At 42.8% G+C, this 72,089-nt stretch overlaps 1 protein-coding gene and 2 long non-coding RNA genes across 16 annotated transcripts in view; 2 read left to right on the plus strand and 1 right to left on the minus strand.

Annotated features, from left to right (window-relative positions):
- Window positions 1-3,508: 3,508 nt before the first annotated feature.
- Window positions 3,509-39,186, minus strand: LOC310674408. Its single transcript, XR_014509567.1, has 8 exons — window positions 38,813-39,186; window positions 37,900-37,948; window positions 31,545-31,639; window positions 25,009-26,452; window positions 17,287-17,372; window positions 14,027-14,132; window positions 4,535-4,599; window positions 3,509-3,687 (listed from the first exon to the last, which is right to left on the minus strand). It is a non-coding gene; the product is annotated as an uncharacterized lncRNA (long non-coding RNA).
- Window positions 39,187-56,363: 17,177 nt separating this feature from the next.
- LOC310674520 lies at window positions 56,364-61,037 on the plus strand. Of its 3 annotated transcripts, none has more exons than XR_014509627.1 (6): window positions 56,364-56,499; window positions 57,618-57,673; window positions 58,590-58,649; window positions 59,213-59,236; window positions 59,444-60,610; window positions 60,921-61,037. It is a non-coding gene; the product is annotated as an uncharacterized lncRNA (long non-coding RNA). The 3 variants fall into 3 exon arrangements; XR_014509628.1 differs by having other exon boundaries at window positions 56,472-56,495; XR_014509629.1 differs by lacking the exon at window positions 56,364-56,499 and adding an exon at window positions 56,925-56,948.
- A 3,719-nt stretch (window positions 61,038-64,756) lies between these two features.
- The window catches only part of SYNCRIP (synaptotagmin binding cytoplasmic RNA interacting protein), a 19,927-nt gene continuing 12,594 nt past the window's right edge, over window positions 64,757-72,089 (plus strand). For 4 of the 12 annotated variants that reach the window (XM_083432376.1, XM_083432377.1, XM_083432379.1 and 1 more), the window contains exons 1-7: window positions 64,776-65,149; window positions 66,615-66,774; window positions 67,467-67,585; window positions 67,722-67,829; window positions 69,637-69,750; window positions 69,838-70,014; window positions 72,060-72,089. The exon at window positions 72,060-72,089 is cut by the window's right edge and continues 106 nt beyond it. In XM_083432376.1, the coding sequence (XP_083288502.1) occupies window positions 66,627-66,774; window positions 67,467-67,585; window positions 67,722-67,829; window positions 69,637-69,750; window positions 69,838-70,014; window positions 72,060-72,089 (696 nt within the window). In that variant the 5' untranslated portion in view covers window positions 64,776-65,149; window positions 66,615-66,626. Of the gene's footprint in view, window positions 65,150-66,039; window positions 66,188-66,614; window positions 66,775-67,466; window positions 67,586-67,721; window positions 67,830-69,636; window positions 69,751-69,837; window positions 70,015-72,059 lie in introns of those variants that run through there. The other 8 variants (XM_083432383.1, XM_083432374.1, XM_083432382.1 and 5 more) reach the window with 6 other exon arrangements.

The following is a 72,089-nucleotide window of genomic DNA, read 5'->3' on the forward strand; positions in this document are numbered from 1 at the left end:
TGAGAGGTTCAAGGTATCCAAGTCCTGAAAGGGATGCCTAGCTACATTTGGGGGTGCAGTTTTTCTAGTTGCAATGTGAACTGTTGACTGGGGACAGTAGTGCATCATTTTGTTACTACCTATCTTGTGTATCATTTGAAAAAGGAAGGAAGGAAGGAAGGAAGGAAGGAAGGAAGGAAGGAAGGAATGTTTATTTGGTTGTCTTGATTACTGTGAATCAGCTGAGCACTTGGCAGCTAAGGGGTGGCCAAGACTTAACAAAATAACATTAATGTTCCTTGATGGCTGTGGAAATGTCTTTTCCTGGCCTCTGGAAGGTGACATCTATCAGAATTTGGAAGAGAAAGCAGAACAAATTAGATTTATGCCATGCTTATATATTAGGGGAGCGGTTTTTAGCTATGATAACCAAATGGAACCTTTGTGCTTAGAGACAGTATAGCTTTGACTGCCAGTTGAAGGGAGACAAAACCATACTGGAGGAGCCAGAAGATTTTGAGCACCTTGGAGGCATCTGGTTGGCACCAATGAAGACAGGATGCTAGACTAGATGGTACTTTAGTCTGGGACAGCAGAGATGCTTTCACCTGCTTTTTTTATGCAGTGTTTTTTTGACGCAAACCTTTTCTTAAAAAAACAAAGCATAGCCTGCATATCCACAGTAACAGCAAAAAATAATAATTTAAACCTATATATAAAACCATCAAGATACCATCTGCAACAAAGACAATTAAATAAATGTCATACGAAGCAAGCTGCGGACCAGTGAAAAGGTGGAGTAAGGTGAACAGTTTCAATAATGAAAGTAAAGTTTCCTTAATCTGAGATATCTTATTTATTTGCCAGGGATGGCAAATGATAAAGTTGCTTCCTATGATTTTTTTTGTGTTATGTCTCTTACTGAGAAGTAAGTAGTCTCTCTAAACTTGACTAATATATAGAATCATAGAATTGTAGAGTTGTAAGGGACCCTGAGGATCATCAATTCTAGTTCAATCCTCTGCAATTCAGGAATAAGCAGCTGTCCCACACAGGGAATCAAACCTGCAACCTTGGCCTTATCAGTAACACGCTGTAATCAGATGAGCTATCCTGGCTGTCCTAAGTAAAAGCTACTAAACCGAGTGTTCTCCATCAGCCCGAAGCTAGCATGGGTAATGGTCAGAGATGATGGGAGTTGGTAGTCCATAACACCTAGATGGCAGCACATGCTTTAATGGGTATAGTTTTGTATTTTGTGGGGCTGTGCTGCTGATCTATCTTTGGTATGCTGAAGGAAAGGACACGAATAATGTAATATGCAAGGCTGTAGCTTGACATACTGGCCACCGGGCAGAGCACTGTGGGAGATTAAACATGGCAAAGCAGCCACTTGGCTCACATCCCATTACACCAGTGCCAACACTGCTGAGTAGGCCCACCAGGGCGACGAGGTGACTGGCAGCTAGCATCTGTGCTGCGGGGGGGGGGGGAGGGATGTGGCAGCAAGCGCACATGCCCATTGTGGGGAGCAATGATGTCCTAGTGGGCTGACTCTGGGCCTGCTAAGATATCACATATCCTACTATAACCAGATGACTTGCTTTATATTTTGTTAACCTCACAAGGTCAGCCACTATGGAATCATTATCCAATCCTCTCTGAATGCTGTTCTTTGATTGTATTAGAGAAGTTCCTGAAATCCGTACTCTGAGGAGCAGCAGCTGCCTTTCATCTCCCCATGGTTGGTTTGAAGGGCCCATCAGCAAAATGCCCTCTGGTGTGCCCTGCTTCTCTACTTTGATTTCCCACAATGCCCCAGAGCAATGCTGTAGGGCATTATGGGAAATGTAAATGAATGCCCACCATTACTGCCATGAGGTAAACACACAGATGGACGTCCAGGGTGCTGGTTGGCCCTGTGGTCTTGGCAGCTTCCTTAGGTGGCCCAAAGGGCTGCTACATAAGGGGTATTGTGGGAAATTTAAACGGCCACCCTTCACTGCCACCATGAGGTAGCTGGGGACCAAGGGTGCTGAAGCACTGGCATCTCCCATAGATGACCAAAGTCTTGCTCAGTTCAGCACTACGCTGACAAGTCCCAATTATATATCCAGGTTGTAGGCTGATTAGTTGATTTCCTAAGCAAATCAGTCTCTTAAGCTTAAGCCAAGAAAGAGTATTCTCTATAAGATTGAATATCAATATATGTATCAAGACTTTGAGTTTAGACCACTGAAGAAGCCCAGAAAAATATCTTGGGAGTGTGCTACCTGCAAGCCCCAGTTAAAGGGCCCCATTGGGGGCGAACAGCGGCCTTTTGATTACTTGGACTGCCAGGGTGAAACAGGTGCAAAACGCTGGCACCCTGTCTCTGTCTACAACTCCACTAGCATCTCTCGGTATTATGAATATCACCGAACTTACTTTTTGTTGGTATCTTCATGAACTTATCTAAAAGACTGAGTTAAGCATTTGAAAAATCTATTGAAACCAGACATTATAAGTTCATTTTAGGCTGGGTAGTTCGCAAGTCTTTGTGGCTTTGTTTAATGTTTTGTATTTTTCTCAGAAGGTTGATAAAGTATGTGTAATTATTGTTCTGTGTATATTAATCGGCAACGTGTTGCATGAGTCGCACTCCTCCACTTCTTCAGCAACTTTTAAAAAATTCTTGCATTGTTGCTTCTAACCAGCTTTTCTGTTGATCGTGCAGCTATTCCACTATAGGAGCTGAACCAGAGCATTCCACAAACACCCGTGCATTTATGACTGTCTGGAGAAAAACAGGCATTATTAAACAGTAGGGAGGACTTATATTGTCCTCTATTGGTAGACTCTGCAACAAAACCTTTAATTCAGGCTTGGGGATTCCAGGTACTGAGGGAATGTTGGCTGGCTTTTCCCACTAGGCACTTCAAGCTGAGTGGCTTAATTAGTTTAAATGCTGCTCTGTAATAATGTGGGAGACTTAATGGCTCTCGGAGACAGCTTTCATTTATTGGGCTGCCAAAAGATGGCAGTGGTGGGTGAAGAGCTGTTTACAAAACCACCACCTCGGGTGCGGGGGTGGAAATCCACCAGATAATCAACCATGAGAACAATGAATTTTGATTTCTAATTCACAAAAGCAGCTTAATGAGCATTTGTGTGTGTGTGTCCAAGCATGTGTTTTAGAAACCACAAAACTTACCTGCTAAGGTTTTTTTGTTTTTTTTAAAGCATACAATTATGCATGACTCTTTCTGGAAAACATTTTCATTGTTTTTGTGCCAGTTTGTTGTCTAGTCTAGGGCTGTTCTAAAAATCTTCCTCCTGCAGCAACAACCTAAATCAGGATCAGTACCAGGGTGCTTTTTCACTTAGGTATCAGCAAAAAAAGAAGACAAAAAATAGGCCAAAAGAAGATACAGATTTGCATCATGTCTGCAAATGCTGATTTATATGTATAGATGTATTTTTTTAAAAAATCACTATAATTTATATGGATATACAGTATATCACGCCATATAGCAAAAGGCTGGCCCCATGTTCTCGTTGTTTACGGGCAACTTCAAGGCTTCTGCAGCTTTCCCTTCTTACAATTCTTCAACTTTAAACCAGATTTGGTCAGGGCAGCTCTTCAAACAGGTCCAATCCAATTCTACAATTCTGTGATTCTGTGGTTGCATAAGGTGCAAGGCATTCCAAGGATGCAAGTCTGGGCTCCTTTGGAAGGAAGAGTGGGACAGAAATTTAATAAATCAATAAAATACTTCTGTATTATTACATTTATTTGTCACCTACTACAAAAGTGTCCCTAAGCGACTTACAAAAATAATAATACATAATACATATAGAATTAAAATTACATTTTACAAAAGATAAATTAGCTGAACATGCTCGTCTTGCAATAACATAAAAAGGACAAATCCTACCCCATCCTACTAAAGATGACCACCATCCATACAGGCTATAACCATACCCAACTCTTCAAATATATTACTGCGATCAGGGTTCGTAAGATGGAAGGAGTTAATTTCTCCCAGATGTGAACTCCTGGAGTACTTGCACTTTTAGTTAAAAAATTTATATCCCCACCTTTCAATGCAAGGAGCTTACAAATATTTCCACCAATATCAGTATCAAATAACTTAATAACAGTGGTGCAGTTGTTGTGGTTTTTTTTTAAAGAAAAAAAAATACTTCTTGCTCTTTTCCTTTTGCTAATGATATTTCAGTGATATAAATCTCACCCTTCCTATTATATTGTATAATTGCTTTAGTAGTATTATATTACATAACTTGTTTGTTCTTATTAGTTGTGCTCCAAAGAAGAAGTATATTTTGAAACATGTAGCGCTAAGGATATTTTGTATTTTTGTGCACCCTTGAGATTTCATCTCTCCTCTTTCTTTCTTTCTTTCTTTCTTTCTTTCTTTCTTTCTCAACTTCCCACCTCTGGTTTCTCTGCCAATAGTAGCAGGAGCAAAATAATTTATTAAAATAGGGACAAGTGCCTTTAGGCTTCTAATTTTACAGAAACCTTATTTATGGGATGAATTTATGTACTCACATTAACATAAACGTATGAGTCAGAATTCAGCCAAAGTTAAAGCACTTTTAAAGTTCCATTGAGTTCTGTAGAAGAAAATTAGGCAGTTGCTTAATTCTGCTGTTGACTTCGATGCAACTTTAAAAAGTTCCCCTTTGGCTAGGTCGTGACCACTCATTTCACGTTAAATATATCATCTATGTATATTATTAAACTGAAGTTTTAAATCCTGCCTTCATGCATTTTCACTGCTAAAGGATGTAAGGTCTGTAAACGTGAAGGTTGTGCACTGGATTTGTCTGAGGCCTGAGCAAAGCTAGGCATCTTCAGAGGGAACCAGGCATTGGACCAATAAGGTTCAGACAACCACAGATTGCTAAAGGTCAGGTTAGATGGAACAGGACAATCCGTGGCTGTGAGAGGGTGGGGCATCACGTAAGAAAGAGGCCCAGAAAACCCAGTGAAAAAGCCAATATCTACCTCTGATCCCGGGCTGGCTGGCCATGCTGCAAACTGTGGCAGCTGCCTTAGGTGACAGAATCCGAGGTATACCACCACATCATCCTGTCATGCTGTCCCCCACCGCTGCCACTGAAGAAGTGAGATGTGCCTGTCGTGGCTTCTGGCTTCTGGCGAGATCTTGTGAGACCCATGCTTTTCCCCAATCCACCCTAACATGTTCCACCTTGCAACTTCTACCAATGTTGAGGTTCCAAAGCTTGTCAGATGAGGACTGTAAAGGTTTCCACCATGGCTGGGTGCAAGGACCTACAAAGACCTCTCTGCCCTTGGAGAGGGAGATCTGTTTTATCCTATCACCTCTGGGACACCTACCCAGCGACCATATCATTATCAACATCATCATTAGTAGTAGTTGTAGTAGTACCCTGCCATTCTGACTGGGTTGCCCCAGTATTTTGTCTGAGAGTTATGTACCAATCTCTTCCCCATGCTGGCAATCTAGTTCTGGAAAAAAGGGAGCTGTGTTTTGGAATGACATAGCTTATGAATTGTTTTTTTAAAAAACTGTACAAAGTTTGTTTTATTTAGACCAACATGCTTATATTTCTTAGCTAATATAAGGTATACACATTCCACTCATTAAAACCAAAGCATGTGCACCATAATTTCGTTAATTGTCATGCAAATTCTAGGTGTAGCATCAGTTATTGGAAGAGCACTCATTAGTTCTGAGATGCACTGGAGCTACATTACTTCTTTAATTGCTGGAATTTTAAATGCAGAGCATCTGGTGTGTGCTGAATTGACTTGCACTAACACAACATATCTTTCGCTGAATACTTCTTATTTACTTTAAACATTTTCTCTCCTTATCGCTTCCAGCATGACTGTAGCAATCTAATTGTTGTTACTTTTCATGAACTCAGGATATGCCCATCATATGGTGGAAATCATGTATGTTTATACTAAGGCAGGAGGGCAGAACCTCAGGCCTAAGGACCAAATGTGACCTTTCAGGCCTCTGTAGTTGGCCTTCGGGAGTCTCCTCAGCCCAAATCCCTTTCCAGACTGCACCCTTTACTAGCCAATCATACAAAAGCAAGAGGCACATCAGTAGCTGCACTGAATTCTTGCCTTCAGCCACACTTGCCCCTGGTACGTCATCCCCAGAAGGTTGCTGTTGAGGGAATGCAGCCTTCATGCTGAAAAAGGCTTCCCACTCCTGTGCTATTGGTGAATGAAGACTGGGTTCTACTATTAGACCCTTGGGTTATTTGCATTAGATTGGCCAGGGTTTCCAACACTCAATTGTTTAATAATGGCATCAGCAAAGTGACTATTCCCACCTAAGCTAGGGTGCTGAAACGGAAAGCAGAAGTGGGCATTTGTGTGGATGGCCCCCTATTTATTTCTCACCAGGAATACTTTGGTTTTTGGTGACCATGAAATCCACACATGTAATGTTTTTCTAGATTGCAAGCATGACTGTAACTATTTACATATAAACTTTCAGTCTTCTGTTGCTTACACACAAAAAATTCTGCTTGCTTCAAAAATGGCATCGTTTTCCTTCCACCTGAGGATTAGCAAGAGAATGTCTCCTCCCCCAACTCCTTCACTGTACAAAGCACTGTGTTTAGTCTACTCTGATTTCTGGTGCTTGACAGACTATGAGGACTTGTGTTCACACATGACATCTTGCCAGTCACACAGGTGCAATGAGCCACTAACAAAGCTGTCTCTTTCACTGCATTCTAATCAGATCACATCCCCCTTTCACCAACCTTGTCTGGCTGGTAGAACAGCTAGCCTCGGAATGTCGGGAATTGAAATTCAATTTGCTTCTGAAATATTCGACAGAGCATCAGAGCCCTGCTGAGACTCAGAATAATGTACATTAATAGATGTATTGAGTCGGGTGGTGTTTTTTTTGGTTTTTTAAAGGGTAAGATTTCAGTTATAAAATCGGATGTCCTAATACTGTGAAGATACTGCTTCACAACAATGGGTCGGTGTATACAATGGTGGTGGCTTTGCCTTAGTGAAAACTGTTTCATGTAAGCAACAGCATCCATTTTTTTCTGATTCTGCCCCTGACCCCTTCTACTGCAGTCTGTTGCACCATCACCCATTCTGTTGCAGAGAGTTCTACAGTTCTCAGGAGTTTGGGGTGGGCAAAGTAGGGAGGGATCAGTGAAAAACAGGTGCCCCGACCTACATAAGTGGAAGTGCATTCCCCTTAGGCAGAGGTTCTCAACCTGTGGGTCCCCAGATGTTGTTGGACTACAACTCCCATCATCCCTGAGCTCTGGCCTTGCTAGCTAGGGGTGATGGGAGTTGTAGTTCAACAACATCTGGGGACCCGCAGGTTGAGAAAGGCTGCCCTAAGGCAAGCCTGGAGAACCTACTGCCCTCCAGATGTTTCTGGACTGCACATTTTGTCACTCCTTACCTACTGGCCATGTGGCTGATGAGAGTCCAACAACATATGGAAGGCCACAGGTTGCTCAGCCGTGCCCTAAGGCAGGGGCTCCCAAACTTGGTTCTCTAGCTGTTTTTGGAATACAGTTCCCTGATCACTGGTCCTGCTGGCTAGGGATGATGGGAGTTGTTGTCCAAAAACAGCTGGAGAACCAAGTTTGGGAAACCCCACCTTAAGGCAAAGGCAGTGTTGGACACAACCCCACACTTTAGCTAAGCATTTCATCACAGAGGGGGAAATTGGAGGACAAAGTTAAAATAGCTTGTATCTGTGTTTTTAAGATATGAGGTGTGGGTGCGCCCTCCCTGTTGCAGGGAGGGGGGAATGAATTGGACTGGTTGGAATCCTGCAACTTTTGGTAGGGAAACTTTCTCTTTTCCCACATGCCAGAGTCCCATTTGAGAGGGCTGAAGCCCTGAACAGGATCAGGGGTTTGGTTACGTTACAGATCCTGCTTGTCTAAGAGGAAATCTAACTATGTTTCTCCAGTCAAGCAGAACTATGTATGAGGCACCTCTCCCCAATATTAATTTTTATTCCTGCATGTGGTTTTCTTAAAGGAAGAAAAAAATGCTGCCCATTCCCAATTCAAATACCAGTAGGCAGCAATTTCCCTTTATAAAAGTGTTGGAGGTGGGGTGGGGAGGGAAAACATCAAAACCAGCTTTGCAAAAGCCAGCTGAACAATGGAGTCCGACAATGTGCAATAACAGTACAGTTATAGATAACTTCTCCAGATTGGAATTAATGACTTGGCACACAACTGAATGTAATTCCAGGAGGGGCTTGTGATTGTTCCTTATATTCGGCTGTATAATGATAGCTTTGAAACGGCTGTTCTCTGTCATTTTCTGATCTACAAAAGAAAGAAAGAAAACCACAAAACAACCCCTGGTATCTACTATGATTATTTCATCCTGAAGCTAGCCTTCTCCTTTGTAATTATTGGAGTTTGTGACTAACACAGCATCCTGGAGCATATTTGGAGGAGAGGCATAATCCAAGGCCAGCCTAACCATTAAAGCAACTTTAGCTGGGGATTTAGAGCACTAGATTTATGCCACAGCAGATTTTCCTGTGCTTCTTTGAGATACCTGCTTCTGCAGCTTAATGGCAGACAGAACAGAGGGTCTAATTATGTATTTGAACAAAACCAGAAAGGGTAAGAAAATAAGTGAGGGTATCATGGCTCAGTGACGAAGCACATGCTCTCTATGCAAAAGGTTATGAGTTCCATCCTCCGCATCTCAAGCAAGGTTGAAAGAGACCCCAGTCTGAAACCCCCAGTGTAGTTTGGTAGACCAACAGTCTGATTCAGCATAAGGAAGCTTCCTATGTTCTGAAACAGCACATCGGTTGAGATGTCCAGTGAACCTTACCCTGAAATTCACAAACTGAGGTGGAAATGTGGAGAACATGAACTTAAGATTGAAAAAATGAGAAGCTGAAATTGACAGACACCTCCATCCCTATCTTGTCAACAGGTAGCTGAGACTAAACCATACTGAGCACAATGGGACTTTCTTCCAAATAAACAGCAGAGGATTCTACTGTAAGCTAGAATCTCCAGGTTCATGCTAGGAAAAGAAAAAGGAGCAGACACAATATCATAATAAAAGTTATATCTTTTAAAACAACAACAACACCATGACGGTTTATTGCACAAAAAGTCAATTCAAAATATCTTATATGCCAACTACTTTCCACACACACATGTGCCAGTTAGTAATAATCTAATTTCATGTTGTGTCACTCAGCTGAAGGAAAAATAAACAAACAAACCTGAAGCAAATTCAGAGATTCCCTACACAAAGAACTTTGGTTTTAAGTACCAACATAATGAGCCCCCAAATTGGGATGCACGTCTTCCTACCCATGCTCCTGTGTGAGATCATGGAGCCCCAAAAACACACTTTCTTGGGGTTGTGCTCGAGCAGTGCTCATAAACACACATTTTGGGATGCCATGCAAGATAGTGGCCCCCCAAAGTGCTTTTTTGAGGAAGAGAATGACCACTGTGCTCTCAAGCAAAAAGGTAGGATGTCCCTTTTTCCCGGAACACTTGTGGGGTATGTGTTATTTTTTATTTAAAATACAAATGTAAAAGCTATTTTTATCAGTGACATATTACATAATCTTACTTCAGAAGTGACCTTTGCTTATGCAAACATATAATGTAGCTCTTTGTGTCTTGTCAATAAGGAAATTTGGTTGCTAGGTCTGAACCTCAGTGTCAACTATGCTGTTATTAGGTCTGAGTGAAAACTATATTTGTAATGTAATCTCATTATTACTTTTTTTTACTTATCAGGTTGCTGGCCGATGATAACACCCTTGTAATAGTGCATAATGTCTTTCTGGTTTCACAAATATGCTTCCTTGCAATGATCAATTTATAAAAAAAACAAAAGAAGAATGGGGGAGGGGAATACCAAAGAAGAATAAGAATTAGATAATGATTCAACCAAAGTGAAGCACTTTTAGATCTCATTGAGCCTAAGAAAAGAGCTAAATACATGCTTAATTATATCCAGTTGAAAGCTGTAGGAGTTACACACTTTTAACTTGCACTGAATCATGTCCAAGGTTATGCCTAAAGTTCAAAGACAAAGTTTAACATGGTTATGGGATACAAACTGTCTTTGGTCCTGGAAAGCACTAGAGAGACTGAGTTGCATCTCCCTGCTGACTCTCATGAGATCTCACAAGACTACAATCATCCTGTGGGATCTCACTCAATGGAGAAATGACCAAGGACTTTACAGGCCTCACCCACAAATCTTTGGAGCCATTTCCCCCCATGAGCTTCCCACCCACCTTCAGGTTAACATCTCACTGAGCTATTGGGGTTGCTGGTTGACAGGGTCAACAAGGGATTTCCCCCCTATAAACCTCAACTGGTCCTTGTTTGGTGGGCTTTTCACCTTTCCCTCAGTGAAATCTGGCTTCCTTGTGTTAGGCATTGGGTTCATTTTATTAGAACTGTGGCCAGAAATGGGAAGAAATAGGAAAGGGATCCCACATAAGGGGCCTAGGAGGGGGCTTAGCCATCACATGCCCTAAGCTCAGGTCAGGGCCCCTGCCTTGCTGGAATCTCCAACCTTGGTCACACAGCAAGACCCTAGATGCTTGGTTTACACCACAACAGGGTTCAACACTGGGCAACTCCCAGGGAAAGGGATGGGTAGTTTCAACCCAACAGAGGGCTGAGTGGAGTGAGCAACTGATCCTTGCCCTATTGCCACGCCAACCCTGCTTACCTGCTGCTAGTCAATAAAGATTTGGTCCAATTATCACCCAACACCTGGTGTTCTGTGTCAGTTATTTCACCGCTCTCAAGGGATCACAAAATGAGCCTGCCTGGGCAAATTTCCTTTTGTTTCCAGCTCTATAAAACTACAGTAGTTTATAAGATAGTTGAGTGAAACAAAGAGAATAATCTTGATTGCCTTCTCCCCAAAGGCTAGTTGTTATTGCTGATGTCATTTGTATTAAATGTGATTGTTCCTAATCATGGCTCCCTTCCGTTTCTCCCATTCTGCTTTCTCCCCTATATGTGTGTGTGTGTGTGTGTGTGTGTGTGGAAATGTTTGTAAGGTGTCCTTTTCCAATCTGCTGTGTATTGCTTAAAATTCAGTAAAGATTTGATCCCGGCATACGCTGAAAATGCTGAATATATTTTGAACTTGAAAGCATTTCACATATATTTAATTCATTGAAAGAAATAGAGTTGTAAGCAGAATATGGGCAAACTTATGTAAGCACGCAGTGTGGGGGTGGGTCTGGATAATTCATGTTCATTGCGCAGTTGTGTTAAGAGTCATCAGTTTAATGTGCATAAAGGTGGGGGAATGGATTGCACTGGCACAGTGTTTACAGCCTAGGAAATGATAGTAAAAGGGAAATGATCAAACATGTTTTTCTCATTTGAGCAATAAAGAACTGGCGAGAGGGAAATTTATTTTATTTTTTTATAGTTCAAAATGGATAAATATTTGATGATCAACAAATCTAACATAACCTGGACTCTAAATATAGCCCGGAGGAAACTTGAAGCTTGCATATCAGCAAGCTTAATGTATGCATTAAAATCCTTAACTCTAAGGTTTCAGCTGATTGAATGAGTATGGACTAGCTGAAGGTCCATCAAGTGTGACAGCTGGGAGAAGGGAAGCAAGGGGGAATCTCCATTCTTTCGTCAATTCCACTTCTCCTCGTACTCTTCCTTTCTCACCCATCCATCCATCCATCCATCACTGAAAACAGTGTGGTTTTCCCAAACCTACCTCTGTTCCACAGTGCCCCTACAATCAATACCAACCAAGGTCTTCACATCTCATCAGGGTATGCGTCGTCCTCCAACCAAGAAGATGTTTGGGGCATGGGAGGAGGAAGTGCTCTTTACTGACCATCTTCCCAAGAACTTGAGTCTTGGAGGGTGAGCGGAGATGTTTCAGGAACACATCGCCATCTCCTGCATCCTGGTTCTGGGTCACCCACTGTTGGTGGTGGTCAGGTTTGGCTCCACTAGTGTAGTTCCTCTAGTGCAGCACTTTACATTTCCCACAGGAATGGATGGCAGCTATTCAGGTGTAGGGAAGAAAGGAAAGTTGTGGATCAGCCTGCTTCCTGCCTATGGAAACCATGGAACCAAGGCTGCTTCGATTTGCATAGCCTCATCTTGTGTTCTGCTTCTTTGACATGTTACAGCAGGGTTGGGGAACCTTGGGCCTAGGAACCAAATGCAGTGCTCTAGGCTTCTGTATCTGGTCCTGAGATGAATTGTAATTTTATGGATCATTTCTAGTTTGCTATCATTAAAATTGTGTTATACTTCAGGGGAAACACGTATTTGTTTAACACGTTTATAGTTGGTAGATTAAAAAAAAACCAAGAAAGTATAGTTCATCTGTTTATTTGTTCAAAATGTTTTTAATGTTTGGCATTTTGGCATTTTACTGTGTTTTTATATGCATTGGAAGCTGCCCTGAGTGGCTGGGGCAACCCAGTCTGATGGGTGGGGTATAATTGTTGTTGTTGTTGTTAAAAGGGAAGGGAAAAGGAAAGTGGTCCCTAATCCTGAAGGGTCTCTAATCTTTAAGGAAAGAGAGAAGTGTAAGCAGCTACATCAAGAGAAGAGATGTTTTATTGCTAGAACCTTATCAGAAGTAAGAGTGGAAAGCAAATTAATCTCACCCTTGGCGTAATAAAGACTGAGGGAGCTTGTTTGAGTTTCATATCACTGTAATTTGAGATACGCCTGACAAATGTTACGCACTATCTCTTCTTAGGAAAAAAAATACATATCAGCTGTTTTGTGGTGTGTTGATTGCTAAGGCGTTGTTTTGGATGGTGATATTTACCGGTGAAATTGAATATAAGGAGCAGAGCAGATAGATGCAGGGGGCAGGGAGAAGGAGGCCTGTCAGGCTCCAACATTCCACCTGCAGAAAACTTAACAGTCCATTCTATGAAAGTCTAACCCAAATAAACACAGCCATTGTTGTTTTTGGGGAAATCCGTTTACTCTCTGAAATGTTCTCGTGACCATTTTCCAAAACAATGCGAATTTTATTGGCCAGTTCTAAAGTGACAGTTTTCTGTCTACACCAGTGCAGTAAAATTGCATTATTTCATTAGCTGGTGCCAGAACAATTTCTACAGTAATATGACTCCCGGTGACAGACAAGAACTGAGTGATTATATTTAAGTGGAAAACAGTCAATTCCTCCAACCAAGGCTATATAAATTAGGGGAAACGCCTTGCCTTGCTGCAAGAGAAATATTTCATCCTCCAGCTTTATTCCAGACTTAGATTCACTAGAAAGGAGACAAAATTGCCTGCTCAAACATCCTATATGCTCTGTGGGCAAGCATGCAGAAATCCAGTGCAGGTGGACTTCCCTGTTTATTTCAGTTTGATGTACCTCCATTATACAGTCTTCTTTGTGTAGAGGGATCATTGATTTGGATGAGGGGATTCGTGTAGGTGGACTTGCTCCAGAGACCCAGCAAAGCCCCTCTACATATATCTCTGAATCTGGGATCTGAACGTTGAATCAGAGCTAAAGGAAAATGTGAGCTAAAGGTTTTTTTGTTTTGTTTTTCCAACTGCCTTGAATGCTTGGCACAATTGACTGACACTCTCCTCGTCATCTTCACTCGATAAAGAAAATGAAATCAAAGCTAGAAATTCATTTTTAAAAAATGAATGTTTGCTGGTTCTGCATTTGAAAGCCTGGTGTCTCCATTTTGGAAAATGCAGACATGAAGAACTGCAAATGGAATCCTTGGAAGAAATTATATTTAATTATCCACCTGAACACGGAAGGTTTCTTGCGCCATTACTTTTTATAAAAATGTCATTTCAGTAGTTCATCTGGTTCAGTCTACAGAGCAAAATAAAATTAGAGGGAATTGACTCGGTGATATCTGCCTAGCTCCTGAGGGTAAACACACAAGAGGAATTGATGGGGTGGAGGCATTCCAAACAATGAAGGGCCTGGAAGGGGCAGAGAGGGAGGCGAAATATAGAAAATGTTTGCCAAGCAAACAAAGAAAGCACTTACAGTACACGGGTCCTGAAAATACACAGAATTGGGAAGCTCAGCAGGCATCATTATTGTCCTATCCTGCACGCTGCTTTCCTGCGAGACGTGTGTGCTTTCTGAGGGCCTGTGGAACATAAGAATAGATAAAGCTGTCTTCTGCCGAGTCAGTACTGTGGCTCTATTTAGCTCAGTGCTATCGGCACAGACTGGCAGCACGTTTTAGGCAGGCCCCATTCCCAGCCCTATGTGGGGATTGAATTTGGGACCTTCTAGGCAGCTGCTCTACCACCAAGCTGTGGCTCTTCCTCAGCAGCCAATACATTATGTGTTTCAGCACCTCACCATATGCCGCTCCCTGCCAACAAGCAATTTGTATCCTTTTCTCCAGTTTTTCCATTCATCAAGGCTCTTCTTATGGCGGAACCACTGTGGAAGACAAGATGGTGGAGCAGATGGGCCTTTGCTCTGATCTAGGAGGGGACTTCCTGTGTTCTTACATGGGTCATGCTGCTCCTTCAGTCTGGATCAATAACATTTATGGCTTTAAACTTTTATAAAGGTCAAAAGCTGCACTCTGAATTGGGCTCAGGTATTAACTGGGAGCCAAGTGCTCTGAGCACAGCTGAAATGTGCTCCCATGGGCCACATCCCTTTAATAATCTGGTTGCTGCACTCTAGACCAGGTAAATGGAGTGTGATAAAATGGTTTCTCTCGTGAGGAATGGAGATTGCTGTGGTTACCTGGCAACACCCTACCTCAATGCGAGGCAGGTTGGCGTGTGCATATATTTAAATGCATTGTAAAAGGTAACTAAAAGGTTGCCCCTTCATCACAAGCACTTCCAGGAGTACCTTTGACAGCTTTCTCACACATATCGGAGAAGACCTTTCCGAAATGTTATATGTATTTTGGGAGCAGCCGGAGGGGAGGCAGCAGGCAGCAAAGGGCCCATTTATAGGAGATGGCACGATTAATGAGGTTCATAAAGACCTTCGGCGAAGTGCTGAGATATTACAAGATCAAAGCCAAGCTTCATCAGTGCATGAAGCTGGCCCAGAGCTACGTGGCAGGCAGGAGTGGAGCATCTGATATTGGCAGTCAATCTGACAGGTTCAAATTATAATGGGATTTAGAGGTGGCACAGGATTGTTGTACAGGCCTTCCAACATAGTATAATTTTATGGCAACAGAGATAAGGTCAGAGGTGGATAGGCTCAAAGGAATCCAAAGGAAAAATTAATGACCGAAGACAGCTGGAAAACATGCAAAGGGAGACTCTTGTATATAGAGAGATCATTAACTTTTGCAACATGCAGCCCCAGGCAAGTAATGCCTATCAAAACCTTCTGACCCTAAACACATTTATGTGTGAATAAGTCTCACTGGGGTAGATGAAGCCCAGTTCCTGATAAGTGTGCTTAAGAGTGCAGGATGAGTTTTCAGCAATCTTTTTTGACAGCAAGAAGTAGTCACAAAGTGATTGTTTCTCCATGGTGTGAAGGACTGCTGTGAAGGAAGCACAACATAGTCACACATTTCCTTGTGGGTAATATGTTGGGGGCCACTTGCTGGCAGTGGGCAGAGCTTGAGCCAAAAATGGCTGGGGCCAGAGCCATCAGTAGGCAAGACCTGAGTAAGGACTCTTACCTTAGTTCATAGGCAGGCACAGGCAACCTCGTCCCTCCAGATGTTTTGGGACTACAACTCCCATCATCCCTGACCACTGGTCCTGTTAGCTAGGGATGATGGGAGTTGTAGTCCCAAAACTTCTGGAGGGCTGAGTTTGCCTATGCCTGTTCATAGGCTTGTGCCTTCTGGGTGTAGCCTCCACTTCTCCTCGCAGCCAGCACTATTCTCCAATCAGGCCCTGTTTTTTAGTGTGATGGATGAGAGATGATTCCCCTTGGTGGACCTTGTTATATCTCTGAAGATGTTGCTTCCCACTACTCACGTTAAATTCTTGGGTGATAATGTAGCAAAAAAAGCAGTCCTTTGGAAGATAAAGCTTAGAGATTAACCAAAAAGTGATGGTTCCAAATAGTGATGTAATTCCAGCTTGCCAGCACCTACATTGAACCTGAAGAATTCCAGGTAGAGAATTATGTAGAAATTATGCTTATGTAGAGAATTAGACATAAATTCTGGTTTAATATGCTGGCTGTTTGCCATAATAAACATTGATTGATTGAATTCCAGAAAAGTCAGGCTGTCGGATTTGTCTGTCATATTTTGCAGCTCTGCCAAAGGGTTTGTAGGCCTTCAAACTCAGAAGTGGGGGATACTTGGGTGAAATATACACAAGCATGTTGTGGGTGTGGGGAGAAGACCCTATGTCCAGTAACTAGAGCTACACACACAGTTGCCCTGGGATCAAAATTACACATGCACTGCTAGAAAAATATTTGGAACTGTTCACCTTGGTAGTGCTGATCCCCTGTTGAGGATACTGAGGGATGATCACTCCCTTCTGTTAACTACAGTGCTGTCATTGCAAAAGATCCCAACTATCTGTTGCATTTGAGGATCTCTGTACCAGGGAACATGTTTCTGGAAGTGGCTAAGAAGTTGCAGAATATATGTAATTTTCTTATAGCAGTCACATGTAGGAAAATGCTATTTTAAACAGTAGAGCATTTATAGGAAAATGTTGTTTCTGTAATGCATATTTGGGTTTTAATCATCCACTGTCATTTCATGACATCCAAAATCTGCTTGTCTAATAATAGATTTAGCCCTGGTTATGGTTCCTATGTATTTTGCACTAGTTTTGTTTTCTGAAAAGCAGTTCTCAAAAGCAGCCCCATGTAAGGGTGGGTGTGGAGCCTGAGTTCTTCCTGTTCCAAAACTGTGAAAGAGAGTTCCCTTAGACAGCTTTATTTCTGATCACACCACATTAATTTCTTGCCGTTTCCTGCTGATGACTGCACTGCATTGCTGTTGCTATTTTACAAGCATTTTTTCTACCACTGAGTATTAGCAGCAACCTCTTGGAACAATTTATAAACAACATTTTCAGCTCTTTCATTTCTAATAGCTGTCTGGGTTCAGAACATATTGTGCTGGGTTGAGGGGCCAGGGAAGCATCAACCAACCAATGCAGCCAGAAGCAACAAATATATAATATGTTTGACCAGAACACTAACATTGTTAAAAGCACTGAACATGCGGAAATATAGAAAAATATGTTGACAGCTTGACATGACATCCTGTCCTGGCGACTGCAAATGTTTTTTAGTATGAAATTTCAAAAGGAAATCTTGGCTGTTTCAAGCAGTACCTTTGTGGTGATGTGTCCAGAAAGAGCTGCATTTGTGATCTCTTATTGCATTGGTGATCTCTTACCCAGCAAAAACATGGCAGGATCTTTGGGTTTATAGGGAACAAACACCAAACACACAAGAAGACTGAAATTTTCAGATGCACAGATTTAGACATTTAAGAGTTTGCCTTCATTAAATAATGAAAAGAACAACTGTGCACAATCCACTTTGTTTATTAACTTGATACATTCAAAAAATGAGCTTTTGCTAATTGGCACTGTAACCTCTGGTTGTGTTTGGTACATGTAGGGGGGAGAGAGACTGACTGAAACATTAAGTTCATGACAGGGAAACATGACATGAACATAACATAACATTACTTTTATAAAACCCACAAAGTACAAATATTCAACTATACTCAGAACGCTCTGTCAGATGTGACATGCCAATATTATTTTCTTTAAATAGCAAGTTGATAAGCACATCAAAGAAAAGCTTTAGAAGAAAAATTAAAAAGTGAACTTATTAAAATAGAAGCAAGTAGCAATGTTGAATTAATAAGAATTTTAGGCTACAAAACAATCCCCATTTATGCACACAAGCTGCACTGAGTGTTAAAATAACTGGATCTTTTAGCATTGGCAAGGCTTAAGCCCTTGGACAATGTCCACAAAATTTAAATCTCATTTCAAGCCCACCACCTGCTGCCCAGTGGAAGCCTGGGGTTGGGAGAGGATCCAATAAATTATACCCTACACATTGAAGAAAAGGTACTGGCTGAAAACTACAGCTTGAGAGGGCTAGATGTTGCCTGTCCACCCAGTCTGGAGAACTCTGCATGTTTGGGGTGACATACAATATAACATTGATAACCTTGATACTTGGTAGTGTCAGGAGCTCAGCCTACACTTGAGTAGGACCCTGGCAGAGACACATGCCTGACTGGCATGTTCCCTCCCTCCTGGTCGATAGTTTGGGAACTTCAAAAGCTTTCTTCAGCCCGAACATCACAGCAACTGATGCCAACAGACTTCGGCACACCTAGGGATCCGCAGAGTTTGCGCATCATGCATAACAGACCTCAGCAACTCAGCATTTTGGCTAATCTACTTTATTTACATATAAACACACACGGAGCACTGCAACATGGCTCCCTCTCTCTCTAGTATCAGACAGCAAAGAGAAAGAACAAAGGACAATAGTCCCACTTCACGGAACACAGTAACACAAACATCCTGTCTCCATCACTTCCCACTCTGTGGAGACAAAACATACCATCATTTGATACACAACAATCGCATGACTGTGATCACAGAGCAGGAATTCTAACAGGTAGAGCAAACAGTAGTACAAAAGCTTAACTGTCACCAAGGATAAGAATAATACTAGCATTTGTGCTAGGGGCTACTCAACCTCTTTCACCCACTGCATTTAGCTGCTGGGGCTCCCACTAGCACAGTGGTAATTAGTGCCCGTTATGACTGGCAGGGTGGGAGACAAGGAAACCAACAGTAGGTGAAGTCAGAACCAATGTCAAGCAGAGCCAACTAATTCCAATTTTGGCCCATTCTCCTACTGGCTGAGTTCCACAAGGGGCAATAGTGATTCTAAGGAGGACAGAGCTCACAGCCAGGCTTGGTGGCAGGCTGAAGTTGGTGGAGGTTGCCCTATTTGGCTGAGGTTGGCTGAGGTTGCCCTATTTGGACCATGCGGACCAGATGCTAAGTGAGATCGAAGCAGAGAAAAGGCAGCACCAGACTCAGTGCAGTATCATCTCTTGCATCCTTCAGTAAAAAGAGGTTTCCCTAGGAAAAAGAGGCTTCCCTAGGAAACCTCACTCAGTGCTAATTATATGTTACATAGGATGGGAGCAGAGGAGAGGGAGCAGGTCTGCTGAGCCCAGGAACCCCCATCCTTCCACTACTACCACCTCTGTGCACGCACACAACCCTAATAGTGGATCCATCTAAGTAGAGATGGGAGAAATTCAACTCAGTTCACATTTATAAGGGAACCTGCCTAAATTGCACTTTCCAAAGCAATATGCAAACCAACACACAGTCATCCTTTGAAATTTCTCCAAATTTTACAGTGCAGTTCACCAGCCACGTAATGCATACAAAAATGCATCTACTAGGGCAAAATATCCATCAGAGCCAGCTCACCCATTAGGTAGAGTGAAGCAGCTGCCTCAGCTGGCAGAAATGCAAGAGGTAGCACCCTGCTTGCCCCAGCACTTCCACCACCACTGCAATGCCGCCCTGTCACCGAGTTTCAATGAGCACACAGGGCATTCCACACGTGGGTATTGCCACGTGTCTTCCCTGCCCCTGGGGTGAAGAAGATGAGCACCAAGGTTCCTCTTGCAAGGTTTTGGCAAGGGGGGGCATTATGATGACAGCAGAAGTAGTGGGGTGAGTGGGGCACAGCAGGGGACAGGAGACAACACATTCCTGTTTCACCTCAGGAGAAGAAATGGGACGAGCCACCCATGGTGTCCATAAAATGCATGTAATGGAGAAAACAACAGGAACAAATGTACAATATATGGGGGAAATGTGTGTTTTTCAAAAACGTAAATTGCATGGAAATATGTATATTAGAAAAATACTGAACTAAAATGCTGCTGAATTTGCATGAAGACTTCTGTTTAAAATTGCAAACAGGTCTCAAAATGTGGAGAACTGAATTGAAGATTAGAAAAAGGGGGACCCAGAAATGGATAGATTTTCCCATTCCTATCAAACGATTCTTCCATATAGAGATGCTTAGTCTGCACCCCTCACCCTAGACTGCTTAGTACAGTGTGTATCACTGGAGCAGTTGGGCTGGTTGCTCCACCTTTTGTGCATTTTGATATCTTCATTATGGAATTCAGGGTGGCGATCATGGAATTCCCAGCCAGTGTCTCATCCAGGCATTGACCAGGCCCAGATCTGCTTAGGTTGTCCAGCAATGTGGCTCCATTAAGTGCCTCAGACCACACCTTGCGACCCATTTTGTTACCTGTCTGTGATACTTTTGTTTTGCTTTGCTAAAAATTAAGACTTTGGGTTCTTGTACATATTGTGGTAGAAAAAAGAAACAGGATATATCTCCCATGGTGTTGTCATTTCATCAAACTTTCACTCCCACAAGTGTTCCTGCCTGCCACTCGCTTTATTGAAATCTGTCCCTGGGAAAAAGATGTACCCATTCCTGAGGTTTCTTTAGCGTGCTTTCGGGGCTGGGGAAAATCTATTTCCCAAAAGTTCTCTCCTAGCTTGTAATGTTGGCACACACATGCTGATGGTGCCATATGCATGTGTCTTTCCACCTGCTTCCTGGGAATTGAAATTGCCTTCACAAGCCACGACAGGCAGCTCCTTGGAAACTCAAGCAGCTACTTCTGCAAACACGCTGGGGAACAAGACAGTTTCAGATGAAGATGGAGGAACCACCGCAACATAATTTTTTTTTCAAGAAATGGTCAAAATAATAGATGGGCCAAAATAAACTGGACATAACAAAAGGGTGGTTGATGAAGTGGGCTGGCCACATACTTCACACCAATCAATTTGGGGGCTTAGCATTAAAGATCTTCTGAGCATAGGAGGCTGTCTTGATAGTGAGGATCACAGCAATCAATGCGAGCTTCAGGGGCCATGAAGGGATGAAAATCAAATAACTTGAGTCCATGTGCCTACAAAGACCTGGCTTGAGTGATTGGTCTGCTGGGTGCTAACAGTGAATGTGCAGGGTCTCATTTGAGAATACAGCACAGTAGACCCTCTAGTTACGTACCACTCTGGATACATAACTTCGGGTTAGGAACGTGGCAAATCCAGAAGTATACTTCCGGGTTTTGCCCCGCGTGCATGCGCAGAAGCACTCAATCGCGCTGTGCGAGTGTACAGAAGCGACGCCTCTGCCTACAGACTTTTTGGGTTGTGGACAGACCCCCAGAATGAATTTAATTCATGTCTGGAGGGTCCACTGTAGATCAATTCTTAATATGGCCTAGCGTTACCAGGCGTACAAATTTGTATTCCGAACCAGGTCATTATGAACTTGGACACCATCACAACTTCCTCCGTGTCATCATCACAGGCATTTGCGAGCCCTGGGAAAGGTGCAAGCAAGCCCGACATCGTGTGAATGAAATTCACCAGGGATGCTGCCTTGCATTTCACATCTATTTTAGTGAAGGGGGAAATGGGGTTGGGTGGGAGGTCCGGAGATGATGTTGCTTGGCTTGACGAAGTGTGAGACATCTTAATAATGGCGTCATTAACTAATGAGAAGAAAAGGGAACGAGTGAGTCATTTTCATTTTAGGTAGTTTGTCTTTCTTTCTTACTGTGTGTGGGAAATGACAAAATTACCAAATGAATGCAAGTCCATTATGTATCCAAAGACTTATATTGAGGGATTGTGTACCTTCTTTTCTTCAGCAAGCTGGCAGATGTGTATGTGCATAGCTACTCCAGGCCATTTTTGCTCACTTCTCTTTCGCCTGCCTTACTTTGACCGTGAGACACTTGTTGTCCTAGCTCTTCACTTTTACAGTGAAGGAAACAAGTGGGACTTGCGACAGAGGGAGGGATTCAATGTAGCACTGTGGCAATTAGTCCCTCAGCACAAGCGCTGCAGCTTGACAGATAAAACAATTACCCCCCCTCCTCCTCCCCTTGCACACTGTTCTGGGTGTTCTCCTACCTTCCAAGAGGCCTTTTGTGGGGTGTGAGGGGGTGGAGAGGGGGCAAAGCCCCATTGCACTTGTGGAAGTCCTTGGGTGAACTTTTGCTAGTAGGACTCACCAACTGAACCCTAATCTAATGCTAGCATGTGAGTGTCATTCCTTTCCCCTCATCCTGAATTCCATTTCTCTCTTCCCCTCAAAAAAGAAAGAAAGTCAGAATTGCATACCTACTGATCACATTCAGTTTTCATTGGGATGTTGGGGGGCTTTTCCTTCTAAGAGTTAGCTTTCTAAAGATTTTTGTACTTCCACAAAGTACTTTGTACCCAGCGTTTGTACTTCCACAAACGCTGGGTATTCTTTCAGGCCTGTTTAGACCTCCCCTCTGGTGGCAGAGTTAGTGCCATTTTGATCACATAAGGATTAACACTCAAATGAGTCAAGTTTCTTGTTAGTATATGTGATATGTTCTAGCATCAAAATCACTGGCCCCAGCCTAGCTAGCAGAGGCCCCAGATGCGAGATGCACACCTTAGTATGTGAGAGTAATGGAGACCAAAGGAGCGCCAAAATGTACAACTCCAACTGCTGTAGGCATGGGTCTGTTAGATTGGGCTCATGTTCAGCATGTATGTGAGGAAGTAAGAAGAGCCCAGCTGGACCATGCCAAAGCCCATCTAGTCCAGTATCCTGTTCTCATGGAGGCCAACCAGATGCCTTTGCAAGCAGGCCCTGAGTGCAGTACAACTTTCCCACTCATGGTCCTCAACAGCTGGCATGCTTCCTCCAAAATTGCAGGTGACATATAGCCATTACAACTAGTAGCCCCAGAAAGTCTTATAAAATAAGAGCGATTCCTTTGTTTTTATCCTATGCATCTTCCAAAAGGCACTGGCTATTCAAAAGCCTTGAAACTGAAGGGTACTTTGATTCTGAACAAATCTCAAAAGCGTGCTCTCAAAAACCAGTGTCTGCCACAAGCTGGATCTCTTTGTTAAATTCTACTAAATCATAAAGATGTATCAGCCAGCCAGGAACAGCAGCCATTGTCCCAAATGAGACAAAAGAGAAGTATGAGAGAGAGAGAGAGAGAGAGAGAGAGAGAGAGAGAGAGAGAGAGAGAACATGAACGGCTCCATGCTTATATATTGTAATTATCATAATTTAATTTTGAATAACTCCTAGCACTTTCATCTTGCTTTGTAGGATTTGGTTGCTCAAGTGTCACAAGCGCTTCTTGAATGGAAGATTTCTGTATTGTTTTCTGAACCTTTTAAAGGTTTTACTACATTTTATAAATGTCTCTAATTTCTCTGGGGGCTGTGAAATATCTTACTCGGGAGCCACTCATCTAGTAAGTGTTTTTTTAAAAAAGAGAAAGAAAAAAGAAAAGAAAAATTAAAGTGGGGGATGAATAGCAGGAAGCTGCCTGGTTCCCCACATCCTCCTGTATTGGAGTGAACTGATAGACCGGATGGGTGGTAGTCAGTGCTAGTTCTACTCAAACCTATCGAAGTCAATACACATGACTAACTTAGATTTCTGAATTTCAACAATGCAACGCCTTCTTTTAGTAACAGAGGTGCACAAAGTCGTGCACCTAATGTAAGAAGAGCCTTCTCTGAGAAGATCAAGTGGCCACCCCAGTCCAGCATCCTGCTTTCCACAATGACCAGACAGATGCCTCCAGAAAGATTTAGAGACAGCCTGCCTCTGAATATGGCAGCCCAGAGGAGCCTTTCTAAAGCAAGGGAACAGGCTGCCCCACCTCATCAAGCCTTCCCAACTGAGCTGGACAAGCAAACTTCCTCTGCCAGTGACACTGAGGCCACCAAACTCTTTGAATTGGTGTGTTGTCAACTACCTGCATCTCCTTCCTTAGATCCCCATTCTTGAGATTTGTATGGCCTTGTGTATCTCTGGTCCATGGGTCACCTGAAGTAGCTCCTTCGCATGGGATAGTGCTATAGGACAAAATGATGCAGGGGGACATGGAATTCCCTCCAAAGAATCCCTTGAGTATCACCAGGGAGCTGCTAATCTTGGTAGGAAAGAATCAGAACCACACAAAAAAACCACATAGGAAATTGCTAGTTTCTCAGAGCTGAGAAAGAGCTGTGTTCCCATGCTGGCCTCCAGGCTGCTGCTGACTGAGCTGCTGGTGAGACTGTTGCTCCTTGTTTGCGTATGTATTTGATCGAGACCATCCATCTGCCTTGTTATAGGCTGCCCTTCTGCCCAAAAGAATCCCACAGCACAAACCACTTAAAATCAGAGCTGCACTAAATGGACAGGAGCAGAAGGCATAAAATCCAGCAGCATCATAGAAGCATCACTAAAATCCCTTATAGAACACACTGTATTGCCCCGGGTAGATTTTTTTAAAAGCAAGAATAACTGCCTGGCACTGAAAAGACATTGAGCGTTTTGCCAAGCAAGCTTCACCAGGAAAGACAATCTCTGAGTCACCACAACTCTCCTTAGGGCCTTCTCCTTAGTCAGCACCTGCTTAGCCTCAGGTACTGAGGGAGTGGGGAGCTGGAGGGTGGGTCACTGAAAGGTTTAGGCAGGATCATGTGGAAAAGGTTGGTCCTTCTAATAGCTGAGTTCCAAGACATTTGGACCTTCATGGGTAATGACCAACACTTCAAATTTTGCCTAGAGACGCTAGAACTAGTGTAACTGTTTAAGAACTGGTGATGTCCATTCAATGTGACTGGTTCCAGCTTAACCCTACGCTGTGTACCAACTGATGTTTCCAAGAAATCTTCAAAGGCAGCTCCAATGTATTGCAGCAGTCCAGCCTCAAAGTTCCAAGCACATGGATAACAGTGACCAGACTATTACTGCGAGAAGGGATGTAACCAGAGGCAGCAGCCTAAGAAGATAAAAGACATTGTGTGCTGTGGAAATGGCTTGGTTCCATCTTATGTGGGATTCAACAGCAGCCATAAGCTTCAAAAGCTGAGCCTTCAAGGCAACCCCATCCATAACAGCATGGCTACCACACACCCTCTGCCGGCCAGGTGAACCACCTTTCACCAGGGCATCTGACTTACCTAGAATCAACTTCCTTTTGTTGGCCCTCTTCCCATCCATTACAGCTTCTACACACCGATTCCTCACTCTCCATCAACTCAGCAGTTACATGTAGAAGAAGAAGAAGAGTTTGGATTTGATATCCCGCTTTATCACTACCCGAAGGAGTCTCAAAGCGGCTAACATTCTCCTTTCCCTTCCTCCCCCACAACAAACACTCTGTGAGATGAGTGGGGCTGAGAGACTTCAGAGAAGTGTGACTAGCCCAAGGTCACCCAGCAGCTGCATGTGGAGGAGTGGAGATGCGAATCCGGTTCCCCAGATTACGAATCTACCGCTCTTAACCACTACACCACACTGGCTAGATGTTAAATAACATGGTCCCATTGCATTAATGTTATAGAGCTGAGCTGTAGGCCTCTTAGCATCACCTTCTAGAACAGGCCATCCAGATAGAAGTGGAACCACTGCAATATAGTACGGTGCCTCTAGTCTCCAACAAGGATGGCCTATCCAGAATAATACCATAGTTGATGGTATCAAAAACCACAGGAGAATCAGCACATTGTGGCTATACTTGTCTTTCTCCTGACCATAATCTCATCACAAACAGACATATACACCTTGCTAAAATAGCAGAACTATTTAGGGCATGAGGCCTGAAGTTTGCATTTGTTTTAGGCTTATGTGTGAAATTGGATGCTACATTTTAGGTTCTGTCTAGGATTCGTCCCTTTCCTGTTGACTGTTGGAAAATTCTATTCCACCTTTAGTTATAAGACATGGAACTGTTGTGTGTCACATGTCTGTTTACATTCCAGCACAGTCTGCTGGGAACTTCCATTGTGTGTATAGCTTTTGTTTTTCTCTGTCTCTCTGAGAAGACAGAGAAAGAGAAGACATGTTTCTTTGTCCTGATTTATGATTAATAAATCTGTAGTTGTAGTATGCTTCCATAAGCCTCACGCCTATTCTGTGTGTGCAGTTCGCTCTGCTGACATAGTGTGCCCTGGTTTTGAAGCCTGGGTTGCTGATTTACATCAGAGCAGAGGCCAATGGGTCTTCGCAGTGGGACGGCTGGAAAGAGACGACTCAGCTGGGGGTAGCCAGCTGGCCTTGTGGCCCTCTGTATGTCAACATTGACTACAGTGTTGTAGATGTTGACCTTCAGTGAGGTCAGATTGACTCCATGTTGAGATTTTGCCAGGTTGTTTTAATATTGGAGGATAAATCAGGGATAACCACTTAGGGTATTTTTCAAGCACAATATGTTTTTGGAAGGTGCTCAAATCCAGCTTACCTTAGCCACAGGTAATTAAATCTTCATGCAGCCATTTCCGCAGCTTCTCTTTAATCACTGCCTTCATTCCATTGCCAAGAATCCTCTCCAACCTCCTTGCTCATATGCCTCTGCTTTCAGTCAAATGCCAGCAGCCTCTCCTGCACTGTCCTCTTCTGTTTTCTCTTGGGAAATCCAGAGTCATTAGCTTTGAGATCACAGAATGTTAATTTTTTTCAATGACAGATTAGTTCCCAGCTGGATATTGAAGACTTGCATGTTAAAGACAGGCAGTCCATGCTGAGTATTTACTTTGTATTCAACAAGAAGAGGGGAGAGGATAATCTGTTTAGGCACAGGTGGGTTTACTTCATCTTCAATGCAATCCTTGAAAAGGTTTAGTGTGTTTAAGTGCTTATGTTGATTTCATTGGGTCTTATTTAAATGTATTTGAAAGGTGAAACCATCCTGGTATGCTGTCCTGCACTGTGAATTAACTGGGGCTTGTAGGAAATGGGAAGCTGCAGTTTGTAACAAACTATATCTAGACACTTTAAATCTCCGTGTTTGAAGAGGGGAGGAAGACAAAGCTAGCCTGAGGCTTGCTGTAGCACATCCTCATAATGCTAAATGGTTATATATAATTATGTCAGACAGCAGCCAATGTCTGATGAAAATATAAATATGCTTTCCATCAATGCTGTTGTATCATCTCGTGGTGCAGTAGCCAATCATGTGAAGTGGAAATAAAAAGCACAAGTGTTAGTTACTTCACAACATGAGAAAAACCTTTGTGTGATTTGTATGTTCAATAGCATGCTGTTCTAGTGTTGAGAATTATGTAAGACAGCTTCAGAATTTTCCCCAGCTGTCTAAAGTTCTGCTGAGAACAGCTTATGCTCCCATTTACAGATATTCAAACTAGGTCCAGGAAAATGAATTATGTTTGATAGAGTTGTGGTCAGTGGCAGATCTACATTTGGGGGGCCCTGAAACTTGAATTGTTGTGGAGGCCCCTTCGCAACCAGCAATGAGGTCTGGGTAATGACTGTTATCTTATTGTGTGGGTTTGTTCCACAACAGAGCACCACATTTTTGAAAAAATAGCTGCTACCTCTGATTTTGATTAAAATTGTTGTACTGGATTATCTCACATGTCAAAGTCGCTGGTGTGAATAAAAATTTCCCATGCCTTATAGTTTTCGAGTTGAAGAAGAAGAAGAAGAAGAAGAAGAAGAAGAGTAGTAGTAGTAGTAGTAGTAGTAGTAGTAGTAGTTTGGATTTGATATCCTGATTTATCACTACCCGAAGGAGTCTCAAAGCAGCTAACATTCTCCTTTCCCTTCCTCCCCCACAACAAACACTCTGTGAGGTGAGTGAGGCTAAGAGACTTCAAAGTGTGACTAGCCCAAGGTCACCCAGCAGCTGCATGTGGAGGAGCGGAGACGCGAACCCGGTTCCCCAGATTATGAATCTACTGCTCTTAACCACTACACCACACTGGCTCAGTTGATAGAGCATGAGACTCTTAATCTTAGGGTCATGGGTTCAAGTCCCACACGGGGACAAATAGTCAGACTAGATGATGCTTGTGGTCCCTTCCAACTATTCTGTCATTCTATTGTGGGGGGTGAAAATTGGGGAAATGTTTTTACAAAGTCACTTAAGCCCTGAAGCTGAAGCTTCATCAGTTTTATAGTAGAGCGACCCTGGTTGCGGTTCGTGTTCTTCATAGTTTATAGATAACATTTTAAATTCAGCCATGGCTTATATAGCATTCTGCACTCGCTCTTTGAAGGAAAAGTTCTCCAAATAAGCTATGTCATTGCTGGAGCCTTCAGGATTTCTAATCAAATCTTGTAATGTTTTCAATTTATACCTCCCTCAAGCCGCTAGATATGGTTTATGACCTATCAGCCCTTCAGAGAGAGGTAGCTCATTTACTCAGCGCTGACTCTTCCTTCTCCTGACCAAAACTCATAATCATTTATCATTAAACAGAAAATTATTATCAAAGTGTATCTTTTCTGTATTGTGAAGGAAGGAACTTGTTTTAAAATGGAGAGTGTCCAGCATTAACCGTTTCTGTGCCTCACAAGTCAGCATGATACCTGAATACTTCATTAATATTTGCCTTAAGGAATTTTTGTCATAGATATACATGTACTTAAAATGGCATAGCAAAATATTGCTAGAGTCGCTTTTCACATTACATTTTGGGCATATGGGCCAACTTTCTGAAAGTCACATAAGAGTCTATGAAAATGTGTATCATTTGAGGGAGAAGACTAGTTTTGCTTAAGTAATGGTGGTTTGATTTTTAAGAATTTACATAGATAGCAGCAGCATGCTTAGTTTTCTGACATCAGTGCTCCTAAACACCAGTGCTTCCAAAGTAGTACAGGAGTTCCCTAGTCTGTGAGAGCCAGACACAGAAACAACATTTCTGAAATAATGCCGTCTTCTCCTGTATCATCCTACCTGGATGAGACTCTCCCTTCCAACTCTACAGTTCTATGATTCTATATACCTTCTAATTATGTTATAAATTGTATGAGGGGGAAAAAATATGTTCCTGCTTATGATGTATCATGTTTTATATAACTTTATTTATTTATTTATTTATTTATTTATTTATTTATTTAAGACCTTTATATATAGTGCCTAAATATCTTATTTCTAAGCAATGTACATAAAAACGATCTACAGAAAATTCTGTAAACTATCCTGTGGCCATTTTTGGTGAAAGGCGGTATAGAACTACAGAACCAAATAAACTTGTGTGGCTTTTCAGGACCAGGGACAGCTCCCAATGAGCCATTGCGGTCCAGCAAAGCATAATGTGTCAGCCCTTTTTTCTTTACTTTTCATTAACCACATTTGTAAAGGTGACAACACTAAAGCATTGTTATTTTGTTTTTCACTTCCAGTTCAATTGTTTCCCCATTCTTCAGCCCACCAGTGTCAACTGCTAATGCTAACCTGTCACCATTTCATTACTGTGACACTTTATTCTTCATAAATCTTTACCTGGACAAGCACACAGAGTCATTTTCCTGTCATTCGAAGTCTTATCAATGCTGCATGTTAAAACAAATCATCCCAATGGCAACACACTCAACTCCCAGGAGTCAAGAGAGATGCACACAAACTTTTTAGATGTTCAGTTAAAGATGCTGCTTCTTTAGAGCAAATTGGGGAAACAAAAAACATCGCCTGAGTAATGTGCAAAAGCATATTGGGATGAACAAAATTCAGCAGATGGCTTCTGTTTACAAAGGATCTCAAGAGTAATTTTGTGTTGTTGTTGTTTTCTATCATGAAACGGGACTTGAAATATTCTTCCACACTAGGCATTTACTGTGGAATAGCCACACTATATTCATTCAGGTTTTTTTGTGGGGGGTGGGGGTGGGGATCATTATCCAAACATCTCCCTAATGCTTTTGCTGTTCAGATTCCCAGATATTTCTATGTACTGCATCCTTCAATCCACTTTAGCAAGAAACATTATAAAAGAAACATTCCAAACTGGCAAAAGTGTGGAGTACAACTGGTACATTTGTCTTGTGAGCTGACATTTCCCCCCATACATAAAACCCAAAGGTTATGCCCAGTATTAGTTGTATTTTGAGGTTTTCAAGGAATATAACCATGTGCTAAGAAAGAAGGTCAGATTAGAGAAATCACTGAATCCCTTATTCTCATTGTTTTAATCATCACCTCTAGTGGAATATTTTAAGTCAGAGGTAGGGAACATTTCCGAGCTTGAGGGCTTCATGCTTTCTATGTGCTCTACATTTTAATCTTATAAGCATACAGTGCTTGTAAATCGGGTTACAAACACTTTGGGTTACTAACTCCGCTAACCTGGAAGTAGTATCTTGGGTTAAGAACTTTGCCCCAGGATGAGAACAGAAATCGTGCGCCGGTGGCGCAGTGGGAGGCCCCATTAGCTAAAGTGGTACCTCATGTTAAGAACAGTTTCAGGTTAAGAATGGACCTCCGGAACAAATTAAGTTCGTAACCCAAGGTACCACTGTATAGTATATGGTATTATTTATTTGGTTTTGAAGAAAACCGGTGATCTTTTAATTATTTGAGTAACTGTAAAGAAAGATGCTAACACACACACAAATTTAGCAGCTTATACAGGTAACATGTCTGAAATTATTTCCTGCAGTATGGGTACTATAGAGAGATAACTGTTTCCAGATATGGTTCTATACCTTCCTGTGTTGCTTTTATTCTTAGTTCCTAGTCAAGTAAGCACAGTCAGCCTGTTCTCTTAAGCAAACTTCAAACAGATATGCTGGATTGTCATGCTGTCCCAGAAGTCTTGGCATGAATACATTGCATTCATTATGGTACCTGTTATCACTCTGAAGCAGCTGTTGACATCACAAAATGAAAGCAAGTTGCTCTTCAGGGAATACTGAGCACAGGGCTGACATCTATTCCCTAGTTCATGGTAGAAGTTTGTGCATATGTGTGTGTGAATTCAGCACAGAATCTCTCTCTCTCTCTCTCTCTCTCTCTCTCTCTCTTTGTGTGTGTGTGTGTGTGTGTGTGTCTACCACACTATCAAGACTGAGACACTGTGGGGGGCACAATCATACCATAAGATAGGGACCCTGAAATCCAAAGATCTCCTTCATGCATGCTGAGGAACTTAGGTCTGCCCACTTGCAACCTCTCTCCTCAAATGCCAAATCACAGACTTGTCTCTCAGTTTCTAAAGATGTTTGCCAAGAGGCACTTGGCATTACTGCTTGAGAAAGACAAGTTCCTTAGGCACATAGAACTAATCACATTGTACTTTGGATCCAGCCTGGAGGATCACCAAGTCCAGCCCTACCATTGGGCAGAGTGAAGCAGCCATCCCAGGCATTGGTTGCTGGTGGAGGCAGGCAGCAAAGTTAAATATTTGAAGAATAGGGGTGAGATGCTGGAGGACAGAGCTGTCTGTGCCATGCAGCATCCCATTCACCCACTAAACTACCCCGTTGTCCTTAGTTACAGTGAAGGATGCTGTCCGTTGAAGTTGGCTTCTGTATATGCCATGGCAGGGTGCCATCTTGTCCTTTGTCATAGGTCAGTCCTGAGGAACGCATGCATTTGTTTGTTTGCTTACAAATGTTTCTCTGCCACCCTTCAGTAAGGATTCTCAGTAAACACATACAATATTGCGAAAATAAAACAGCAGAAGCAGCAATTAAAACATGCAATTAATCAGAATGGATAAAACCAAAAGCTAGTTCAACTTAGATTACATACCAAAGGTCTTTTTCTGACACTGAAATCACATTCAATTTGGCACCAGGCAAGCGTCTTTGCAGCAAGCATTCCACAGACCAGGCAACACATAGAATCTGCAGGAAAAGTACAAGCTACAACATGAAATAGGTGGTTTAATCTTCTTCCTCTTTGCCCTCCCCACCCCACCCTTTGACTCTTTCGTCATAGCCATCGGAAATGCTAAGTATATTCAGATGTTGCACACAAATATCATACGTATACATGGCAAGAGTTCAAATGATTACCACTCATCCCCACATACATTTGCTAGTTGCATGCTGGATGCAATTGGTTGTCTTTTTATTAAGAAATATTAAAATATTTTCTTAAGAATTTCCAACTGGGAGGGGTAGAAAACAAGACAGAGAGCAATTGAAGACCTTCACAAAGCCATGCATATGTTTTACATGCACATGTTCTTAGTTTTCAGAACTCTGACGTCTCCAGACATTTTGCATCAAATCTATGATTGCTGTAAACAGTCTACTGCCTGACTGAAGTGAAAGATTGATAGATTTTTTTTTAAAAAAAATGTACCTTGAACAAAAAGCAAGCATTTCAAGGAGCTGATAATTCATTGGATAATTAAATACAGTTGCAGGAAAAAATGGATTTGCTTTCTCTGAATACATGAAGACTTAAACATAACTATTTAGATTGGGCAGTTGTTTCCTTATGATCTCATTCCTAATGCATGTTAGTCCCTTTAGTGGACAAACTGTCACCTCAGACCTTCAGAGGTCATAAACTAGCCTCAGATGGACTATCAGAGTCTAATATTGTTGCATGCACTGCTAGGCAAAATGGTGGATTAGTCTGAGATATGATTGAAGGGGGCAAGATCAAATCATCAGGATCAGAAGAGGAGAGGACTTAGGACTTGCCCTCTCACACCCCTAAGCATCATGTTTTAGCAGCCGCCTCTTAGATCTGCTTTGTTCCTCCCCTCTTCTTTACCTGGGCACTGGATCATGCAAAGCCAGGCATAAAAGATCTACAGTTCTCATGACCAATTAGCATTCTCAGGACATTGCCAGAGCTATGTAAAAAAATAATCTCTCCCATTTCCCTTTAAAGCAGAACTATTGCTTGGTGTCAATTGCTTTGATTTTGTATGCAATTACATTTCACCCTTTGCTTATTTTGCAATGACGTGGGGTGCACCTCATACATTTGGAAAGTGAATAGTTCAGATAATTGGAAATGTTATTTTACATAAATTTATTTTATGTGGTGCTCTGCGGAAGGGACGTTGTGAATTCAGATCATGATGCCACTGCACTGCATAAGCTTAATTTTCAATTTCAGTCTCCAAGGACTATTCCGCGCAATCCAAAACATGGTTTCCCATGGACAGTATACTCAATATGGGGAGCAATAGAATACACGTGTTCGCACAAATAGGTTTGTGGCAGTCTCTTGCATTACATTCTTAGGTGTACAGTGGGGCAAGGAGAGAACTTTGTAGCCCCTAGTGCATTGCATAGAATGCTGCACATCTTAACCCACAAATTAAACATATTGTCCTTTATTTCTGTTTTCTGAGTGGACAGGGAACTGTGATTGCCTCTCTCTACCTCATAATTATACTCTGCATGAACTAAGCTGGTAAAGAAAACTACAATAAAAAAACCTGTCACATCAATTTGTTCACTTGGGCTGATTATTTTGCTTTGATTACACAGACCGCTGGGCGCAGCAGCCAACCTCTCCATCTTTGACCTTCTCCCCAGTTACCAAACGCAGCAAGTCAAGGTCAAGAGAGGCGGTCTTCAAACCTTCTAAGGGGTGGTTGGCATCTGACTGGGCAGGGAAATGGTCTATTCAAACCACTGAAGCTGCTGGTGGGGAAAAAGAGGATCGGGACCCTGGCACTGGGGGAACAGCAATTTAACCTTTCCCCCTGCTCCATTTTCCCAATGAAAATAATCTCCTCTCAAGGTTGCTGTTTGCCTCATGATTGGCAGCAAATGGCCACCTAGTGATTTTGAAAGCATGATCTGCCAGGACTGGAATGAACTGGAGATAGGATCAAGAAAATGGACACCAAAATCAGGACCAAAGAGCAACTGAAGGATGCATATCCATACCAGAGCTCAGAAAGGCCTTGTTGCTGCAGAAGAGTCCAATGGGCAGTGCAGATGGGCAGGATCAGCCCAGGGCCTAAGGATACATAGCTCCCTGGGTGGATTCTGCAACCTGTCGTTCAGTGGCTTATCAAAAGAGGGCAGCTGCACACAGGCCTGAAGCTTCCACGTTTGAGCCCCAGCAGCTCCTGGCATGATAGCATAATAAATATGGCCTCTTCATCATTGTAATCTTCATCATTGGTGCCACAGAATGACTGCACGACTGAGTGCTAAAAGGTAACTGCGAGCTGTTAGAATTTGAATACAACATATGATGGGCAGCTGTTGCTAAATTAAACTGGATAAGCCTTGCCTAAATGCCATGGGCTTTTGACTGACACATGGCGGGCGTGAATCAGTTGAGCAGTTCCCTGAGCCTTTAACTGGAAACAGGCAGGCTTATCTCACTGAGAAGAGAAAAGAGCCATCTCTTTGAAATGGCAGCTGCTGAATAGGTCATTTAACATGTGCTGTTGCAGACGGACACAAGGGAACAATATTTTGTATTAACTAGGAATAATTAGCAGCAGGTTAATAGTCATGTCAGGAGCTGCTGGTTGCCATACAGCATTCTTCAAATGACAGTGATGTCCCCCTAAGTGCTGCGGATGAAGGATGAATTGCTTTCCAGATTAGATGCAGGTCAGTAGCTGATATACTTACATGGTACCAATTGCTAAAGTCAATGTCTGTCTGCCAGTCTAGTCCACAAAATAATTCTAAGACAAAAGATTCAAACCCAACAACCAAGCTGTAGAAATAATTACACTGGCTGCATTCAGACATGGGGCTTGTTGTGTTAGTTTTGCTGGTTATAATGTTAGTGGTTCTGGAAATGCCAGCGTCGAACATTTCCTTTACCAGTCGTGTTATGGAACTGTGGCTTTTTTACCAATATGCTGCCATGTTGCATTAAATTTTAAGTGACGGGAAATAATTGTCACCTGAACTTGAACTTTCTCTGCTCAGCCAGGGCTATGCCAATGTAAGTCCCTCACCTGACTGAGATAGACATGTGCTGGCATAAGTCCATCAACCTGGCTCAGCTGGTGGACCCTAAGACAGTGTAATTTAAGTTCCCCAAAAAGGGTGTTCTGAGGGCGGGGGCAGGAAGGGGTGAGGATAGGACCATGAAAAACTTATACCTCTTCCAGACCCATTTCTGTTTGGTCGTGGGACCTAACAACCCTGTGGAACGTAGCCCACAAAAAGAATGGTGCAAGTCAGAAACAGAAGAATATTTATTTGTATCAGCCATAGCAAGGTGCAAGTCAAATTTCTCCTGGACAGAGTTTCAAATGGGGTGATTTATGCCACCCTAGAGTACATCAGCTTTCTATAGTTAGGATTGTTCTATAAGTGCGACCAAGTCTGGATACAGTCCAAGGGCCCGTGTTAGTGTTACTTTCATGGAACTCGGGACAGTTTACTTTTAAGTAAACACAGATAAGATTGGGCTGCAGTGCATAGGTTAGTTCTGAAGAATATTTTTTGCTGCTGTTGTTTTTACTCTTGAACTATGCGTGGAGCTGTTAATGTACTAATTTTCAGTTGACTCAAATTTGTTACCTAGAGACTGGGTTCTAGGTTCATGGGAAGTCAGTTTTTCCCTTTATTTAGAACTTTTATAGAACACCATTTTTAAAAAGGATGATCCAAATGGTGTATAATTTGAGAATAAGGGGCATAGTGCATAAATTAAAATGGGAGGTTCAGGGAAATGAAATATGGGTGTTTTTTTAAAAAAAATGAGAGAGAAGGCATGAGTATGTGTTTGTGTGCTGTGTGTGTGTGTGTGTGTGTGCGCATGCTCCCAAATTGTGTAGAGACTGAGATGCCTCTGCTGAACTACAGACTCAACAGACTACAGACTCTACCCTTGTCAGCTAAGTTAAAAAGTTTGTATCCATGAGGTTGGATCCAATGTCAGTCATACTCAAAGTAGACCCATTCAAGTTAATTGACATGACTAACTTAGTTTCATTAATTATAATGGGTCTATTTATTGGATGCCATGCATGGTCTGGACATATGCAGCAATGCTCTGCTAACCTTCCCTTGTACCTGATATGATGACAGGGTGGTATGTGCCCCCACTAGTATTCCATATACAGAAGCCAAGCAGACTGGCAGATGAACATTACTTCAAGACTGGCAATGAAACAGTATCCCTACACCACACTGGAGGGCAGCAGGCTAACTTAGGGGGTTGAGGACACACTATGCAGTACAATCAACTCTGTTCTCTAATGCCTTGTTGCAACTCTCACCCGTTATCTGCCGCTTGAGGCAGTCATCTCGCTCTACCCAACAATAGGGCAGGCCATGTATGGTCTTCATAATCAATTGTTGATAAATTTTACAGCAGTTGTCTGGCATCTGACTAAAGCTAATTGCTTTTCCTTTTGAAATACTGTCTTTGCCTTCAAATGTGTTTTCAGCTGCGGTCTATAGCTAAGGCGGCAGCAGATATCTAAAAATAGTGTGGCTCATGCAGTTCTTAAGAAGTAGTTAAGTTTTGTAGCTACGGTGGCTCTGCCTAGAACAAATCACTTCTGACTAGTCACATTGCATGCAAATATTTATGCCCTTGAAGAAACTGTTTGCATGCAATTACAAAACATGATTGCAATTACTAAAGTGTTTAATAAGACCCAACTCTGCGCTCTAGGGATTCATGGGTGCACCAGTGACCTTGCCTGTTATTATAAATGAAAGCTCTCTTTTCCAGCATGAAACAATGTCACCTGCTAACGAAATAGTTTGACATTTTGTGTGTATGTGTCTATCAGATGGCATTCTTTTGCCTTTTCACAGCCAATTAAATTACAAAGTGAGGATGAAATGAGCACAGCTTCCCATCTCTCCACAACTCTTTGAGTGTGTGGCTGGGCAGGGGGAATCTGATGTGATGTTGTTGTGTTTGTGTTTCCTAGCCAATAGAATAATGCAAAGAAAGAGAGAGAGTTAAAAAATGTAAATCCATGTGTTTGCATCATAATACACATTTTTCCCCAACTCCACTTCGTTGAGGAGATGAAGAGGGAGACTTGGGTCAGTGGTGCAAACATGCTCCCCAAATCATATAGTCTCAGCTGGCCAGACTTCAAGTATAGGATTCCACATCTATGGGTGATAGGTGCTATGTATGTATGTATGTATGTATGTATATATATATATATATATATATATATATATATATATATATATATATATAACACCAGCAGATTGCAGCAAGACATGGTGGGATAAAGGAACAATGTTATTCCTTAGGAAAAAAATCAGCTAGAGACCAAAGCATCCACAAAGAGATCAAACAGTTAACACTACTGTGCACTTACAAAAAAACCTTCCTCATATTTCCCCCTCTGCAAAAAAAACAAGTATGAAAATAAAAGGCCATAAAATGCTTAACTTGTGAGTGTATTGCATTGAAATGATGAACTGCAGAGCTTTGCATAAGCAGCTGTATACATGACTGATCTTGCCATTTTCTCTACAAGCTCTCCATAAATTCAGGCCTCCTGTTGGCACCAAACCGATGCCCTAAATGCACCATAAGTAATCTGCCATTTCAACAGTAGTAGCTGGGCATTAAGTAGCAGGGGATTCTGTCAAGCGTCCCCTAATGACAGTCAGTAGCGTTCTCGTTCACATCATTTACAAGATTAAGGAGCACACTTCCAAGTTTACTTGTGTCAAATGATGGAGAAAATATATACAAATAATCCTCGTTACTTTACTTTCTGAAACTGACAGCTTAATCAGTTACAGCTGCCATTTGAAGAAGTTTGCTAGGAATTCATAGCAATTCATTTTCTGACAAGACAAACAACACCTTGTTGGTAGGAACAAGAGAGACATTTAAGTGGCTTGTGTTGGTGAGGTATATCAGCTAGAGGCCACAGGGCCAAATTCAGCCCTCTGAGTGGTGCCAACTCCCCTCTATAGTTCAGGAAGAGGAGTACTTGTTTAAAAGCACATAGAAGACTTTACTGCACCTTCCATTTTTATGGTTCATTATGATTAAATTCAGCATTCCCATCGTGGATACCATAGAAATTTATTAACAGTATTAATACATTGATTAAAAATATCCATTAACCATTCAAAAACTTAGCCTGGTTATTTGCTTCATTTTGTTGACTACACACACACACACAGAGAGAGAGAGAGAGAGAGATAGAGTACAATTGAATACTCACATTACAGTGTTGGGAGTACACACAGCCACTTTGCTTGACAGCATTCAACCTAGGAAGGGAAAAACACAATCAGAAAAGACAGGTATGATATAAGGACAGACACATCCTGGAAGCTGCACCAGCGCCCGTGAAGCCACATGCCACCCACACATGGAGGGAGACAATAAACACACAGTGATTGGGACAGACCCTCAACATGTGCTCCTGTATCACCACAAAATGTGTATCAGTTGTTTTATAAAGACATATTACTATTTCATAAAACATTTCCCTGTAACATTCTGAGGTCTGCCCCCCAGCTATCTTTGCTCCTTTGTATTCTCCTTTGCATCCTCTCTTGCCTCCTTAATTCTGAGCGCAAGCCAGTATCTTTTAGGTAGGTAGCCTAAGATACCCTTCCGCCTAATCGGATGGACTTGTTCCCCAGTTCCATCAATTATTTCCCCACTGAATCCATGCAAAATGAATCCTGCCGAGATGGTTCAGAGGCTGAGCTCATCTTTTTTTTTTAAAAAAAAAACACAATTCCCATTTCAAAAGAGCTAAAGCAATAGGATTAATAATATTCCTCTGTTTCCCTAATGCACCAGCTCGTCCGTGGAAGATATTTAAGAAACATTTCAGCATCTACTTGCTTGTAAACATGCCTGGCTGCTTTGTTTCCTTCTCTAGTCCGTTCCGGTAAGGTAGTCTTCCCCAACCAGGTTCTTCATCCCTGACCATTGGCTATGCTGATTGGGGCTGGTAGAAGTTTGAATCTAAGAACAATGGGAAGTCACAGCTTCTCCGCCCCTGCTGTGTAATGTACTACATTCAACAGGGGTGTGGAACTGTTTTCCGCCTGAGGACCACATTCCAACATATGGGTGGAGTCAGAGCGAAAAATGGGCGGAGCAATGGATGCAAATCCTACCTTGCACAGTAGACTACATTCTAGCTGCATGGAAGCATCCCGAAGTTCCCTATCCCTGCTTACAGGATCTTTTTATTCCTAAAAAAGAGAAGAAAGTTCTCAGAATCCTTCCTAGCCATAAGCATAAAGCAGTGAAAACCGTTGCATTATTGTAGGAAACAGTTATTGGGTAAGTGGCAGAAACCAAAAGAATATTTTCACTCTGGTGAGAAAAAGCAGAGAGTTAACCACCAGACACAAATTTGTCACAGGAAAAGGGTGGCTTGACATTTCAGATATTAAACATTATTATGAAGCAACACAGCTCCAGGCTTTAGCACAACCTTCCTTAGCCTGGTAACCTCCAGATGTGCGTGAGGGTTTTTTTTTTTTAATCTTCAATACTCGCTATATCTAGAGTTCCAAAGGTTGCCCATGCCCATGCGTATGAGAGGGGAAATGATATGCCCCTTATGGCTGATCTATGGCAATGTGGAAGAAGGCTGAGCTGAAGTCCTTCCCTGAACTTCTGCACCCTTTTTTATACTGTGGTGTTGAGGGGACATTTTGGAGTGGCAGTGGTGGTTGTATGAAAAGACATGGAGTCTGCATGAACTTACTGGTGGTCACAGGCCACATCCACACCATACATTTAGAGCACTATGACATCACTTTAAACCATGGGTAAGCAAACTAAGGCCTGGAAGCTGGATCTGGCCCAATCGCCTTCTAAATCTGGCCTGCGAATGGTACGGGAATCAGCGTGTTTTTACATGAGTAGAATGTGTTCTTTTATTTAAAATGCATCTCTGGGTTATTTGTGGGGCATAGGAATTTGTTCATATATTTTTTCAAAATACAGTCCGGCCTCCCGCAAGGTCTGAGGGACAGTGGACTGGCCCCCTGCTGAAAAAGTTTGCTGACCCCTGCTAAACTGTCATGGCTTCCCCCAAAGAATTCTGGGAGCCGCAGTTTGCTAAGGGTTCTGAAAGTTGATAGGAGATGCCTTTCCCCCTTTGCAGAGTGACAATTCTCAGAGTTCCCTGATAAGAGGGATTGATTGTTACATCACTCTGGAAATCGTAACTCAGTGGGAGGGGGGAGAGAATATTTGCTTTGTAATAATGCCGTGTGACTCTCTGCCCTCACTCTAAAGTCTGCCAGGGGGAAAGATGGCAACTGCTGCTGCTGCCAGGAATCCAGGAACACAGGAAGCTGCTTTTGACTGATTGGTCCATCTAACTCAGTATTGTCTTTCCTGATTAGGTAGCATCTCTCCTAGGTTTCAGTCTTCCCCAGCTGTACCTGGAGATGCCAGGGGTTGAATCTGGGGCCTCCTCTCTGCGATGCATGGGCTCCACCATTGAGCTTTGGGACTTGGCCCCATCAAGCAGCTGATTGTAGCAAAACAGCTGATTTTGTGGATTCTTTTATACATATGCCCGAAAGCCCTCCAAAGTTCAAGCCGAAAAAGTTCTGTGTAGCTCCGAATAAAACAGCAGCAATAAAATCGATAACTTTTAAAGCAACAGAAAGCTGTAACTGGGAGGTAGTGTTTGAGCGGGGGGGGGGGCAGGGGAGTAGGGAGATGGATCAACATAGCATCTGCTAAGCTTTTGAAAAAGCCATAGGATTAATCTTCTATATTCTGCTTTTGAATTGTTTTAATTCTATACAGAGCATAAGGAAAAGCCTACCTGTTTAAAAAGATATACATAGCCATGGTGGAACAATCTCAGTTCTGATCACAAATCTGCAGGAAATCAGCAAAGCCGAGAGCTTTAGTTAAGCAGGGATTTATATGACTGAATAAAACCACAGAACTTATCATCCCCCTGTCACAGGGAGCACTACTTCCAAATCAGAGTGAGCAAGCTGTAAGACTTGAGGCAAGAGATTAAATTAATTTACCTGTGTTGCTGTGCTATCATAAGCATCCCTTGCTGCTAGAGCAATTGTGTCGCCTTTAAAACAAAAACCTGTCCCACATATGGGGCTAGACTGTGCCTTGGTTCGCTGGGGCCCCATCTGACCTCGCAAAGAAAACAGTGGGAAACAGACCACATTCAAACAGCCAATGCAATTTAAAGTCAGCCCTGGAATCCTGCCTTTTCAGCTCCAGCTATGAGTGTAGTTTAAATTTCATTCTGATAAAATGCCGCAATCTTTGGCTGACTCTGAACCTAATTTGTTGTAAGTGAACCAGAGAAGGATTAGAAAGTCTAGCGCAGCATGTTTCATCACAGGTCTGGCAACTGTATCTTTTCCCCATGTCTGCCCACCACCACCCCTGGTCAAAAGAAAGAATGCATTCCTGGCCTACAGTCCTTCCCATTCTAACTGTGATGAATGAATGCTTAAAATAAAAACTAGTAGTTTAATAAGACATATTCAAAGGGGTGGGGGGCAGGATGAGCTATTTAATAATATATTTCTAGATCGATCCAGGTATTTACTTGTCCTGTGCCAGTTTCCTTAGTCCTTTGCAAGTAATCAGTTCAGACTGCTGTAAAAAGCCATTTTCCTCTCCCATGGCAGCCTACTGCATTGGGGGGGGGGGGGCGTGCGTATCTGATTCATAGAATTGTAGAGCTGGAAAGGATCCGAAGAGTCACCAAACACCCTGCAACGCAGAAATATCAACTAAAGCATCCAAGACTAAAGCTATCCAACCTCTGCTTAAAAATCTCTAATGAAAGAGAGTCTACCACCTTCTGAGGGAGTCTATTCTCCACTGTTGAACAGCTCTTACCATCAGAAAGCTTTTCCTTATGTTTAGCTGGAATCTCCTTTCTTGTGACTTGAAGCCACTGCGTTCGGTTCCTACCCTCCGGAGCATGAGAAAATAAGCTTGCTCCATGTGGCAGCCCTTTAGATATTTGAAGATGGCTCTCATATCTCCTCTCAGTCTCCTCTTATCCAGGCCAAACATACCCAACTCCCCCCAAGCATTCCTCATTAGGAAGACTGAAAGAAAAAGGGTTGCCCTGCACACACTGACTTCATCCCACCCATCACCCAGCCCCTAAGAGAACAACAGCTTCGAAAGCAGGGGTAGGCAACCTAAGGCCCAGGGGCCGGGTGCGGTCCAATCGCCTTCTCCATCCGGCCCACGGACGGTCTGGAAATCAACGTGTTTTTATATGAGTAGAATGAGTGCTTTTATTTAAAAAGCATCTCTGGCTTATTTGTGGGGCATAGGAATTCATTCATTTTTATTATTTTTTTCAAAATATAGTCCGGCCCACTACATGGTCTGAGGGACGGTGGACCGGCCCACGGTTGTAAAAGGTTGCTGACCCCTGTTCTAAAGAATGCAACCCTTGACAAAATAAAAGGCTTCTCTAAATCCACCCAAGTCTGTTCACCATCATTATCTGACTGCAATGTGTAAACGATCATAGCAGCCTTATAGTGGAAACTTGGCATCATCACAACCAGCATCCATTATTACCTATGTGCATTAAACATTAGTTATGGATAGCGGTAAGAACGTGCAACTGGCAAGAGTAAGAAGCAACAGCATCAGCAAGCACAGAGGATTAGTGAGGGTGAGGATTAGTGAGGGCAAGAATCCTTTCTCATCCCCTGAATCTGAAAATGAAATCACTGGTTCTCTTACTATATGCCATATCCTTCCTGCTCCCCCACTTCTGTGGCTGTGCACACACTATACTTTTAAAACATATTCAGAGCACGTTATTTCAAAGAATTCTGGGCACTGTGGTTTGTTGAGGGTTGCTGGTAATTGTAGCTCTGCTTGGGGAAAACTCTAGCGCCCAGGATTATTTGAGGGTTTAAAGGAGTAGTGTGTGTACATGGCCTTAGGTGTAAGCCAGGTTGGGAAAACTGTGGCCTTCCCAAATGTTGGTAGACTACAACTGCCCCATTGCCCCTTCCCATTGCCCAGGCTGGCTGGGACTGAGGAGAGTCAGGACTCAGCTACATTAGTAAAGAAAAAGCATTTTATATGCGTTATAAAACCATGACACCAGATGGTGCTATGGAGTTCCTTCTTCACCAATGTGATTTCGCACATTGAGGGTTACAACGCGTTTTCCCAAAACGCTTTTTTGATACGTCTAGATCCAGCTTTGGTGTCCAAAACCTCTGGAGAGCCAGATGTTCTCCATTCCCCTGGGATTTAAGTGAGGGTGTTATTTCTAACAGCACGCACAGAGGTAACTTGCCAGTTTATAGCACTGATTGACTATGCATGTTACCTGACACAAAAAAGGTGTTAATTAGTTTCAAATGATGCAATTGTGAATAAAGTCAATATGCATGTGAATAAATAAAATAGTTCAGATGCAAAATGAAAAACCACTTGGGGTTTTTTTTTTTTATGACACATGTACATCGTAACAAGCACCACCTTTCCTTCTTGTGAGCTCCCATTCAAGTATTTAAGACTCTGCCTTTTATGAATGGCTGGTGAATGGTTGCTGGCTGGCTCTGTGTTCATTGCATGCCTGAATGTTGCACAGGGCATAGAGTTTGTATGTGCATAGAGATAAACTATATATTAGAGAAAATGACTCTAGACTGACCTTTCCCCTGACATGCTTGTTGTCTATCCTGTTGCTGTTGTCTATTGTGTACAGAAACCAAAAGTTTTCTATGTGCAGAAGTATTCATTTATGTGAATATCCCTCAGTGCTCTGAAACGGTTCGATCCGGACTCAGGTTTACCATCCAGGCCTATGTGTGCATGTGTACAAACGCAACTACACAAATTAGCAAGGCCTTGGGAATGGGAGGACTCTCTGGAGATACGTATATAGATCCTTTCCCATCTTGTTCTCTCCAGTTCCCTCTCTCTCATTTTTCAGAGTCAGTATTCCAGCAGTAAACATACTGATGTTGATTTATCTCCTAATATGCTGCTGATGCACAAAGTGACACATGTCCCATGCGGAATGACCTTGCAATCTAAATAATATTGAGAGAAGTGTGTCAAGAATGAGAAGCACAGGCGGCAGCACAGTGCAGGTTTCTGCATGTTTTTAAAAAATCAATTCATGATTCCCAGGAAAATAATTGAAGATGGGCTTGCTGCTGTAAACAGCAGCTTATATAGAGTCCTTCCCCTCCATAATATGACCATGTCCTGGTGCTATTATTAGCTGGTGACATTATTGATGACGTCATTGGCTGCTACTGTTGGGGTGGAGGAATATGCAAGGCGAGAACTTAAAGACATGGGCTAAGATGTTACAGAGGGGAAGAGGGTATCCCTGGTGTTTCGTTGTGACCTTATGCTTCTTTAACATGATTCATTCTTTGCAAGAGAGAAAATAAAAACTTGGCATGCAGTACCAAGATTTGCATTTCATCTTTATGAATAGGTTGTCATAGTAACACAAAACCCAAAACTAAATAAAATTATTGTATTAGTCTTCTTTTGTATGGACCTTTATGCCTCCTCTGTATACAAGACTACACCATTCTGCTCCATATTAATTTATTCCAGAACAGTTTCCACCTGCAACCATTCCAGACTTGCAATCATTAATGCAGGTTAGAAGCCACACATCTGTCTGCATTGAAAAGTATTTTTGGAGGAAGTGATAAATCATATTTTGACATGTTTAGGCTTTCTGATATTAGACACAAATAGCTTGGCTCATTTGTCTCACAACACAAGCTTATCCACATCTATTCAGAAGTGAGGCTCATTGAATTCAGTGAGGCTTACTTCCAGGAAAGTGTGTAGACAGATTAGAGCCTTAAAGAGCATCTGTGTTAATTGAGCTTAAAAGTGACTACAGAGAATCAGAATCCAGTTTATTTTTAAAAACTATCCAAAAAAATAATAAATAATGAGGAAGGCCTTTAAGCACAATGAAATAGCATTAAATAAAATGTAGAGAATGTATTTTGCCATCTGATCCTTACTTTAGTTTCTCATTTGTATCCCTTTTTTCTGAAAGATCTCACAATAAGAAGAGCATTCCATTTCATTTTTAATTTTTCATTTTACAATACTTTGTAAAAAGGTACTCAGAGAGCACAAGGTTAGGAATTTTTTGCAGCTCTAAGTAAAGGTCAAGTTTAGCCTTCCCAAAGTAGTCCATCTGCTGTTGGACTTCAGCTGATATCAGCCTAAGCCTGTGTGGTCAATAGTCAGGGATGATGGGCATCAAAGACCTCTGGAGGATGCCAGTTTGGGAAAGACAAGCTGTGAGGTCATGAACGTAGCCAAAAAGAATATTCCTCTTACATATTTTATTGCTGTACTGTATTGTGTATATATGCCAGAGAGGTCCAACCAATTCCTGCTTCCCCAAAATATGCTTCTCTTTCAAAAGGTGTGTTTCTTTTTTAGACATTAATGGCACAAAACTATGTACGTGTGGGACACGGGTGGCGCTGTGGGTTAAACCACAGAGCCTAGGACTTGCTGATCAGAAGGTCGGCGGTTCGAATCCCCGCGATGGGGAGAGTTCCAGTTGCTCGGTCCCTGCTCCTGCCAACCTAGCAGTTCATAAGCACATCAAAGTGCAAGTAGATAAATAGGTACTGCTCCAGCGGGAAGGTAAACGGCGTTTCCATGCGCTGCTCTGGTTCACCAGAAGCGGCTTAGTCATGCTGGCCACATGACCCGGAAGCCGTACACCGGCTCCCTCGGCCAATAAAGCGAGATGAGCGCCGCAACCCCAGAGTCGGCCACGACTGGACCTAATGGTCAGGGGTCCCTTTACCTTTGTACATGTACTCATGTCAGCAAATTTCACTGTGTGCAGTGGGGCTTACTCACAGGTAAGTGGGCACAGGATTGTAGCCTAAGGTATCTCAGGTACACACTAAAAATCTACATAAGGTCTAGGGGTGAGCCACTTCACTGAGAAAGTTTTGTATGATGGGCTTCTACAGGACAGACTTTACTAGTCATTGCTAGATTCCCACAAAGAAGCCAAAGGCCTCTTCAATCTATCACAAAAAGGATGCAAATTGGCCTCATCTAGCATCTGAATGGAAATGGATCATGGAGCACTAAATTTTAAAGCATACCTTTATGTGGGAAACAAAGATATCATCTTGCTGAAATAAAATTACCTTGGAAAGAAAATGTTCTACTGTTTGGAAGAAACAATTTGCAGTCAGTCCTAGTACGTTTTACCAAATATAGTAACTTTGAGAATGACTATTTCTGTGTGTGTATTTTGAAGGAGGAAAGGCACATTGACTTTAGCATGTTGATTTTATTTTATTTTTTGTGATAACTACTTGTTGGGTTTTAACAGATTGCTGGCAATGTTTTCCAGATATACAAAACGGCTTATGCTTTCAGTTTGACACATTTTACAACCTGATAGCAAAAATGCATTGCAAGACAAAGTGCCAAATCATTTTGCCCAATGCTGTATAATTAATTGTTTCTGTTTATAGAGAAGTGAATAATTTAGTTTTCGGGACATAGGAAATGTGTCTGCTCTCATTTCACAGGAAATTCTACATAGAAGAAACGCAGAGTGGCATAGCAATGGGAGGCATCCACCAGCTAGCAAGGTTTTAAGGAGAAGCTGGATGACCATCTGCCAGGGGTTGAGATTCCTGCATAGCAGAGAGTTAGACCAGATGACCCTCAGGGTCCCTTCCAACTCAGCAACTCTATGATTCTATTATTCTAATCTAAGTCTTTGCTACTTTGATCCCCATATGGGGCAGCCACATATTTCTTCATTGCAGGGTGTTGAACTAGATCAGGCTTTCTCAAACTCAGCCCTCCATATGTTTTTGGCCTACAACTCCCATGATCCCTAGCTAGCAGGTCAGGGATGATGGGAATTGTAGTCTCAAAACAGCTGGAGGGCCGAGTTTGAGGAAGCCTGGACTAGATTATCCTCAGGGTCCCTTCCAACTCTACAATTCTGTGATTCTTTGATTGCATATAATAGCACTATATTTAACAGTATATATGCAGTATGGTGGCCTTCAGGTGCTTTAGACTACAACTCCCTTCAGCCCCAGCAAGCATTGCCAGTGTTCATGAAGTGTGGAAGTTGTAGGCCTGCTTTTTGAAAACCTTACACATCTTATTTGTTGGTTTCATACTATTTAGCATAGTACTTCTGTGCAGTAGCTGCTTGTTTGATTATTGTTAATACAGTGGTACCTCGGGTTACATATGCTTCAGGTTACATACACTTCAGGTTACAGACTCCGCTAACCCAGAAATAGTGCTTCAGGTTAAGAACTTTGCTTCAGGATGAGAACAGAAATTATGCTCCGGCAGCACAGCAGCAACAGGAGGCCCCATTAGCTAAAGTGGTGCTTCAGGTTAAGAACAGTTTCAGGTTAAGAACGGACCTCCAGAACGAATTAAGTACTTAACCCGAGGTACCACTGTATGTGATTGCACTGGAACTGCTTACTACATTTGATTGATGTTAATTGATAGTTATAAGAGCATCAGACAGCACTCTGTGTAAGCTTGCTATGGATCTCCTTTTAGGATTTGGTTCATCTCTAAAATAATAGATAGTTTTACACACCACTGCTATCTCCAAACACTGCAAGATCCCAGGCCCGATTGACAAGGCATCTGACGCTCACCTGTATCTCATAGCTCTCCCGCAGCTGCCTCTGATTACTTATCATTTAACTCCTGGGGGAAATAATTAGCATCATACATCATGTGCATGGAAGTAGCCGAACAAGTCTTATCAGTCACTGACGTATGAGCGTATTTTATTTGCGGCTATTCTGGGCTTCTGGTGCACCAGGGTTTACACCAGCGTAATAGAGTTGGCCAGGCTGCCAGAAGGGATACAATTTACGAGCTTTCTCCATTATCTGCATAGCAGGGGCTGTTCAGTCAACACTGCAAAGGCTGAGCTGCAGCATTCCCTGCTGGTTACCTGCTTTCAACAGTAGGGGTCGCTGTTTGATAGTACCCAATTGGTTAGCTGTCAGATTCTAGAGTTCCCTGTTGGTGGCTTTTAGGTAATTCACAAAATACAGAGTCCGTTCATAAAACACAGTGTTCATTCATAAAGCAGTAACATAAATCTCCATTGCTACATATTGGGTGTATATTTCAGCGGTTGAACGTAGAAGTTTATGGCCATGCTGTAGTGTAGTGCTTATGCGACTGTAATAAAAGGTGGCTGAGCTCATTGTCTTGGGGTTTAGGGGGGAATAGGTGACAAAACTGATTTCCAATAAGTACCCCCCATTTATTTCCATAACAAGTCCTTGAATCTGTACTCTGAATGGTGACACCAGGGACCTAGAAGGTGCAGGGCTTGTCAGTTCAACCCCTGTACAGTCTCATCAGGGCTGACCTTAAGGCAACTGGAGCAATTTGGCCAAATTGGGTCCCGCGGGCCGCTCCTAAGGGGGCCCCTGCACCAGGGCAATCTATATGGATTTTATTTATAGCTATAAGATTTTGCAGACTTTGGTTCTGAACTGGGGCCCTACAAAAAAAAAAAGTTGTGCCCCACTGCTTCAAATTGGGCCCCAATGGATACCCCTGAATCTAATAGTTGCTGGGCCTAATGTGCCCTGCCCTTGCATGAAGTCTTGGGTTTCCAATTTTGGAAGAGGGGACACTGCGGCACTGGGGAGAGGGCAGGCTGGTGAGGCCCCCTAGATTTAGAGGCCCTAGGCTTCAGCCTACTTAGTCTATACATAAATCCGGCACTGCTTGCCCTGGGTGCTGAGCTGAAGGGAATGCTGGTCTGAGCTAGGGATCCACAGTGAACTACAGGCTTTGGGGAAATCAGTAACTGTTTTTGACCTCCCACCTGAGCTGCTTACAAACATGATTTTGCATCAGTTAGCTTTAAAGTACGTTTGCCTTTGAATTTCCATTTGATGTCATTTGTTCTAGATGAATGAGACACAGCTTTGAAGCAGCATTATGATGAAGCACTAACAAATCCAATAAGCACTATCAGTTGGGGGGCCCCCCCATAAAATAGGTCAGGATCAGGGCTAGTGTAAAGGGCTCTAAGCCCAGCAGGGGACCCCACTGACACGAGCCCCCTGGACTTGCGGCAATGAGGAGTCAAACTCTCAAATCAAGGGCAGCTCAGGGAGTGTGTTTTGCCTTCCAAAACCTGGAGCCAATATTTATCAGGAATGGATACAAAGAAAGCCAGGGAGGAAACCAGGAACTGGTTTTTGTTTGAAAGGATTGGGAGCTCAGTTCACTATTTTACACTTGGCTGCATCTGCCAGCCTTTGAGGTTCTCTGCAAAAACTGAGTAGCTCCAACAAGCTGGAAGTCCACCTGCCGCTGCTATAAATGAAAGAGAAACAAAATCTACACAAGAGGTCAATTTCAATACTGCATAACTTTTGATAACTTTCAAAGTCTGGATAAGCATTTCAAAATTAGTAGGTGGCATAAGCCTTGCTTATGTTTGACTCTTGCAAGGTGGTTGCTAGGCTCAGTCACATAGTTACTAGAATTCCATATTTCAGGCCAACGATAACATTAAAAATTAAGAAGCGCCGCAAATTTTAGCAGGCACTGAACAAAATCTCTAAGCAGCCAGATAAATATCACCAGATGTGATGCACACCACTCACAATGGAATGGTTAAGTGGCCAAATAAAAGGGTAAGGGGAGCTCTGAGGTGAAGAGACTATGGCCCCATCCGCACTGTATGTTTAAAGCAGTATCATACCACTTTCATGACTTTCCCCCAAAGAATCACAAGGAAATTTGTTAAGGGTGCTGAGAGTTGTTGAGACCCCCTTTCCTCAGAACTTCAATTCTCAGTGTTGCCTGGGTAGAGGGCTTAATTGTTAAACCACTGGGGAAATGGTAGCTCTGTGAGGAGAATAGGGGTAGCCTAGCAGTGAACTCAGTTCTCCAAATGTAGCCAAAAGGACATCGATCCCATACAAGAGATATAAGCACACTTGGGGGAACCCCAAGGTTTGCACAGATGCAAACCCTAAAGGGAGAAAAAAACGGAAAAAGTCCGGTGAGGACTGAGCATACTCAACAGTCACAGAATGATGACTGATCATGACAGGAAAATGGAATACAGTAACTAAAGGAAGTCATGACTGGCTAAACTCTCGAACAGGAAAAGTCCATACTGCAATATTTCCATCTGTATCCCACTTTGTTGTTGTTAATAATGTTTCTTGGCTTGATTCTTGATTTAGAAAAATGGAAGCTTACTGTGGTCATTGGGCTGCTGTGAGTTTCCAAAGGCTACATCCATAAGAGTTTTCCTACTGCTTTAAACAACTCTTCCCATTTTCCCTTACTGCCCCTTAAGCCTGGAACTCTCTCCTTATCCATTTCCCCTTTGTGTCATGCCTTTTTGAATTGTAAGTCTATGGGCAGGGATCATCTGGTTTGTAGTGGTATGGAAGCCCTTTTGGGCTGAAGAGCTAGATAAAAATAATCAAATAAATAAAATAAGATTTCCTTGCTGGCCACGTGCTCCTCCGCTGTGCCAAGTCATCACGGTCAATCTCATCTAGGCCTTTCCAGTAGAGGCATCACAGTGATGGGCTGTCATTATAGTGTGTTTGTATACAGACAAATATACTTTGACATAGAGTGGAAGATTGTAGAATCTATAAAATGAGATACCCCATTTCCCTTCCCATCACATCATGCTTGTGCAAAATCTTTTTAACCTGTATCCATTTTGTGAGAACTTTCACTACCTTTTCTAGGGAGAAATTATTATTATTATTATTATTATTAACTTTCCTATCCAAATGGTTTAAGGATAGGTTTTTAATAAATAAAATAATATTATAGAATCCGTCAGAGAGAACTGTCAATTTCAAAAGAGCCAGTGAATATCGTGAAGACAACTTAGTTCAACATACAGTAGTCATAATCTTTTAACTAGAGTGTACTAGAATGGGTTTGCCAGTTGAGACAAATTCAATCAAAAACTTCAGATTAATTTTAAACCTCTTTCTCACACAGGAATAGCAAAAGAAATAGAACAGGTTCCAGAAATCTACTGTACAGTATTTGGCTTAAATGGAGTAACTACGGTAAATACCTTGTGTTTAATTGCCCCCTACCGGTCATAAGTGTATATTGCTGCCCAAACTAGTAAAGCCATGGTGAATACTTTGAAATTAAGAGACATTTCCTCTGATTCTAAACATATTCCCTCAGAGTAAGAGCGCTGAAATCCTGCACATTATGATCTGATGATTTCCTGTTCCATTTTCATATTAGTCAATACTCTTCTTTTGTAATACTCACCTGAAGATACATTAAATGAATTCTGAAAGTATGTCCTGAAGAGTGGTGACTGTACTTGTAATATGTGCAAAGTTTGCTATCTGGGATCCATAAAAGTTGATCAATGTCTTCAGGACAGCAAGGTGATCCTCCTAATGTACAACTCTGGGCAGCTCTGTATTTGGGTAGCACCTCACAATTTATTTATTTATTTAATGCATTTGCATTCCACCTTCTTCTCCCTGTAGCTCAAGGTGGTGGAAATGGTTCTCCTCCTCATTTAATCCCTACAAGAACCCTGGGAAGAAGGTTAGACTAAGAGGAAGTGACTAGCCAAGGTCACCCAGGGAGCTTAAGGGCAAGTGGGGATTTGAACCCTAGTCTCCCAGGTCTAAGTCCAACACTTTAGTTTGTGGACCATACTATTTTAAATTGTGAACCACAACTCAAAACACCACAAGCTTGATTAGATCCATTTTATCTCTTACCTTGCAGGGTTATTGTGGCTGGAGAAACGGTGGAATACACATGGAAGACACACAATTTCTGTACAGCATTACACAGAAACCAGAGCTGAACTGGAATCTGATCACATCTGCTTTATCTCAATGTGTAGTAACTTATTTTTATTTTTCATACCTTGTCCCAGATGGGCCATTGTATACTGAACATTACCCCTCAGATACAAAATTTCAGAATTCTCCATTGCATACCTTTTATGCAATGGTGCTGGCAATAAACATTAAATCACTGCTTCAGTTTGCTTGGTAATAACTGCAGTAATAGCTCTTGCACCTATTATGATCACTGACAGTGTAGCTTTGTGCTGCGCAGTCTCAAGTTGTTTACACAGAAGCCTTTGCACAAAGAGCCTTTGACAAGGCTCCAATTATTATTTCATTCCTTTTATGGCTGGGGGAGTTTAATAGCAATCGGAGACTGTCAGAGTTTGGTTAACATATCCAGTGTGTGAAGGAAGGAAGGAAAGATAAACTTTGGGTATCATCTGGTAATGGAAGTTTTTCTGTTTATCTTACTAATAGCTTTAGCTATGTGGATGTAATTCACAACATTTATTAACTTCCAGGGAAAATAAAATAGTGCACTTTGAGTTATGATATGAAACTAGGCACAAACATAGTAACCTGCTCTAAACACACACACATGCCTCCCTAGTAATATCTTTTTAGATTGTTTTCTTCCATATTTCTTTGTTCTATGTGAAACAAGCCTCGGTTATATATCTAGGCAGGGATAGCGAACCTGTAGCCTTCAGATGTTGTTAGATTTCCATCTGCCTCAGCCAGCATGGCCAGTGGTCAGGAATGACCAGAGTTGTAGTCCAACAGCATCTAAAGGGCCACAGGTCCCCCTTAGTTAGCTTGGGTATAGCAGCTATGCATGCTGCCATGGGCATGAGATGATGGGGCTACCTTTGAAGGTGACCCGGAAACTGCAATTAATCCAGAATGCGGCAGCTAGACTGGTGACTGGGACTGGCTGCTGGGACCACATAACACCGGTCCTGAGAGATCTGCATTGGCTCCCAGTACGTTTCCCAGCACAATTCAAAGTGTTGGTGCTGACCTTTAAAGCCCTAAACGGCATCAGTCCTGTATACCTGAAGGAGCGTCTCCACCCTCATCGTTCAACCTGGACACTGAGATTCAGCGCCGAGGGCCTTCTGGCGGCTCCCTCATTGCGAGAAGTGAGGTTACAGGGAACCAGACAGAGGGCCTTCTCGGTAGTGGCGCCCACCCTGTGGAACACGCTCCCTTCAGATGTCAAGAAAATAAGCAGCTATCCTATCTTTAAAAGACATCTGAAGGCAGCCCTGTTCAGGGAAGTTTTTAATATTTAATGCTGTACTGTTTTTAACATTTGATTGGGAGCCACCCAGAGTGGCTGGGGAGACTCAGCCAGATGGGCGGGGCATAAATAAATTATTTATTATTATTATTATGTGAGTCTGAATCCACATCTACAGTGCTGTTCAGGTCCAGCACCAGAGATCAGTGGGCACCTACTGAGGCCCACATCCAAATAAGAAGCTCATTACTGATCTTTGGAAGGCTCCAACTAAGCAAGGCATGAGGGCAAGGAGGAACAGCAACTTCTGCACACCTTGACCTCTTGTTCTGGGAAGTGAGGTTAATTGGGCTGAGGCAGAGGTAAGCCGATGGGCAGCAGGTAACAGCAGTAAGGAGGTGGAGGTCAAGGACGCTCCACAACACTGTAATTCCTCTCAGTTTGGTGCCACCTCAACACCACCACCCTTCTTCATCATCCCCTGAGTGTTCTCTGTGTTGGGAAATGGTTCAAAGAGGTTCAGAGTTTGCAGCAGTGCTTTGAGGCTGGTATGGGTTACTTCAGGGAACTTGCTTGCTGCGTGGATGAGGAGGAAGGCAACACTCCTGGCTTCTTCAAATTTCTGAATCATCCTGGACACTGACACCTGTGTGCCAGAGGGTGATCCATCAAGCAAAAGTGGACTGCCATCTCCTTTTCATGGACCTGACCCAATTATTTGCCAGTGCAGAATAACCCTTCCTGTTTAGCGCCTCTTGTAAATATTTCCCATAAATACTAGAGTGCCCTCTTGTGTTTGAAGATTTTTTAGAGAGAGGAATGCAATACACAATTAAAAGCTCATGCTGATCAGTTCAGATATTGTATGAGTATAACGGTATTGCATTCCTTTTATTCTCCTTGTCATCTGAGCCATAACCTCTTCTCAGCTGACCATGACAACCAGTTCCTATGCATGTACTATGCCGCTTATACTGTGTTACTGTTTCCTTTACTAGTAATCCTGCTTTTCTTAGGTTGGTAGACTGTTGTTGTTTTAATTTAGTTTGGGACATTTTGATGGGATTTTGATGGGATTCATTGAGCTTCTTTGCAATCTCCTTTTCCTCTTCAGTATACTGAGCCCTTTGCTGCCTCAAAGTCCAATCACCTTCCTAGCCGGTTCCTGCTTTTAATGTACTGATTTTTTTTTTAAAAAATGTGGGTCTTAATGGCTCTAGCAATATTCCAAGTTGAGTTTTTTAAAATCCTTTATTGCCTGCATTTATTTTACCAAAGTTAGTTTCCCCTTTTGTTCTCCTCATTTGGGCAGGTCTTCCATTTTCTGAACCAAGCCTTCTTGCCTCCAATAGTTTCCCTGACTTTGCTCAATAGGTATACTGGCATCCTCTTGTGGTGCCTTTCCCAATTTGCAGTATGCATTGCAGCTGAATTTCTATTATTGTGGTTCTCTATAAAACCCTAGGTATTCTGGAAATATTTGATCTTTGACTTTTCCCCTTTCAACTTCCTTTTTACTAAACCCCTCATTTTGAGGAAGTCTCCTCTTTTGAAGTCAAATATAACTGTTCTGGATTTCATTACCAAACTAAAAACTATGGAGAGACCTGGTCTGAATATATTGGATTCATGTCCCAGTATACATACTAAAGCTAATTTTGGTCATCTATCCCTTTAAAAGGGGCACGGGTGGCGCTGTGGGTTAAAGCCTCAGTGCCTAGGGCTTGCCGATCGAAAGGTCGGCGGTTCGAATCCCCGCGGCGGGGTGCGCTCCCGCTGTTCGGTCCCAGCGCCTGCCAACCTAGCAGTTCGAAAGCACCCCTGGGTGCAAGTAGATAAATAGAGACTGCTTACTAGCGGGAAGGTAAACGGCGCTCCGTGTGCGGCTCTGGTTCGCCAGAGCAGCGATGTCACGCTGGCCACGTGACCCGGAAGTGTCTTCGGACAGCGCTGGCCCTTGGCCTCTTTGAGTGAGATGGGCGCACAACCCTAGAGTCTGTCAAGACTGGCCCGTATGGGCAGGGGTACCTTTACCTTATCCCTTTAAAAATCCCTTGCCCTTCCCTGTGGAACCAACTGCCATAACAGTCATCAACAGTAATAAGGTTGAAGCAACTTAGAGTATCTGACGAAGTGTGTATTACACAGGAAAGCTCATACCTTGAAAGCTTATATTTCATTGATCTTAAAGGTGCCACTGGAATTATTAAAAAAATATTTTTTTCAACTTTCATCTTGTTATTTATCATGTCCTGGATTTCCTTAGCAATTGTCCACTTACATATATGTTGAATTTGATAGCACTGTGGTCACTGTTCCCATTTGATTCAACCACACTTACATCTTGTCAGTTGAGATCATCAAACAGGACCCCCTCTCTGTTGAGCACCCAGCACCTACTGAATACTTTTTTTTATTCCAGCAGGTATTTTTAACTGAAGTCTGATGTAATCAATGTTAACTTTTTCTGCGATGTATTTCTTGTATGCCACTTCAGAGATGATTATAGTAAAGTGGTGTATAAGCTGTTTAAATAGTAAATAGTTAAATGCAATTTTTAAAATAATTGTATAACAAGGGGGGAAAAACACTTGTATCTGAACATATTTTAATTGACATAGACTTCAATAAATAGCATCCTAGCAATAGGTTAATTTTATGGAGTTTAAAGCTAAGCATACAAGTTCTAAAAGCATGCCTTGAGATCCATATTAACTCTGGTATGCTGTCGGGGGAAGAGGGTGAGGGAGGGGGAAGAGGAAGGATGGTGTTGGCTGAAATGAAGTCCGATCCTGTATAGATCACTAGTGGAAGCGCCAACAGAAACGTGAACAGATTCCACACGATGATAAGGAAGCCTACATCTGGACAGGACCTTGTCTCTTCGGCGTAGGGGAAGCGGAGCGGCTGTTATTCGTGGCTGCTCCACCCAGGTCTGAGACACATTACAGAGTGAAAGAGGGGACGGGGGAGACAAGAGGATGGAGCCGTGTAAACCCCTCCGCGGGTATCGTGAAAACAGACTCCTTTTGTCTGACACTTCCCCGTGCAAAGAGGACGGCTGTCTTTGTATTGGTGCGCCTAAGTATTTAATTTGTGTTTAATTTGTTTAATTTGCCAAGTAACTGCAAAAAGCGATAGGAAACTTGCTCCCGAGTAGTACTGTTGAACCGTATGCAGTTCCTCTGAGTCAGCCTGGAGATTTCAGAGGACTTGAAGGCAGCAAGAGGAACGCCTCTCTCGGACCTTCATTCATTCATTTCTCAAAATAAGCAAAAATAAACAAATCCTGCCTTGTGCGGGCTGGCAGTTTAGAAAAAGCCTGGCTCCTTTTTAAAAAAAAAAAAATGTCTTATTTGGTGCTACGGCTCCTCCACCACGAGGTGGCTACGGACGAAGGCGAAGGGAAGTGGGATCGGATCATAAAGAAACAGAGAATCTTTCAAAACGCCATGCAGGGAGACCCCTTGACAGCCTCGGCTTGAAAGAAGCCACGCCTGCCTCCTTCTGCACAAGAGGAATGAAAAAAGAAAAAAGTCCACTCGAAAGGCCTGCCTTTCACCTCCCCCCTCCCGCGCGCCATCCCCGCTCGTCTCTCTCCTGCATCCAATGAGAGACGGGTGGGCGTGGCTAGCCTCGTTCTGCTCCGAGGAATCCTATATAAAGCACGGGGAGGGCGCCAGTTCGCTCTTTCGCCTGGACCTCGAGGAAGCAGGTGAGGGTTGGGTACGGGAGTAGCCGTTAAACGGGAAGGGCCGCCATTTTGTGGGCAGGGTGCGCTTTGTCACTCGCGCTCTCGCTGCAGAAACGGCGCTTTTAAAAATTATTTTCGCGAGCTTTCCCTCGGCGTTAGTGCACCCCCTGCCTCGGTAGCTTTTGGGGGTCACCAATGAAGGTGACGTGGGGGCGCTACGCGTGCAGAAGTTTCGTGATGGGGTGTTGTAGGCTGGGATTGGCAGGCTCCCTCGCACGTGGAGGCTTGAATTGAGAGGATATTTTTAATGATGTGTTAAAGTGGGGGGGGGGACCCTTTCTCATTGCACGGCTAAAAGGAGCGAGCATTTTTCCCCCCCACATCTTTTCCCGCCGAAAATCGCTCTCCCACGTGCCTCCCCCCATCTGCAAATTTGGAACAAATTAAAGTGGGGAAGCGCGTAGCTACAGGTAGGAAAACCACGAAGGAGGAAGAGAGGTTCTCGCCGCCGCCCTATAGGGATCTCGTCTCCACCCCGCGGCTGATATTTCATAAAAAAGAACGAGGGAGGAGGTCAAGAGAACAGACGAGCCCATCGTAAACAAATCCAGCTCTCTGGAGCAGTATGACTGTAATTCTTAGCAGCGGCCTTAAGTGCTTGCTAGGATTTCTCCCAAATGAAATGAACGGGACTGAAATAGTTAGGGCTGGAATTGCCTCGGTTGCTTGGATCCCCAAGTAAAAGGCGTGCCTATCTAACACACGCCAAAGTTCTAACATAATCAGACTAATTTCATGAAATCTTGAACCAATAGTCTACTGTCTTAATAACTTTCTTTACCTGCTGATTAAGATTTCACTAAATCATAGAATCAGAAGGGACCACGAGGGTCATCTAGTACGACCCCCTGCAACGCAGGAAACTTTGTCCATGACTTGCACCCCCAACGCTGAGATTAAGACTCATGCTTTACCAACTGAGCTCTCCCTTGGCTACATCTGATGAAGTGGACTTTAGTCCATGGAAGCTTGTGCCATAACAGTCATGTTGTCACAAGAGGTGGTCTTCGTTGTATGCTGCAAACCTGGATAGCTGTGTAATTGGATTTTAACCCTGTCTTATTTTATCTCTGTTCCAGGAGCTATGGAACTAAGATTTGTGTTACTGTTGCGGAGACACCAAATGAGCTCTGTGGTATGTATCCAGTACTCTGCTTCAAAATACTTGCATACTGTACTTTAGCTAAGATTTTGAAAGTATTCCAGATATTAATTACATTGCAGCCAACTTTAAGTAGGTGTTAGACATTTGTGTACTTGGAATCCCTATTTTGGATAATAGTGGCATTACCTTATTAAAACACATCTATTTCTGTGTATGCTTGTCAATATCGTGCAAATGAAAACCTTCAGCTGGAACATTCTGACTTGTACTTTGTTCTTAACTACATACAACACTATAGCTCAGGTCATAGTATCCTAGATGCACAGTTCATTTTCTGAACATTCATGATTATGGTTTTAAAGGGGTACCTTCTAAGGGAGCAGTCCTAACCCTGGAGGCATGCTGCTGGAAAGAGTTTGGAATTTGTGGAGATTTCCCTCTGCTGGGCTTTCTCTGCCAATGCAGGTCTGCACATGTACTGGAAAGGGACCCAAATTGCTGTGGGATAGCTGTTTCTGCCTGGAGCTGCTACAACAATCATTGCAAAAATAATGCCCTAACAAGGCAGCAGTTCTTGGGATGTGGTAGTGGCTCCAAGTGACCATGGGCCCCTGTTAGAGTTCAGTAGCACCTTAGAGTCCAACCTGAAGAAGTGTGCATGCACACGAAAGCTTATACCAAGAAGAAACTTAGTTGGTCTCTAAGGAGCTACTGGACATTCTTTTATATATATTTCGCCTGTGTCAGACCAACACAGCTACCTACCTGAATCTACAACCCTGTTAGAGTTTTACTCATGCATTAAAATACAGAATTCAGGCAGAAGGAATTGTTTTGTGATGAATCTTTGCCAATTATGAGTCAGTTTTGGTATTCCCTGACTTAATTCTTTTATTGTGTATTACTACTTTTCCTTCTTCTGAACTTTATAAAATTTTATTTTCAGATTATGAAAACACCAACATATGTAGAAAAGTATTCTATGGAGAATAGTGGATTTTCTTAGGTATGTTAAAATGCTGTTTGGAGACTAAAGTCATTAACTGTAAGGTACAGTTTTTGGGTGTGAATTCCATATGTTAATTATTTGAATAAATACATATTTGTCCTGAGATCTCCCACCATTCAGCTTTGTTGGGTAACCTTGGATTCTAATTTTATGAAGTGTCAAAACTAAAAAGTCCCAGATGTTGTAACCTTAGTTCATGTGGGAGTTGCTCCAGCCTCTTGTGTCAAACTCCACTTTGGAAGATAATTTATTTTTTTAAATCAGCACGTGCAGGTGTAGCATTGTCTCCCTGCATGCCATGATTTGCAGACTGGATTCATGCAATTTTCCCTTGATGCCATTAACTATGGTTCTGTTGCATTTGTGCTGCTGTTTTCATGGCTTGTAAACTTGTTTTAAACCATGGCGTGCAGTTTGAACTAAGGAAACATTGGTTTGCATTGTTGTGTAAGAAATCTCGTTATCACTGTTCTGCAGAATAAAAAGAAAATTGGGTTTCTTACCAGAAGGAGAAATATGAGGAAAAACATTTCCCTAATACAGTATTTTTTCCTTTTCAGGCTTGAAGCTACTTTATCCCAAAGGTATATGAGTTAAATTTTCATATTGAGAATGTATTGGCATTGGTTCAACCAGTGATGAGCCTATCCCGAACCTGATACAGTTTGATGAAAAACTGCCAATATGGATCCGGCTTCTGAGACTACCATCAGTAAACCAGTGTTTGATATGTAGATAATGAATCAAATTCTGTTGACGCTGATGCTACTTTCTCTGTCTTTCACTTAAAGGTTATAGCAGATGAAATCCAGGCAGCAGTTCCTCATTCCTAACGTACATTAAGCAGGTGGAATGTTTTGAATTGGTAAGTTGTATTCAAATGGGCAGGGGGGACGGGACATGCTGGTTTGGTGCCACTGCTTGAAGTGCCTTGGTGCAAAGTTAAGTCTCTAAAACCTTCCTTATGGACTTTTCCAAGGCAAGTGCTGGGTGGCCAGTAGGTTGCTGTTACTGGACTGAGCATCTTCCAAGCAGTAGCTGCATCCTACCAGCTTTTGGTGAAGGTCCAGCAGAATTGTTTTGCTGATGTGCCTAAGACACTACAGCCAGGATGGGGTACCTTTTGGTGGTCCTCCAGATATTGGACTTCCACCAGTCCCAACAGAGTGGTTAGGAATGATGGGAACTGTAGTCCAGTAATATTTGGAGGGTGACAGGTTCTGTATGCCTGCTCTGTAGACATCTTCATGAAAACCACCAAATAACATGCTGGCTTTGTCTAACAACCTGCAGCTTCAAAGTTGGAGGAGATGGTTTGGTTCTTTTCACATTTGCCAGATTGGGTGTCACACTTGATGCAGAAAGGGATTATGTGAGCCTATAAAAATCTTGGAACTGGGCTGGCTTGTTTTATGTTATTAGAAAGCCTCTATAATATATAGCAATAATGTACCCCACCCATCTGACTGTGTTACCCCAGCGACTGGGCAGCTTGCAACAGATTGAACAAAAACACAACAGAACATCACATTAAAAGCTTCCGATACAGGGCTACCTTCAGATGTTAGCTTTCACTAACGTGCCTTCCAACTGTTTGGGACTAGAATTCCCATCTGCCCCAGCTAGCAGCGTCATGCTTCCTGTGCTCTGTTGTCCAAAACATCCGGAGGGCCCCAGGTTGATGAAGTCTGCTTTGTTGGGCTTCAGTTTGTTAGCTAAAGCCAAACAAGCTTTTATCTTTGTAACTACCATTTAACCTCTGAGCTCAGTGTATAGGCATGTGTCATAAAACAGGACTCTTAAGACATAAATGTTCCAGATTTATAATTAATATTTCTCTGTTGAATATAAAAGTTATTTTAAAGTTTCATCATTGCTTTCTGAACAGGGATGTGACGAGAGCCAAGCCTGTAGGCGGAAGACTCAATTCCTTTTTACAGTGCCTGTTGCAAAAACAGGTAAGAAAACATTTGCATGTGTTGATTTGCAAAGCACTTGAGAATCAAAAGTAGCAACCAATAAAAACCATAGAAATGTTTGGAGTGGACTCTGATATGAATAAAGCTCCAACTGAATTATATTGAAAACAACAGTTGAGCACCACCAGGATTCACAATAATAAGAAACTGAAACATTTAATAGTTCAGACTGGGAATAAGTATGTTGCTTAAATGTATTTCTACTGGTCTTAAATTATTGACCTAGAGTACAATAGATGTTCTAATAATCTGCATTAATCGTTTTTTTTAATTGTGTTTAATTTTTCAGTGATAAGAAGTAAATGCATCAAACAAGATTATTTGGAATCTACCTGAATGAAGTTGAAGCGTGCATGTGTGCCTCCATTAAGGAATATAATATTAATAATAAAATATAAATGAAAACCTTTCTTGCAGTTAAATGTTTATAACAATTATATGTACAGTGGCTCTTGAGAATGAAGATTGAAGCAATGTTTCAGAATAAAGCTTTACAATCACTGTATTTTAGTTATTTAATATATTACTGAAGAAACTTTCCTGAATAATTTAATTGATGGAACTCAAGCAGTTGCAGCGCTAAAATGGTTTTGGGGTGTGTAGGTCTAGTTGGCATCAGTGTGTTCAGTTGTGCTTCTGGAGCAATACTACCATATTTTATTTACTTTATTGGTTGCTTGAATATCCACATATAAAAAACTCCACAAGGGAGGGGGAAAGGGTATAATACAATAGATTTAATGTATCATGTAACATTTATATTAAAACTAAAAAATAATAATAAACCAAATACTCCCTAATTAGCATATAAACTATTTCCCCGCTTCAACCTTCTTAGCCCACCTCCACATAAAGTTTCTGTTGGATCATCGGATCCAAGTAACTGCAGCTGCATTTTACCTGGATTAATCTTCAGATAATCCAAAGCGCCCCAAGCAGCATTTTGGAGCTTCCACTGCCTCCATGAGATACAACAGAAAATGAGCTGTCACTTGCATGAAATTGGATGGCTTCGGTGGTTTTATATAGATGTTACCTGGAAAACCCACCTACTGGAGGGCCTTTTCTGTGGAACTGTCTATTGGGATTTCTTTAACCATTACTGTGCTTTTTAAACCAAGAGGTATGTTTTCTGCAGGCATCAGCTCTATCACTCTAGAACTGAAGCCTGCTGTACTTTTAGGGCCCCCAATGGTGCACTAGCAGGGGGCAGATGACTGGTTTACATGAAAATTATATTTACAAAAAATTACATACCATTTGATGGGGGGGGAGTCTAGGTAAATGTAAAATAAAATACTAAAATTGTTGACAAAAAGTTACAGGTATTTTAAAACATTACAAAATATGATTAAAATAGGCTTTAAAGAAAAAAAAACTTGTTACCATGCACATTTTGACTGGGTTCACCCTGCCACTGGGCTGCTTCCAACATAAAGAGAAATGCAACACAACATTACACATTAAGTGTCTCGATACAGGGCTGCCTTCAGATGTCTATGGTTGTATAATTGTTTATCTCTGGCATCGGACAGGAGGGCGTTCCACAGGGTGGGCGCTGCCACTATTGAGAAGACTGGTTCTGTGTAACTTCATTTCTCACAATGAGGAAACTGCCAGAAGGCCCTCAGAGCTGGATCTCACTGTCCAGGATGAACAATGCTGGTGGAGATGCTCGTTTGGGTATACAGGGACAAAGCCATTTAGGGTTTTAAACACTGAATTGTGCTCAGAAACATACTGGGAGCCAATGTAGATCCTTATGGCCAGTGTTATATGGTCCCGGTGACCACTCCCAGTCACCACTCTAGCTACTGCATTCTGGATTAGTTGTAGTTTCCGAGTCACCTTCAGAGGTGGCCCCACATAGAGCACATTGCAGGGGCATGTACAGTGGTGCCCTGCAAGACGAATGCCTCGCAAGAGAAAACCCACAAGACGAAAGGGTTTTCCGTTTGCAGAGGCGCTTCGCAGGACAAATTTCCCTATGGGCTTGCTTCGCAAGACGAAAAATGAAAAAATTGAATTTTTTTTTGCTCCAAAACCCCTTATTTTGAATCGCTAAGCTGCTAAAAGCATTTTAGCAGCAAAACCGCTAATCCCCCACCCCTTAAAAAGCTGTTTTTAGCCCTTAAATCGCCAATAGCGCTACTCCGTCAATGGGCTTGCTTCGCAAGACGAAAAAGCCGCAAGACGAAAAGACCCGCGGAACGGATTCTTTTCGTCTTGCGAGGCACCACTGTACCTCTGGCACGACAGTGCGCAGGCAGGTAGGGTCTCAGCTGGCGCACCATGTGGAGCTGGTAGACATCTACATGTCTAGATAGGCTTACCAAACAATGTTTTAAGCAGGGGATATAAAAAATAGTTAAGGAGCCTGCCTGATATCAATAGGCAATGACTTCTAAAGTGTAAATGTAGCCACAATAAAAGATCAGTTTCTTACAACTGAAGAATGGGTATTATGTGGCACCTGTAACAATGCCAGTTCTGTAGATCGAAGCATTTGAGTAGGCATATTTGGGGTAAGGCCACCTCACAAGTAAACTGGTCCCAAGCTGTTAATGACTTTATATAGTAATAATTACCACATTGAACTTGGCCTGGTAGGAAATGGGCAACCAGCACAGATCTCTGAGCATAGCTGTTATATGCAGACAGGTTCTCACTCCAGTCAGCAACGTTGCTGCAGCATTTTGGATCAAGTGCAAAAGAAGCATTACACGACAGTAATCCAACCTAAGAGGTAAAGGTACCCCTGACCGTTAGGTCCAGTCATGGACAACTCAGGTTACAGCGCTCATCTCTATATGCCGAGGGAGCTGGCGTTTGTCCGCAGACAGCTTGACTAACCTGCTTCTGGCAAACCAGAGCAGCCCACGAAAACGTTTACCTTCCCGCTGGAGCGGTACCTATTTATCTACTTGCACTTTGATGTGCTTTCAAACTGCTAGGTTGGCAGGAGCAGGGACCGAGCAACGGGAGGTCACCCCGTCAGGGGGATTTGAACCGCTGACCTGATCGGCAAGTCCTAGGCTCTGTAGTTTAACCCACAGTGCCACCTGCGTCCCTAGAAGTTACCAAATGGCTTCACAGGACAAGTATGAACCCACTAGCTTTGGCTAGAACAGGCAAGGCCAAACTTGGCCCTCCAGATGTTTTCGGACTACAACTCCCATCATCCCTAGCTAACAGGACCAGTGGTTGGGGATGATGGGAATTGGAGTCCCAAAACATCTGGAGGGCCAAGTTTGGCCATGCCTGGGCTAGAGGGTCAGAAACAACCCCACCCCTGCTTTAACCCCCACCCCTGCTTTAGACACTAGCCTAACTGTGTCCTGTCCCTACCACCTCCCATAACGGGGAAACTGAGGAACTGAGGATTCAGCTCAACTTTACCTCAGCTGCCCTTCATGGGAATTCAGGAGTGTACGGAAAGTAGCATTAACTGGCAGCAGTGACTCTTCTTCCTGTTTAAAGCTGTTTATCTACTTGACAATATAATTATTATTAGTTACTGCTACTACTGATTTACTAATTTTAAATTGAATAGTACCAAGCTTTGCTAGGCTATGATAGTGTGTGCAATTACTGTTTTTTAAAATGGAATGTCGAGTTTCGCTGTTATGTCTTAACTGCAGTGCCGGTTAACTACATTTTTATTCAACAGCAACTTCTGGTACACATCCAGGTTCCCCGAACGACTTTACGCCGAACTTTAAAAAAACCCCACAAATTAAATATATATCTAATACACAGTATACGCAAAAATTAAACAACGTAACGAAGCGTAAAAGCAACATTGCACTAATCGTCAAGAAGTTTATTGCAATAGCCGTGACAATCCGAAATAACTACGGCACGTTCAGAACGCGAAAGTTCCCTCAGTTCTTGAACGTGCGCGAGATTCAGGGAGCGTTAATTAGGAGTCGCCCAAAGAGCGGGCGGCGGCGGCAGGGCAGGGGGCGCGCGCGCAACGGAGGCGGGCAGCAGCGCACGGAACGTTCTTTTCTCTCGCCTTCCGCAACGTTACAGCGTGCCGAGGACCGCCAGCCACCGTCTGGCTGCCGTAGGCGCATGCGCGGCCTCTCATTGGTCCGCCGCCTTGCCTAAGAATCTAGCTTTGCCAAAGTTAGCGGGCGGGGCGATAACCCTTGTGGATCTGCTCGGGAGACCCCGGCGTTGGGGCTGCGCCAGCGCGCGCGCGTTCTCTCTCTCTCCCTCACACGGCGGCGGCGCCTCCTCCTCCCTCCCTCCTCCTGGCTTCTCCCCGCCCTGCCTGAGCCGAGTGGAAGGGGGCTGGGGTTGGTTGGTGCCAGCAGCGGCGTGAGCGCTCGAGCGGCCGCCATTTTACGCAGGCTCCTGCCACATTCTCAGGACACGCTGAGGGAGCGGAGAAGGGGCAGCTCCGCAACCGCGCCCCCCGCCCGCGCCACCCCTCCCTCTCCGGAGCCCTTTCGCGCGCCGCTCGTCGTCCCTCCCCCGCCGCCGCCAGCCCCTGCCGCTCGCCCCACACAGGTCAGCAGCCACCGCGGCTCGTCAGGCGCTGTGGAGAAGGGAGGGGAGAGGGAGAGTCGGTGGGGTGGTTGGCTATGGGGGTGGAGAGAAAGAAGGGGCCCGAAGAGAAGGTTCTCCCTAGGAGGAGCGGGCCGGGAGCCCGTGGAAAACGGAGGGAGAGCGGGAGGCAGCCTGCCGCCCGGCCGGTTCCGGCGGGGTGGGAGCTTGGATAAACAAAAGAGGCCGGCGGCGGCGGCGGCCCTGTCCCGCGTAGCTTCTCCCGGCACTTAGCCACGCTGGACGGCGGGTGTCGCTAGGCCGCACGATGTGGAGGGGAACGAGGGGAAGCCCTCCTTGCTCGCCCCCCCTCTCCCTCCCGCGAGGGGCTCCAGCTGCCTCATTGTCCAGGCGGCAGCGCCATTCATTGGCCACGAGGCGCCTCCGGGGTGGGGTGGGACATGGTGGGAAGGCTGGAAGGAGCAGGGCAGGCAGCCGCCGCCGATGCCAATGTGGCTGCGGGACGACTTCTTTTTTTTTAATGGTGGTAGTGGGGTTTTGCCGCGTGCCTCGTGTCACGTAATGGGCCGGAGCCTGGGATCCGTGTCTTTCCAACGCTCGAGTTGGAAGAAGCATGGTGGGAAGAAGGGAGGGAGGGTCTTGATTCTGTGCGTGCGTGTTTTTACCCGGCGGGAGGAGGAAAGGCATGGGAAGGCAGTCGTTTTTGTCGCCCCCCCCCCCCGTTCTTTCCACATGGCGAAATCGGGCCCAGGGTGTTGCAATTCTTCTCCCGGAGGGAAAAGTGGGGGAGGAGGAGGAGGGACAGGCTGCTTTTCCGGGAGGGGGGTGGGGTGGGGTGGAGGGAAGTTGGTCGCTGGAGGAAGTTGTAAGACATTTGAACGCGCCGAGCACGTGTTTCCAGCGGGCATATGGCGGCTGCCGCCGCTTGGGCTGGGTGCGGACTGGGAAGCGCTTTGTTCCTTTCGCCTGGTTGCTTTTAGGCCCTGTCAAAGAGGCGGGAAGAAGCTGTAGCGTAGGCAGCGGAACGGGATTTCGCGAGAGGTGCGAAGGGTTGAATGAAGCGATTCGGGTAAAAGCAGCAGGGAATGGCAGTGGCTGTGTCGCGCGTTGGTGGCTGCACGTTCTTCCGCGCCTTTTGCTTCTTGTTCCATTTCTAACTTCTCCAAGAGGCTGCTTAGGGCGTTTTAGAGAGATAGAGAAGGGAGGTGAGCTAGAGAGTTCGGCTGGATTGTGTAAAATCTGCAATAAAATCTTAATATCCTCGCTAGGCTTTGGTTATAGGGTATGCCTTTGCACTATTAGTCTTTCTCTTGAAAAAGCCTTGCGTGCTTTCTGATTGCAAAAGTAGTAGGGAAAACGGCTTACACTCTGCGAGTCCCTAGCAGGTAGCTGCATGTATTGACTGATACACCAATAGTTTGGCTTTAAGGTTTATAGCTTAATTATGATGCTTATTGCGTTTGAACAGATATCTGGAAACATGGCTTCTGAACATGTTAATGGGAATGGTACTGAAGAGCCGATGGATACTTCTGCTGCAGTTACCCATTCTGAGCATTTCCAGACATTGCTTGATGCTGGTTTACCACAGAAAGTTGCTGAAAAACTAGATGAAATTTACGTTGCAGGTAAGATGTAAAACTTGCAAAGTCACATTTTCAATATTTTCTATTGGACTTTTCCTTGCTTTGGGCTAAAATAGCAACTTTTTGTGGTTTCCAAACAAAAAACAAAAACCCAAAGATGGGGACTGCAGTCTTCTTAGCAAGTGTTTGGATGATAAACGATAATGTGGCATTTATGCTGCTGTAGGTTAGTCTGTGGTACTGAGTGAATGGGTGGTGGTAGGGGAATGCAGTTGTACTTCAGGCAGTAGGAAGACTTCATAGTGGATTATATTTGTCTTTGGAGCACTGTGTAGTAAGTGAGGCAGTAATCATAAGCATCTCTTCTGGAGGATACCCGATTTAATGTTTGAACCTGTGGGTGCAAAGGCTACTGTGTTTTCAGTCATGTTCTGAAGCTCAGTTTTGGAGACCAATAGAATTGTTTGAGTGCTTTAGTCTTTTTAAACAGTTTCCTTAAGAGGCAGAAAAGTACTGAGAATCACTGCTCAAGTTGAGTCAACTGTTTATGCAAAATTATGACTTTTCAGAGTTTGTCAAAACTTAACAAGTTTCAGCATATGTGTTACAGTACATTTGTAGATTAAGACAACTTTTTAAGTAAAGGGGAAATCTTGAAATGGGCCTCTGATCAGTGGATCTGCTTCTGAAATGAAATAACTAAAAATGCTAGAATATAATATTTCTTTTTCTAGGGCTAGTTGCTCACAGTGATTTAGATGAAAGAGCTATTGAAGCTTTAAAGGAATTTAATGAAGAAGGTGCATTGGCAGTGCTTCAGCAGTTTAAAGACAGTGACCTCTCACATGTTCAGGTAATGTACTACTATAGTGGCATTTCTGTTCCTTGATAGTACTACAGTTTGTACTAGCACATGTGAAAAACTTGAACAAGTCAGGATGATTGATTTAAAATTCAGCCTTTACACGTTATTTGTGTAATCTTTTTAGAACAAAAGTGCCTTTTTATGTGGCGTCATGAAGACATATAGACAGCGAGAAAAACAAGGGACCAAAGTGGCAGATTCTAGCAAAGGACCAGATGAGGCAAAAATCAAGGTATGTTTATAGGCCAGTATGCTTATGCCTTTAGTGCTAATTTCTGTGGTTGTATAAGAACGATTTGTGTTGAAGTATTTTTTTAACAATATTTTTCTTGGTCATCCCTTCATTGGTGCTTGCCAATTGACATTTCTATAAGAGCAGCTTACTCTTATTTAGATTCCTCTGCACAGTATTTGTCCATGTTTTACTCTTGGAAAAAGTCTCTGGATACAGGTCCTGTGCTGCATCCTGCAGAGGGAGATGTTAGCAGGGCACAATTGTGAAAGTACCTCTGACATCTGATTTGTGCCACTAGCACTATGCCACAAATTGTTCTAGAATGGCAGTTTTTGTACCCAGTCCATACATTTAATATTGGCATCATGATTTGTAGGCTTTCTCTTTCTTGTTTTTAGTAGATATACATTCACATCTGTTTTTATAGAGACGGGCCATGAATCATCACTATTGGCACTGTAATTTGAGATTAAATTGTATCAGCCAGCAATTGGAAGTTTAGTACAGCCTGACACTGGAAAGACTTCAGTGCTTCATGACTATTGAAGTATACTGCAAATACTTCACTTATTCTACCATGAGAAATTATATCTTTTGATAGAGTAATTTTTTATTGTGTGAAAGCCCACAACAATCAAGTACAGAAATTGTAGAAAAGCAATTGAATGTAGCATTTGCACACTGTACACATATTTTTCCATGCCTTGTTTGCTTTTGTTTTTTGAGTACTTGAGTTACTGGAATTCCAATACATTTTATCCGTTATTTCATTCACAAAGAGCTAATTAAATACTGAGCAGTATTAAATCTCTTTAGTCAAACTGAAGTATGCATGTCCCCAGGACTGTAGGGCAGGCTTAGTGTTGATTGAAGCATGCATGTTTATGTTAATTCATCATACAATTTGGAGGAGGGGGAAGAGTGGCCTTCCATAAAAAGTGACCTGGACACCTCCAAGCTTATTGTGCTGCTGCTCTACTAGGCATCCTATGTTTTATTAGGTCTTTTAACTTGAGGTCTCTCCATGCTTCACTTCTAGCATGCTCTCCAAATTCAGAGGGCACAGCTATTCTCAATTGAAGCAGGCTCTGTGTATGGCCAAGAGAAGGCTGCTGATATCCTACAGCAGTGGTTCTCAAAGGGTGTGGTGCGCCACACTGGTGTGGCAAGTGTGATGGGAAGATTCAAGGATAATCAGTATTATATTTGGGACTGATTAATGTTCTTACACAGCTACGTTGTTTTATACTTTATGGCTGTCCAGTGATCACATTATAAAGTAGTTGTGTTCTGTTTTATAAATCAAGCACTGGTGGGAGTTGTTTATTTCAGTTTCCCTATGTATTTCTTACAAATACAAAATTCAGTGTGGTGCAAGCAAATTTAAATTCTGAAAGTGGCCCAGAGAAAAAAGTTTGAGAACTACTGCCCTGCAGTGAGGCACAAACAGGCCTTCATTTGGTGGGATAAGTGTAGGATTCTTGGCATAACAGCCGCCTATGCAAACAGAAGGCACCTAGCGAAGGAAGCAAAACTGACTTTGAGAAGCTTTGCACACAGGATTTAGGATTGAAATGTACAATAGGTTTTTTTGGGAGGGTGTGATTCTGTGCAAAAATCAAATTTGCTCAAAATTAGTATATACTCAGACATACTCAAAGCTGAGGGAATGCAAGTCGCTCTTAAAACATAAGTGTCAAAGATTATTTCATTGCAAACATTTGTCCCCTTTTCCTATTTTAATTAGACAGTGTAATTAGTTGGTAAACAGACTTTATTTAAAATTCTAAACTTAAATTTGAAGGCACTTTTGGAGAGAACGGGTTACACACTTGATGTGACTACTGGACAAAGAAAATATGGTGGTCCTCCCCCAGAGTGTGTCTACTCAGGACAACAGCCTTCTGTTGGCACTGAGGTAAGCAGCATCACATTTTATGATGGGGTGGTGTGTCCTTGCTACCTGTATGTGTGATCCTTTTTAAAATACCTTTTTTTGTTACAGATATTTGTGGGTAAGATTCCAAGGGACTTATTTGAGGATGAACTGGTTCCATTATTTGAGAAAGCAGGACCTATATGGGATCTTCGCTTAATGATGGACCCTCTGACAGGCTTAAACAGAGGATACGCTTTTGTCACTTTTTGTAACAAAGAGGCAGCTCAGGAAGCTGTTAAACTGGTAAGATTTTTCTTACTGCATTCTTTTAGGATCACCCCTTTATCTAAAAGCAAGTACAAAAATCCCTGGCAGTGGCTGAAAGTATACTCTTCGGTGTACATCATGATGTATAGATTAGAATTGTTTAGGCCTCGTGACCTCTTTTAGTTAAGCAGTTCTAAGAGTTCCTTTATTTATTCAGTTTGTTATGTTACATGCTGTCTTTTCTTTTCCCCCCCTTCCATCCCTGTGAGCGTCAGGGATAGCAGAAATGGAAATGCTTATACTGCAGTCTTACACATGTGTACATGGAATTATGTCTTGGGTTAAGTGGGCGCATTGCACAATATCTGCTGTTTAACTCATTCAAAGGCAATCCTGGATTAGGTCATACTGTACAATATCTTCTCAAATTCTATTAGTGGCTATATGTTAGAATATCATAGATGTGGGGGGAAATGGAATTACTGCATGAAGAGCACGATTTTGAACAAGTTCTCTTTAAAGGCTAAGAAACGTGGCCCTTGACCTGAAAGAAAACTAGCTGCCTACCATTTTACAAAAGATTTCTGTTTTACTTGCTTGAAAAAGATCCAGGCTAGTGACTGGGCTTATGAAATACCATTTCTTTAGCTTAAAGTTCCATACCCGTAATTAAAATTTTGGTTATGGTCTCTAGTGTTGAATGTACTGGAGTGTTACATGGTACACTAAATTGGTATAGTGTGCAGTTCCTTCATGTGGCTTAATTTGATATTAAAGTAATCTAATTGTCCCACTACTTAAAATGAAGGACCATTCTCCATGGTCTCTGTTCCCCCTTTTGCTTTTCTACTTGAGAATCATAGCATAGCATAACAATTCAGGGAATGAGCACTGCCATAGAGGATCAAGGGGAGCAGTATCTGGGGAGAGAGATTGACAAGGTCATCTTTTGCTCATAGTCAAAACAAGAACAGTGGGACACTTAGCAAAAACCAAGTAGCTCCATAGGTAGTCTTAGGCTTAACTTTTCCTCACAGAGTGAGATGACTTGTACAATTACTGAAGTATGGTAAGGATGCCTTCTACTCCACTTTATATTGATGTGTGTTCCCAATGGGAGAGGATCCTGCTGCAGTGTTGCAGCTGTAGTTGGTTTCTTTGAAACTAAGCAACATTTTGTGTATTAGATGAAAGGCAGAGCATAGTTGTGCTCAGGTACCACTGTTGCTGCTTTTCTCTGATCTAGGATTAGAGCAACATGTAGGGTTTAACCCAAGGTGTCTTTGAAGCACATTTCCCCCAAATAATCTTAAGAGCTGTAGTTTAAGGGTGCTAGGAATTGTAGCTGTGTGAGGGGTAAGCTACAGTTTCCAAGGTTCTTGCATGTGTGTGTGGTGTCCACACAGCTGACAAGCATAGTGTACTCATTTACAGGGTAGCTAGGTTATTCTGTTGCCGCAAGAAAAACCCCATTATTGTGGCAATTTTTAAAACTTTTATGAACCAAGGCCCATGATAATAAAATCCCATAATAAAATTGTCAGTCTTTAAAGTGCCTCAATACACTTCGTTGATATTGTGTCCAGTTACTTTTAATCAGGTAGGTGGAAGCAACCCAGTGCCATACAGAACCATCTATTCGGTGGCCCATGTAACTGCATTATCACATGGTTAGAAGCCACGCTGCTGAAAATGGCACACACCCAATACAGTGGTACTTCAGGTTACAGACGCTTCAGGTTACAGACTCCGCTAACCCAGAAATAGTGCTTCAGGTTAAGAACTTTGCTTCAGGATGAGAACAGAAATTGTGCTCCGACGGCACGGTGGGAGTGGGAGACCCCATTAGCTAAAGTGGTGCTTCAGGTTAAGAACAGTTTCATGTTAAGAACGGACCTCTAGAGTGAATTAAGTTCTTAACCCGAGGTACCACTGTACTTGAAGCACTTGCTCCTCATTTGAAAAAAATACTACTCTGTATTGAGTAATATTTCTGCAGTGAAGTAAAAGTTTAACGTTTGCAAGCAAGGAAAAACAAGCACTTTTGGATGACCTACCCTATATTACTTTCTTTTTTCTAGTATAACAATCATGAAATCCGCTCTGGAAAA

The sequence above is a fragment of the Podarcis tiliguerta genome (genome assembly GCF_965153285.1).
Source record: "Podarcis tiliguerta genome assembly, chromosome: 3".
Classification (NCBI taxonomy): Eukaryota; Metazoa; Chordata; class Lepidosauria; order Squamata; family Lacertidae; genus Podarcis; species Podarcis tiliguerta.